A 68,527-nucleotide genomic window follows, 5' to 3' on the forward strand; every position below is an offset into this window, starting at 1 on the left:
ATGTTTAAGGTTACATAAATAATCACGGAATTTTTATTTGATATTCATAAAATATTCATAAATATATGCACATAAAATGATGAATAAACTCTTTTATTAATTAAATAATAAATATCTTATTACATCTCATGCTTCTAGGACACTATTTCAAACATGCATCAACATCCTCCATAAGTTCTTTGTAAGTATAAGGATATCTGTCGTGTTCCAGAGATTCTGCCAAAAAGGTTTCCCCATTAGCCATGAATCTCTCAGGTTCATGTCTGATCCTCCCACTACGCCGAAGCCCCTTAGGTTGTTGTTGGGTTTCTTTTTCTACTCTGATTGGACTGGTTTCTAAAAGAACAGTCGGTATGACCAAGTCACTCGATAATTCCTCAAGCACCATTTTGCTACGAGGCTTAAAGTCGTTCATGTAACTTTCCTCAAGGAATGTTGCATTCGTTGAAACCACGACTTTATTTTTCTTGGGGTTATAGAAATAACCCTCTTTCGTCCCTCTCGGATAACCTACAAAAATGAACACTTCTGAACGTGCTTTCAACTTGTTCGCTTCCTTGTCCAGGACATGTGCAGGACATCCCCATATGCAAATATGGTTTAAAGATGTCTTCCTGACTGTCCACAACTCGTGAGGAGTTTTAGGAACCGACTTTGTTGACACGTTATTCAGAAGATAACATGCATTTTATAAAGCATATCCCCAGAAAGATATAGGCAATGTCGAATAACTCATCATGGACCGTACCATGTCCAACAAGGTCCTATTTCTTCTCTCAACTACACCATTTAGCTGTGGAGTGCCAGGTGCAGTTAAATGGGATAGAATCCCATTCTCTAATAAGTATCCAGTGAACTCCTCAGAGAGGTATTCTCCACCTCGATCGGATCAAAGTGCCTTTATGGGTTTACCCAGTTGCTTTTCCATCTCAGCCTGAAACTCCTTAAATTTATCAAAAGTTTCACTTTTGTGGCGCAATAGGTACACATAACCATATCTTGAGTAATCGTCGATAAAAGTGACGTAATACTCATACCCTCTTCTTGCCTTGATGTTCATGGGACCACAAACATCACTATGCACAAGTTCAAGAACATCTTCAGCCCTATTGCCTTTAGACCCAAATGGTCTTTTGGTCATTTTGCCCTCCAAACAAGATTCACATTGGGGTAAGGACTCAACCTTTAAAGAACTTAAAGGTCCATCCTTTACCAACCTCTGTATCCTGTTAAAGCTAATATGACCAAGTCGCAAATGCCAAAGATATGTCTCATTAGAGTGAGAAGTTTTAAGCCTTTTAGAGTTATTAACAACTTCAGTGTTTAGCAGTGAGTCCATCTTAGCCATCTTAGGTTTGAGATTATTTTGCATCCATCCATCACAGATAAAAGACTTGTTTTTACGAATCACAACTTTATTATTAAAAGAAACTGAATAAGAATCCTTAAATAAACAAGCAACAGAAATAAGATTCCTCTTAAATTGAGGAACATAAAAACAGTCTCGCAAAAATAAACTCCTATAACTATCAAAATAAAGATGGACGTCTCCTACTGCTTCTGCCAACTCTAGTGTTCCATCGCCCATCCTCAACGTGAAGCTCTCATTTAGAAGACTTCTCATTTGCTTGAACCCCTGCAGAGAAACACACACATGATTAGTTGCTCCAGAATCTATGACCTAGTTGTCATTGGATTCTTCAACTAGACATGGCTTCCACAATCAAAAGATCACACTCACCTCATTTGCCTTTAGCGGCTAGGTAGTCTTTGCAATTCTTCTTCATGTGCCCCACCTTCCCGCAATGAAAGCACTTAAGCTTGTTTAGGTTATTCTTCTTCTTGTTCTTGCCCTTGTTTGGTGGAACTAAAGAACTCTCATTCTTAGCTACTTGCTTCTTCTTTCCATTCCCTGGATAGGGTTTGGAGGAAGATGCCTCAGCAAAGTTGGCCTCCACAATAGTCGACCCTTTGATCATCCGCTCGAACTTTTGGAGTTCTTGCATCAACTCTGTCAGGGTTATATTCTGTCTAGCACTCAAATTTAACGTTGCCCTAAACGGAATATACTCGTTCGACAAAGTCTCAAAGATCATGGTCAATTGAGACTCAGCATCGATGTCAGCCCCATTGGTCTGAACTTTAGCCAAATAGCCCATCACCTTCAGCATATGTTCCTTTATGGAATACCCAGCCTTCTGTCTGCAGTTAATGAGGTTACTTAGGGCTTCTCGACGTTTTTCAGCGGCTTAGCCACCGAACATGTCCTCAAGATTATCCATAATCTGACGAGCAGTTATGTAATCTTCATGTTGTGCTTGTAGCACAGTGGACGTGCTCGCCATCATATAACAACGAGCCATATCGTCAGAGTCCTTCCAGCGTTGATACGCTACGAAAACCTCAATAGGAGTATTAACAGGTGGCTCCGGAGGTCAATGTGTATTCAGTACGAAATTCAGTTTCTCAAAGGTTAGGACGATCTTTAGGTTCCTTTTCCAATCGGTAAAATTCTCGCCACTTAAGTTGTGTTTATTAAGTATCGATGATAATGCGCTAGAAGACATTTTGATCTACAACAAACATTCATATATCTAGTATAAGCACTTGCATAAACATTTAGTAATCAAACATATATACATATTATAATGCAACAAATATGTTTGTGTATCAAAACCTTGAAAAAATCACAACCTCACAACGATAATTCCTAACTCAAAATTTTGTAAGTCTCCTAAGGGAGATTATGCAAAATTTAATTGGGAACACGGATCCCCTCCGATCAATATATACCATCCGGATCAATCTCTGTCCAGCATATATTGATAATCATTTTCTTGGCCATTAATTTAATTAGCAGAGCTCCTAGGGGAGATTAATAATTAAATTAATCTTGAGTGTATAACCATCGTTTCAACTATTTGATACATAATTTATAATTGTCACCTAGGGGTGTACAACTATAAAATATGCTCAAATAAATTATCCTCTCATAGATCCACACCGGTACATGATGAATTCCTTCCTAGGGGTCGGTATCACCATGTGTTACATGCGGACCAACGATTGAGGCCATGGGTCTTTTCTTCAAAAACCCTTACACACTCAATCTTTTGGAAAATAAGGTTTATGTTAAGAAATATGCATGAACAATTTTAATAAGCGGCACTCCCTATTCTACATGACATGTTATCACATATACAGCAAATCATATTATATGCAATCATACAAAGCAATTAAGTTAGGCAACAAGCATAATAATAATAACTGTAATATTATGGTTCCAACCTAGAGAAAAGAAAAAATAAAGATTACTAAGAATAATCGAAACATATATCGATCCTTCATCTTGAATCTTCTCGATTGTCCTTGAATTCTTCATCACGATCAAATTCTGGTTATCATAAAATTATTTTTCATGTTTTCTTGAAAAAATATCAAAAAACTGTAAAATCGTATACTGTCACGTTAGGTCCGGTCGACCGGTGACAGAGCAGTTATACTCAACCGGTCGACCGCCTTACACTAACCGATCGACCGGAGCGGTCGACCGGTGCCTGTGCGACAGTAACCCAGATTTTCAGAAATCAAAGTAATTTTTCAATTTATTCAAAAACCACAAAATAATTTTATAAACCAAGAAAAATTAGATACCTTCATATCCTTCATCTTCAAGATCCATCTTCAAGATCCTTGATAAATCTCCTCCAAGAATTTTTACATAAAAATTCCTATACCGTTTTCCGGTTTACAAAATTTCTACTAAAGAAAATAAAATAAACTCTAATGGCGATGATAGGCCGCATATCTAATTACATTGTAATGAACAAATTCCTATACGACCATTATAAACTCTAAGGAACCGTAACAGGTAAAAACTAAATAATAAATAATCATTGATAATTTATAAATAATAATCAATAATAATTATTTAATCATCCATTCACCATATATTCATGATAACAACATAATATAGAAACCCTAGAGTGCCATCTCTCTAAAATATATATTCAAGCATAAAAGAGATATTTTTAGATCACAAATCTATGTACATAGCATAATCATGAACAAATAACCATGGCTCTGATACCAATTGTTGGAAAAATTGTGGCATCGAGTGCGCAGCAGAATTTAAAAAATTTAATCAACGTCAAAGTCAACCAAGAACATGTTCATGATGCTATATAACATAAATACTAAAGATCTAAATCATACCTTTTGAGATTTAGGAAACTGCACGTCTGACAGATCAAAGCGTTCCAAACAGCAACCGGAAGAGCCTCAACCAACTGGTCTTCTTTGCTATTCTCGTTTCCACAATTGGAGTGCAGGTGGGCACACATCGTTCAATCTCCTTTTGGTATTCTTGATCTCCTTCCAATCACAAAAGAGCCAAAGAAAAAATTGTTCTTGAGAATTAAACAATTTTTCCTCTCAAGAATCTTTTATCAATAGCCTTTAAAAAGTCTCTCAAGTGATCTTATGAGTAATGTGACTTAATAGGCTATTATAGTGTTTAGGAAGTCATACTTCCATAATAATTAGGTTTCCCAAAGTCTTAATCGCATCCAGAGTCGATTTTGCCACGTCAGCATGCATTTTACGTTACAACCGGTCGACCGGTGACAGAGACGTTATAACTCACCGGTCGACCTGTCTTCACTAACCAATCGACCGGACGGGTTGAACTGTCTGCACTGACGAAAGTTGTTTTCCTAGTTTTTCAACACGGGAAACTTGCATAGAGCCTCAGTTTTGATTCAAGCAACCCAATAGAGAAATTGCCTGATCAAAACAATCATATAAAAGTCTTCTCATATTAAACAACTCTTAAAATAATAATTCAACCCATTTATTTAGAATTAATTTATCAATTAATTCACTCGATAAATCACCCATGAATTAACTTTGAACCTCTTTTACGGAAATAACACAAGTTACTAATGTGTAGGAAATACGCCGTATCATTACACAAAATTATGTGAGCTAGCAAAGGGACCCGATGGACATATATAAATCAAGCTCCTATAATCACAATGCTACTTGTAAACCAATAAGTCCGTCTCATGATTATAAAACTCTAGCGCTATTCCACTAAAAGCCTAGAGCTGCACTCTCGATTTATATAGCGTATTTACAAAGCTCTGATTAGCTCGAATCCATGACTCAATATATCAGTGTATCATCCCCATAGGATATCCATAATCGACTTGAGGGCAAGTTCCGTTTTACCTTCCCGATTACATTTATCTTATGTTCCATTATCATACAATCGAAAAAATACTATTCGTACCATTACAAACAGTAAACCATTAGATAACACAAAATAGTCTAATGGCCGAGCGCTCGTATTTTTCAATCCACTGATAATGCATAAGAGGATATCATTGACTCTTTATAGGAGCTATGGATTCCACTATCTATGAATAACGAATCTACGCATACACGAGTCATACCCTCAATGTACCTACAAGCGTACCTTTACATAATGTCAGGATGTCTCCTTTTAGTACATCAAAGGATACAAGTCAAGCATACGGGTTCGTCATCCATCTCAGGATTAAGATGACAACATATAATTTGTAAAAAAGTGAATTGTTTTATTCAAACAGAATTATTAATTAAAACAATTCAACTTTGGTCCGATCCAATATAGATTTCACCATTAGAAACTATATCAATGTCTCCACCCATGGAGTCCCACCTCCGACGACCAAGACAAACCGTCTCCGTTAGGAAGTAGACAACATAACAATCTTAACATGAATAAAGCGCCCAACTTTATTCCCTCGATTGTGGATCATAAGATTTAGACTATCATCTTTAGATTCTTGTCTTCCGCATATTATTCACATTATATGCATGACCTAAAGATTTAGAATTACAGTCTCAGACTTTCAGTTTGCTTATCATACATTCAACTATTACGAACATAAAGAGGACAATACATAGATATATGAAATAAACAAATCTTTATTAATAGTCAAAATGTCTCAAAAAATGTTGTTACATTTATTCCTAAGGGCATAAACGCTAACAGGAAACTCACGACATTGTCACGGCTGGGGCTGGCCGTCATGCAACATCAGCAAGAGGAGAGGGCTTGTTGCGTCAGGGGAAGGTGGGAAAAAGATTAAAAAAAAAAAAAAAAAAAAAAATTTAGCTGTGTTTAGAGTTGTTTTTGTTTTTGTGTTTCACATTTTTTGAGGAAGAAAAAATGAAAACGGAAGAGAAATGATGTTTGGTACAATTAAAGACAAAAAATGAAAATGAAAACAAGTTTTTAGTTTAGTATAAAATAGGAGAGAAATGAAAAACGACTTTTAGTCGTCTTTCATTTTTTGTTTCCGTTTTCTCCTCTTTCGAGCAGAGAGAGAGAGACATTAATATATTTTTTTTTACTAAAAACAATCCTTTGATAAAACTACCACAAACGCATTTTCAAAAATAATTTTTACCTGAGATTGAAAACGTTTTCATTTTCATTTTGATACAAAAAATAAAATCATTTTAGAACGAGTTTCAAACGCACCCCTTGTTTCTACTACTATTAAATGAAAATTATAAGACTTATTTCACAATGTTTGCATTGCAAGCATCTCGATTGTCATAATGTATTACCATTGTCTTTGTTGCGTGATGGTCCATCTATGCGTTGTAATTTATCTTCTTTTTTGCCGCAGCTAATTAAACATGTTTTTCTCTTTGCAACTTATTCACTCCATTCTCTCTCTCTCTGAGATCTGTCCTTCATTCATATACTTCAAATACTTGTTTTAGCTCTCTTCTGCAGTCTTTTCTCGTTTGTTTCCAGAGGTAAGTTGAATACCATTCTCTCTCTCTCTCTCTCAACAAGACTAACAAGTTCAAAAGATATCTTGTTTCACACGAAAGGTCTGAAATAATGACAAAATGTCACCATATTCTTGCACAGAAGCTGAAGGCTGAAGGAAATCCAATCGAAGTATATCATTGTAAAACCATTGCATGAAAATCAATATACAACATTGTAAAACCAGTATACAAAGTTTTACTAAAAAAAAAAGTCATTGCCTCAAATTAAACCAGATGACAGTATGGACTCCATACGAGATCAGAATTAAGGACCTCAAATTAAACATGTCTTGCACTTCCAGCAAAAGATATATATATATATATATATATATATATATATATATATATTTTAATTGAGAATGTTGCAACCGTGATAAATATGAGGATATTCTCTGGAAGGCCTTTTTTCTGCGTTTCGTTACCATTTGTTCTTTTGGTAACAAAGTTGTAGAGGCCCTGCTAGGCAATAAAATAAACAAAACTTACTGCCCCTGACAACAGCTCACCTTAACAAGTGCTCTCACCTTGTGCAAAGCACAAATAATACGATATAACTTCCATGCAGTATAAACTAGCGAGGTTTCCTCCAAATCTGCTCCTCATACTCATTACTTGCTGCTTCTTTAGGTCGTTTGCAGTCGCACTTAAGACACACCATGTTTCTCCGATAATTCAAGAAATCACATCTGCAACGTAGAATTCAGAAGTCAATAAAATTTCTGCAGTTAAGCTTGACGTAACATCACAAACATAGAAGTAGAGTGATGCTTCGTAGTATATGCCAAGAATAGAGAGGAAGAGAGATGGTGGGAGAGAGAAACTCACGAAGGACATTCCCACTCTCCGGGGTTTAATTGTCTCTTGGGCCGTGACTCCTGACAACGCAAACACTTCTTATTGCTAGCAAAATTCATGAACTGACACCTGCAGACAGAATCAAATAGAAAACCTTTAACAAACAGAAAAGGAAGACGACAATAGAAATAGTACACATCAAACTTTCTAATCCCTGATCTGAACTACAGATGGTATATTGATATGGTACTAAGTACCTGAACTCCTTTTGCCAAAAAATCCACTATCGACAGATATACGATGTTCTTTCCCACGCCAATGGAAAAATATGCCAGTTAACCGTTTTCTTTTTGTGTTCATTGATATAAAAGTGTGAAAATAAATTGAGTTGCTAAAGGATAATTATAGAAGAAAAGACAAAACGGACGAGCGGAAATCATCGGTTGCTGTCTCCCAGGAGAACAATTAGGCTTCGTTTGGTATGAGGATTCAAACCAGGGTGATTATAGTTTTGATTTTAGAATCAGAACCATGATTCATGATTTTGGGTCCAAATCATGGTTCTGAAACCAGAACCGGAATCAGGAGTTTGAACCACCCAAAATCAAGGGAGGTGGTGGTTTTAGATTCATAGGTGATTCTAGGTTAAAACATCACATCAGACTCAAACCTTGAATCAGAACCATCCAAACCAAACATTAATTCTGAGTGAGTCAAATCAGCATGGCCTGCACGGGAAGAGATTCACATGGAGACTGTTGCTTTCTAGGAACAGAATTCATTTTACATTAGCTAGCAAGGGTGGGTGTTCCTATGGTAATCCTGCCGACAAAAGGATCCCCTAGGATGATCATCTCATGGCTATGGAGAACGAATCAAATCGGATGATTCTATTTCCAATTCCACAGATATAGGATTCCTCAAAAAGTTAAGGGTTAGTAAACCTTTTTAGAAGTCTAATGGTTTGGGATTATACATACACGATGAAGGTAATAAAAGAGTATAAAAGCTAGCTAGAATTTTTTTATTGTCATGTGTGTGTATATATATATTATATATATATATATATATTATTTTTTTTCCCATGACACTTACAAAAGGAATAATTATGGAACTTTACTTAAATGAGTGTTTGCCAGCTGAATTTGGCCATTTGAGATAATGGGGCGAGGACATGAGGTCCTTCCCACAACATGCTTCAGGTGGTTTGACTATGTATTTTTTCCGTCTTATTTTAATAAATTAATAGACTATTGTAACCTTTCTTTCATATATACATGAATAAACGCACCCGATTTCATGTTAACAGGATTAAAACACTAACACACACACACACACACACAAAAACAAAAACCATCATTTACATTCAAAACTCATTATGGGCTATAGTACATGACTTTAGAAGATAATATGCCAGTTAGAATAATAAGAGTTTTTCATTTTTTTTTGTAAGAAAACGACTTTTATTGATCTAAAGCAATTGATTACAAAAGGGGAGGACAAGGTATCCTCACTAATAAGAGTTTATCAACTACAAGACCAAAAGTTGATGGGCAGGGCAAAATAGAAACAGACTTACTGTGGACAGTTCCAATCTCCTTTCTTCATTTCTACCTCATCTACACCAACCTTGTTTGGTCCCTTAGCTTTGCACTTCAAGCAGCGTATATTTCTAGAAAAATTCATGAAATTGCATCTGCACCACATCCAAAGAGCATCAGAAATAAGCCGGATAAAATAAGTGAAAAGAGGAAAGTAAGCATGTTTGACAGTAATTCATTAAAACTTTAAAAAACTTGCATATACTTGAAATGTCTAGCATTCTGTAAATACACAAGCAAGTTGGCACTTGGCAGCATGGAAATTCAAGGGCAGAAGGCGGTCTAGCGTAGATCCATTCGAAGTGACAGTAGTATATCAATTATAAATAACAAAAGCTGGCCTCACCTCTTAAGTTTTTAGCATCACAAAAATATGCCTATACTTCAAGCTTTTAGCATCAAGCTAATTTCCCATGAGAAGAACAAGGTAAAAACCATGTAGCCTAGTATTGCATGCTAACACTAATTTCCCTAAAAATAAAAAAAAAATAAAATCATAACTTGATAATGTGAAAACTTGAGTTTTCGGAACCTAGTCGTGAGCAAGAATAAATACTACTTAAAAAAAAAAAAAAAAAAAAAAAAAAAAGAAAGAAATCCCCAAAGGAGAAAAAATCCTACTTGAAACATGGTATTATGCTGCAACATGGTGTAATTATATTCCATCAGTTCATGCCCTTCAAAATTAGATTATATTCTATGATTATATCTGATAAAACACTTTGGGTAAAGACAAGTTCTTGGAAGTACGCCATGAATTATGATGTAAAGAGTCCATTCAAGGTTGAATAAATCTAAGCACACATTACTCACTCAGGACAGGCCCAATCTCCTTGCTTCATTACAACTTCAGGTGTGCCAGCACTTCTAGGGCCATCTTCCTTGCACTTTAGACATCGCAAGTTTTTTGAGAAGTTCATAAAATTGCAGCTGCCGCAAAATTGAAAAAGACATTAGTACACGAACTTGTGAGTGAGAAATTTAAAAATTAAAAATTACTGAGAAAAATCCAACTTCAGAATCCACTTCAATCTCATGAAATTGCTACAGGAAGTTGACTTCAGATTGAACATTTTATTATTATTATTATTTAATAAGGAACGATATTTTAGTTACTAATGAAAATAAAAACACCAGAGGACAAGAGGTCCTCAATCCAGACAATACAGTCAATGTACTTAACAACAAAAACTACAACAGAAACGCCATGACCATAGCAAACTTAAATCCCATCCCTTTAGGAGATCCGCGAATGAAAAAGCCTCAAATTCTTTATATTGCAAAGTCCACATAGCCACCCAGTAAATTATGCGACCCCAGACATCACTAACATCTCCCTCAACTCCATCAAAGATACGATTATTCCTTTCCAACCACAACGCCCAATAAGAACCTAAGATTACTATGTCCCATAGCAGATTAGTTCTCTTATTCCATCCACCCGAAACATCAACACTCATTAGATCAGGAACACTTCTTGGAAAAGCCCACTGTATACGGAACTCCCCTATAATTTTACACCATATCTTCGTAGAAAAAGAGCGGTAGAGGAACAAGTGATCCGATGTCTCATTATTGTTCCTGCATAGCACACACCACCCCAGGGAGATGGAAAGCAAAGGCTTCCTCTTTTGAAACAAATCTTGTGTATTCAATTTACAAAGTGAAAACAACCAACCATATTGACCTGCCTATTGGGTAAGACTACTGTGTACTATCCCAAAAAGGAGCATAATAAGAGTAGGAAAAGAGTTCAGAACTTAGGAGTTTAATAAATATTCCGACTTGAAAGTTCAATGCTTTTTGAGGTTAAAAAAAAAGATAGATAGAATTATTTTAGGAAAGTGAGAAATATAGAAATTTCCTGATTATGTAGCTCAAAATAAATATCCCTAAACACATAGCCATGTTTTTAAGCAGCAAATATAGAGAGGAAAAAAAATATTTTCAAACTTTAATCATTGAACAAGCAGAAAAGAAGTCTTTGTTAAGAAATCTCAAATGTTTGACTCACTTAGGACATATCCAATCTCCTCTCTTCATTTCGACTTCCTGCGACATCCTGTCATTTGTCACAATCAATGGTCTTTCCTTCTTTTTTGAAACCCTGGCAGCAGGCTTTGGAAGTGCCGGATCAGGAGAGGTTTCACTGAGCTGAAGCAACTCAGCCAGTAGTTTTCTTGCTGATGATTCAACGAGCTCTCCACTGACAGGCTTTTCACCCCCTGAAATAACAAGTGGATCCAGCGCGTGGAACAGCAATACGCGCACAATATCTACAGTTCGGGCTTCTGCTTCAGATTCCTTTAAAATCACATAAGCTCTATCACAGGAACCCCGCAGATTGCAACCACTACAAACCTGAAGGCAAGTGAAGAATGAGTAACTCACAAACAATGCCACAGTTGTCCTGAGTTTCATTTCTTTAAGCCAGGAAACTACTCAAATATGCAGAGGAAAAGAAGAACATTATGAAACATGAAACCATAATCACATTCGAATCCACAATTTTTACCCGTTTAGATAGATAGACTAAGATACTCAATAAACGTTTGCTAACAATTTTTTGTATCACATAACTCCAGCACGAGTCTAAACATGAACAAATTCAAGTGTGTAAAAGCTATAAACAAGCGAAATTACATACATTTCCTTCATCCAGCTTGACATAGGATCTCAATCTTTTGGCAGAATTAACAGCTTTTCTTAATAAGTTAGGACATCCACCGCCCACAATCACCTCAATATCTTTCGTTGACAAAGATCTGCACATGTAACACCAGCAAAAACAGAAAAAAAAGGCAGTTAAATAAACAATTATTATCAGGACATAAATATTAAAAGGCACCCGTCTGCTGGAAAATTTTAGCACAGCGCCCCATAGTTTACGAAAATATCATCTAGGCACCTCAGGCCCTAGTCCATTGAACCCTTCTAATTAATCAACCCCACAAAAAAAACAAAACAAAACAAAACAAAATACTGAAAACAAATTGAAACCTTTAAAATAAATTGAATTCTAAAAGAAAAAACTATCTTCTAAAAGGACTGGAGACATCCTTTGATATTAAGAGGACGTTTGGTTGATGGATTCAGAATCATGATTCAAAATTATTTTTGATTTACGTGTATTTTTTATGAGAGAAACTACTGTAGCGAAGCACGACGAATCCTTAAACCAAACGCACTCTAACACTTTCGCGCAACAAATATGAAAAACTTATGCAAAGAACTAAAACCCAAACACCAATGTAGTTTTTTTTTTTTTTTCCCCTCAGGCGCAATTTCACACATTTATCTCCTTAAAGTGACTCCCTTTGACAAAAACGTTAATAGCTTCAGGTTCTGAAAAATGGAAAAGCAGTCACACAAAAGTAATGCTTGATCTTTCCTTCGCTTGCTTTTACTGTCATAAAAGAATTAAAATTAAAACAAACAAAAAAAAAAGTTTGACTGCTTTTCCTAAAATTTCTCGGAAACCAAACAGATAGAGAGGGGGCATAAAAAAAAAAAAGAAGCAATTATAGATTCCATTCTAACATTGACCAAATTCTTTTTCATGTTCTTAATGAAACCAAAGATCGAGGACATTCGGCTATATTTTCTCGTCAACCAAACAAAACAGAAACAGAAAACCAGGCAAGAAATTAAACAATTACTTGAAAACATCATAGCGGTCACGAGCAAAGCTGAAACAGGCCTCCTTCAAAAGATTCATGTCCTTGTAAACGCTCTCACTCTCGTCAGCCGGAAGGATTTGGGCGAAGTAACCCTTGGCGCTCAATCGGTCAACGAAGGCCACCCATTCGGGCCACGGGTGGTGGTGGTGCGGCGGCGCCTCCGAGGTTACGGCGGCGACTGCATCGGCCGCAGCGGAGGAACAGGACCTGGGGAATAACCGGAGGGATTTCGAGAAAGCAAAGGGGTTGGGGACTGGGGACGGAGCTCTTGGGGCTCGGAATAGTACTGTGGTGCCGAAGTGGAAGAATTTCGAAGCGGCTGACATATTTGTCGAGTTCTTATCATGCGGAGAAGTGGATGAGAGTAGTGAGAAGATGGTGTTTGTTTTCTTTTGGTTTGGAGAGGGGTTTAGCGAAATGCAGTTTGCAGGGTTTTTGCCTTGTTATTACAAAGCACGTATTTTTTAATAATGTTAAAATAGTAGTTTAATATTTTAGAATTTTTAATAATTTTGAGGCATAAAATATTCTTTATGCTCTTTTTATTATTTTGCTTCAAATTTTAATTTTTAATTTCTAAAAAATGTAATTGTTAATTAAAAAACAAAACAAGAAGAAAATCTTGATCTTCTTCCTCCTATAAACAAATTAAGAACAAAATTCAAATCCTAAGTGATGACAAAAATAAATCCACACTCAAAATCAAAACAAAGAGAATAAAGGACTCTAACAAACTCAGCCCTAAATCTATAAATCAAAACCAAAGCCTAAAAAAGAAAAAAAGAAGAATGTATTATGAAACTGAATGAAGTAAGAAGCAGATTATAAAACTATTTAACGTAAATAGTAGTTTACAACATAAATGTTTCATTTACGATTAGTAAAAAGATTTTATTTTGTTGGTTTTCAAATCGAATTCTACTGCAGAAGCGTGGAAACTCAGATCTGACCCAAACAAAAATTTTCATAAAACTTTTGTTAACGATATAGAATATATTAATTTACAGCGAATAAATTAATCTAATTAATTTAGTACATGAATTATACTTTGCGACTGATTATGTGGATAACTTGAAGTCTTTAACTACGAACAATCCAAGTGCTCCCGTTCCTGAGACTACCATAAGTCTTCCTCGTCGATTCATGTATTCTAAAGAGATTGTGTGTGTGGGTACACCTGAAAACACAATAATATTTTTTCTCATTACTTAATTTTATTAATCTATTATCCTCTAACGTCTTATTCTTCTAACTTTTTTTGTTTATTTTATTGCCTTTCTGTGAATACGACCGCTCTAGACCACTTATAAACAACATTTTTGGACGTTAATCATCTACTTTCTTTTGGAGTTGATTTTGTAATTTTTGGACACTTGGATAATATCCTATGAATTTTCCCGTCTAAGTCAACGAATTTGCCAATTTTTCCTTTTCATGAAGAATATGGATTCAAGTTGGAAATTGATTTATGCCTGAATATTGATGGTTTAGAGCCTTTGAGGTTATTTTAACACTAAGTATGAGGTTCTTCATAGGATACGATGAAAAGTGTTCAAAGAGGATAAATTAACACTTGATATCCAATGATATCTCGTGGAGACTTAATAGACTTCATTGAAATATGACATTTTTGTATTGTTGGTTGTGCATACATGAATACCTTGCAGATAATTGAACTTAGCATGTTCATTTCTTGAGTTTTAATCTTGTTTCAGCATGAGATTGCATTTCTCTTTTGTTTTCGGACTAATTTAATGGATTTTCACTTCTCGATTTAAAACTCAGTTTTACTCAAGGATTCGAAAGGATCTTCATTTATTAATGTACATAAATATATATAGAGATTATATATATGAAAAACATTCCAAAAGGAGTCATGCTTTCATAAGAGAATTTTAGAAAAATGAATTTAGTCTCAAATTAAGATAATTCGAGCACGAGATAAAGGAGTTCTCAAATGCTATCTAATGAACATTTTAGATAATTAGTTTTAGCATGATGGTCACAAAAGTCAAGAGATGTAGATTATATCCTTAGGGGCAGGTCCGAAACCCGTACGAGCCACTCTTCAGTGTGGGTGGTGAGGGTTTATGCTAAACTACGTCTCGGTACTTTGAAAAGAATATTCAAACTATCGGTGCATGATTTATTCTTTACTTGTATGCCTATTGATTTGAAAATTCAAGTGTCTAATAGAATTACGAAATACCTAGTATTTTGTAGACTATTCGGATACCATATTCCGTCACTTTTGAAATGGATTTGAAATTGATATAATATCTTGAAAGAGTTTTCAAATACTTGATTGACCGCTGACTCTGCATTCAACTGTAACAGTTGTGATTTGATTATTTTTCACATATTACCATTTCATGCATTTAAGTTATGCATTTTAATTTTGATTGTGCCTGAGTTTCCATGATTATTTTACTTTCCTTGTTTTGTTGTCTTTATTTCTATCTCCTTTACTGGGCATTTGACTCACCCATGCTTTAAATATTTTCCTCCTTCTAGAGTTAGTAGTTTGATTTGCAGCGTGGTAAGTTAACGACGGTAAACTACACGCTTAGGATTCGAGATGGTTTATTTATTTCTGATTTCACAGTTTTAATTTTAAGTTGTACTATACTTTGCGTTTGTAAACTGTAATAGTTGGCACTGTCCCAGAATTTTATTATTTTGAGAAAAAATTGTAAACTTTTAGATTGTTTTAGTATTATTTGTAAAAGAAAGACTTCAGAGCAATATATTTTAGTATTTACTTTGCAAGTATTTTAATTGTTAATTATTCTTGTTTATTTAATTTATTTTTTAATTTAAACTCCTAATAATCACGACCCCCCTTTTGGATCGTGACAGTATCATTGCTGCATATCACTCCATGAACCTAGATGTTATTGTACAACTATGCAAAATCTCCTTTAAAAATCATCTAACTCATCAAAAGTCTAATTTCCAAAAACACAAACAAGTTGACTTCAATCAAATCAATCCAATGAAACAGATTCTAAAATTGCTTGATGTAAATCACAGTTTCCTCGAATCATCCTATCAACATCTAAGTTGCCAAAACAACCATAGTTGACTCATCAAAATAGGAAACCATGTAACAAAATGGGTTTCATCAGATCCGAATCTTTCCAAATATAATACCTACAAGATGCTGAATCACGTTCTTTGTATCTTGGAGACATGATGAAGTGGGTAGCTGAAAATGTTAATATACGAGATGAAATCCATTCCTTCTTGAGAAAGAAGCAGATAAATAATTCTCTTGAGGGTTGATTCGGTACTTGGATTAGTAGGAGCTCTGATTCATGAATTTGTTTAATGAATCACTATCCATTAGAGAATCAATGGTACTTAAGGATAAAGATGTAATTAGAGAGGTTAACAGATTTCACCTAGCTCTAATTATGAATTATTTATAAAGTACTGATTTATATGTAATGATTATATCAAACGGACACATCATAGTTTGGAAGTAAATTATATATATAATTCTAAGTTTATAGTGGAGTAACTTTGTAATTAATAGAATTAATTAGTTAATTAAAGAATTTTAATTAATTATTAATTTTATTATAGCATAGAATTATAAGTCCCCTTGTAATTTTACAAGACACTAAGAATAAAATGAGAATTTTAGAATTATAAAATTCTAAATAAAACACTCAAAATTGCTTGCTTTATAACACACATGTGGAGGGGTCCACATAGTGTACACGCCCAGCATTATATGAATCCCTATGGGATTCAATGGTTTGCTTTATAAGTTATCCAAATGACTTATGTGATAAGTTATCCAATTAGAATTTAAATTAATTAGAGTTTGATTTTAGTTAGATTTGAATTTGAGTCAATATTAAACTGCAGGATAAAGGATAATTTTTCTCCTTCCCTTATCTGTTATAGTCACCAACCACATGAGAAAAAATCCTTGTGTAGGCCGGCTAAGATAAGCAGAGAGAAAAGGATTTTGTTTCCAAAATAAATTAAAAATGAGAGATAATTATCAAGTTTTATCTTGGAGATAAAGATTAGATTTTCTCTGAGAGTCTAATCGCTACTCTATAAATAGACAATTACAGAAAATTAGAGAACACAATTTTTACTCTCTTTTAGCTATAGTGGCCGGTTTTATAGAGTGAGAAAAGAGAAGAAAAGTCCTTCATTCTAATTCCACGTTGTGCATGTGTTGGTGTTCGTGGAAGACTTGAGTGTTTTGAGTGCTAATCATATTTTCATAGATTTAAGGAATTAACCAGAAAGATTTGGGTATTCTAAATAAGCATGGTGCGTGAATTGTTCCTAGTCAAATAACTTAAGTTATCGACCTAATCGTTTACTAGGTAAAATTTATTTATAAATTAATTAGATTTATTTTATTGTGCATAAATTAATGTATTCTATAGAGTATCTCAAGGATTTTATAAAATTTTTAATATACACGATATGTTAGATACACGCTTCCGCATATAAAATCGTTTCAAAACCAACAAATTTTAATAAATGCGTTGTTTTTGCCGAGTTTATGTATTGTAATAACGGATGTGGTTTCCCCACATTCTAATTTTGTTTATTTGTCTCACCCATCTAAGTTTGGTTGTCGATGATGTGTGTATTTATTTACACTAGATTTGATTCTAAGTTGTGTTGCTTGTGTCTCTAGTATTAGGGGTTTGGTTTCGATTGACTGGTTTTATCTATCGACAGTAGTGGTTCTTGTTAACGGGGTTTGGTCGCGCTCGATTTTATTTGTGCCGAGCGGGTTTTTTTCCATTGGGTTTTGACACTTTTATTTGCCCTTGTATTTCATCCGTCTTCACTGCTGGATCTAGTCAATGTTTGAGGTCGAATTCCCTATTAAGTTATGATCATTTACCACTATTTATGTAAATTGTTAATTTATTAATGAAATTTTCCGTTAAAAAATATATTTTTTGAGAGTACCAAAATGATTTTAAGACTTTCTTTGATAGTTCATGTAAAAATAGGCAACTAGTAGTTTCTTACTTTTTAGCTATTAGATCTATATAAAAATTTCTTTATTTTGTATATTTTTTAATTTAATGTGATTTTGACTATATTTAACTGTTAAAAATTAAAACTATCAATAGACTCGACTACCAAAGTCGAAGAAACTCTCAATGATTTTTTATCACAAATTAAAAAAGAGAAAGGCAACCCACGAACCTAAATCAAAGTTTGTGAAAAGAAAATAGAAAATTATTTACTTATTAATGGCTTATTTAGTTCATTGATTTGAATTTTTAATTTAAGTTGAGATGTCACTTTATTTGAGAGTTTTTTATTATAGTAAAAAAATTAAAGAGACGTTTAGTTCATAGATTAGAATCATTTTCGATTTACGTATATTTTTTATGAGAAAAAATACTGTAGCGAACCATTAACTATGATTCAAATCATTACATGAATCTTTTTACCAAACGTCTCTTAAATGTGATTATTTTTAAAAAATTATATAATAAAATTTAAATTTTAAATTTAAATCGGTAAAATAAAAATGGTGTAAGCACATGCCGATTCTCTAAAGCCTCCGTTCACTTCGCGGATTTGAGTTAAGACGTGACATTTTTTTAGAGTTTTTCACTGTAGCAAAAAAAGTTAAATGTGATATTTTCTAAGAATTTTTTACTGTAAAAATCTAAAACTGAAAACTCAAATCGGTGAAATGAACGAGCTTAAATATGATTATTATACCCTAATTACGGTCATTGTCATTGTCAGCTTAGTAGATTTTTTTTTTCTTCCCTTTACTGACAGAAGCAGAAATAGAGAGAGAGAGAGAGAGAGAGAGGAACGCAGATAAAGCAAAAAGGCCAAGGGGAAAGGGCAGAACGTACAAACTTGGGAAAAACCGAAGCTCAATTCATAGGACTAGTTTTGAATTGAATTATAATTTTCTGATCTCAATTCAAACAAAATAAACAATTTCTTTTCTCAATAAAAGAAAGAAAAAGAAGAGACGAAAGATCAGGAGCAGCAGCAGCAGCTCTGGCTCCTCCAAAAATGGTTTCTTTTCTGATCTCTCTTATCTATTTTCCGTCTCTAATGAATATATAAACAGCAAGTATTTATTTTCTCGGATATCCTTTTTGAATTTTGAAGACACGAAGCTTAAGTTTGAAGTACTATTATTTATTTATTTATTTATTTATTTTCATTTGTGTGTAGTGAATAGTGGTCAGATGATTCTAAATTAGGGAGAATATTATCAGGTGTTGTTATGCATTCTTTGTCGCAGACAGAACCGCAAAGCTAAATTTGGGGGATGCCTTTTATGAGCCTAAATATCTATTTTTGAAGACGATTTAGGCAGTGATTTATGGGCTAAATTTGTATTGCACTAGATTCCTTCTCAATGGTTCAACCTATTTCATTTTTTGTCCCCAATTTGAAGGATATTTGTCAGAACGCTGCTTATTCATTTGTTTAAATTTAGGTAAATGTGGTCTGTTGGGCTTATGTTGTTTTTTGTTTAAATTTAGTGGATGGGGTCTTTTTATTTATTTATTTTTATTATTATTATTTATTTTTTTTGTATTGAGCGCATTCAATCAGTTTGCAGTTTGGGATTGAGAGGAAGCCATTTTTTGGGATATATTTGATTAGGGTTATCTTCTGAGTTTCTTTTTTTTAATCAGCAATTAAAGGTACTTTTTTTCTTCTACTTTTTCCCCTATTGTATAGCCTTTTCTAGTTTTGGGCAATTTCTGCTCATGTTTAGGCATTCATTACATAATAGGTAATCGCTTTGCTTTGGCTTCTGAAGAGGCATATTCACAGATTCCAAAATTTTTGTACTGTTACCTGCTTTGTCTTTTTACTTGGATAAAGTTGGATTAAAAATTTGATTTTATTATTTTAATTCTTTTTGTTGGCATTACTTATCATTGTCAGTAATCTCCGAGGCACGTCTGTAATTATTCCTATTTGGTTGATGCGTCGCTAATTGCCACGAAAAGAATAAACTTGTTGGTTGGAACGAATTATGGTTGCTGTTTTTTTTCAAAAACAAAAACTTTCATCTTGGAAACCAATTGGCATATCAAATGGCTTGATTTGTTTAATATGCGTCTGCAATTGTGTTTGATGCTGTAACTAGTGTCAAATGACAATATTTCGTGTACCGTGTCCTTTAGCTATATTTGACTTCTGGTCATTGTGGAAAGTGAGATTAAATATGAAATCATAGACATGGTAGGACAAAAACAGTTTCTCGTTAGCTCCTCTTGCATGATTCATATGTGTCCACTTGGTATAGAAAATTTATATATGGGAGTTGATAGTTCGATAATATTTTTCTATGATTTGTTTCATTTTATTTTATTTTATTTTGGTGAGTGTGTGGGTGCGGGGTTCCAAGATGAAGCAAAGGACATTTAAGGATCTTACGAGCAAACTGTTATCCTTTGTTCTCTTTATTTAGTTTAAAGCTTATGTTTTCATATGCTAAGCCAATCTCCATTAACTCTCTTATGCTAGCTGCATTCTAAATGCGTTTTTAACAATTCAGTGGACGACATAGTGTTCTTGCTCCGACGGAAATTGCCTTGTTTTTATTCGACTGATTTTGGGATAATGTAGGGAAGATCTTGATGCAATTAACTTTCAAATTTTGCAGAAAGTTGCTACTGTCCAGCAAACTGCGTGTTCTTGACTTTAAGTGCTCGATAGTCTACGAATTTTATTCGTGGTTCTCAATAAGGTGGCCATAATTTTATAAAAGTATGAACCTTTTTTTGACTCTCTCTTCCTTCCTGATCCCGCCCAACTAAGTGCTTGCCCTGCTCAGCAGTGGCCTTGGCAGGCTTTTCGGATAAAACTTTTGTGATGGCTTGTACTGGACAGCCGATCAATGTATAGTCTCCTTAATATATCAAAACTCTTGTTATTAAGTATTATGTTTTTTTATTACATCAGTGGGTCATGTATATGTGGTACTATTGTGGACAGGCACATGAAAAGATGCATCATGCTGTTCAAACAACCAATAAAGATACTCTGGGAATTCTGGAAGGAGGAAGTGATTTCTTACTTAGAAAACTTCGAAAGAAAAATAATTTCAAAAGCTCTTCAGAGGTCATATATGTTTCACATAACTAATATTTTTTTGCTATTTTTTCCCCTTGACTATAATATATATTTTTTGACTGGTTTCTGTGGATCAATATTTTTCTTCAGGTTCGTCTAGTTTCATCTTTCACTTGGAGAAATTCAGATAACAGGTAAATTGAATTTAGTTGTAAGATGCAGTTGACAGTGAAAGCTGAAATTTATACTTGTTTAAAATTTGATTGTCTTTAAGATTATGTATAGTCGGCAAAGAATTTTGTGTCTTGCCTTCTGCTGATACTTTTGCATATTATTCTAGGTAGAAACTCCTGATTGTATTTTGTACCGGATGCAGGATTTACGTACATTCAAACATTAATGTATTGCATATATGCAAGGATGAAAATGTCGATGTCGGTGGAAACATGAGTTGCTCAAATTTACAGATTGGTAAAAAAAAAAAAAAAAAAAAAAAAATTGATGGATATTACGTCTTTTTTTTCATCATAGACATTCTGTATGAAGTGCTCAATAATGAATAATAACTACTGGTGTTGCGTGTTCTCTCTCTCTCTTTTTTTTTAAGAAGCAGTATCAACTATCAAGTTATGATATATATGATATTTATGCTATACACTGTAATATAGCAAGATCCAATCACTAGTATTGACTAAAAAGTAATTACTAGGGTCGAGATGCGTGAATAAACTACGTTTTCTAACATTTTATGCGCCTATTAGAGAAATACATAATACGAAAAGTATAGCAAAAAACAACCAAATTGAGATTAATTCCTTTCCAATGAAATTATCTCGTATTGCCAACGATTTCTTACAGCTATAATATGCTTGAACTCTGTTCTTTAGTAGATAATATTCGTATGAATCTAAGGGGTAGATACTGCATAAGTTATATTTGTATGATAAATAGTTATAAACAAAGTGAGTTGTGCTAGTTTCTGGTTTGATTAAGGAATAATTAGGCACTTTTTTATTTTATTTATGGCTATGTCAAAAATTTTTGTAGATTTTGTTTGTAGTTACTGGGTGCTGCTAAGTAAATGTAGGACGCATTTATTAGAAGATTTTGGGTTACCTGTGAATCTTAACCACTTAATGACATTTTAAGTTTTTACTGATCTATGCTTTTCTGCCTTTGATCAGCCCATTTTCTTAGCTCAAAGCATTTAGTGCGGGGCTTGGTTGGTTAGCAGGCTTTTAGTCTAGTATTAGCCCACATGACGAAGGCAGTATTTCTTGTTTTGTAATTTTGTTTTATATAATATTTACCTTTTTCATAATTGAAACATTTTAGTTGTGTCTTAGGGTTTGATTATAAATAACTAACTTTCCTTTCCCTTCACAAGCATTCAAGTGCCGTAAGCCCCCAATCAAAGACCACCTGCTGCACACAACTGCAAGTTGTTTTCTTTCTTCACTTCTCTCTGTCTCTTCCTCTTTCTTTGTAGCACATTTTTCTATATGTATGTCTTTCAAATTTTTTATTCTATGAAGGAACTCTTCAATGGCTGAAACATTGCTGCTAATCAGTCTTATATGTGGCCAGTGATGACTTCTGCAAACCATCTGGATTAATTATATCTCAGCTGATACGTTTTTTTTAATAGTGCTGATTCTCCATTTTTGCATCTCGCTCATGTACACAAGAAAAGGCAAAATTGTAGATTAGCTTAAAATGAATGTGTTTGGACTGATGCATTGATATATGCTGTTTTGCATTTTTTGTCTGCATATGTGAATTTATGGTCGTTTCTCATTTTTCGTACCATAAAGTTAAGACTGAATTTGTGTTAGTTTTAGAGTTAATTCTTATGTGTATTGCTCCTAGCGTGTAATGACTGTATTGGAACATGGATCATTACCTTAGTTTTACTAGTGTGGTCTTATGTTGTTGTCAGAATGTCCTGCCTTGTTTATTTCTCCCGTTCAATTTTCCCCTTGGGAGATATTCCATGACCAGTTCCGTAAAAATGATCAAATAATCTGAGCTATTATATTTTTTATTTATTTTCTAATTTTTTAATTTAGTTGATTTTTCTTTTCATTTGCTTTCCTCCCGTTGGCAGAGGAGGGAAGTATTTGGGTTTGTGATTGACATTTATGCATGTGTTGTGTGATCTCACTCCTTTGAACGATAGATTTCCTTCACTATATGTTAGGAACCCAGAAATCTGTACTTCATTAACAACACTAAAAATGGAAAATTACAGGATGGATGGGCGGTTTCAAGGACCCCCGACCTCCAAGATAGTGGACAGTACTAGACACTCTCTGCAAATCTCCTCCTCTCCCTCTCTAGCAACTAAACCGCCTATTTCTACTACTATTAAGACTATTGAAAAAGACTTTTAAATATTAGGTTCCTAACACTATATTTTGAAAGCAATGACTTGAAAGTGTTTAAAGCTTTGAGCTCTTCTAACGCCCATTGCATTCAAGTGAAATCTTAGACGTTTTTGAAGGATTTAGGTGCAAAGTGGCCTTTTGGGCCCAGTTGTTCTAGGTTTGGTTCTTAGGGACTTGGATAGACTTGAGTCTTCAGATTAAGTATTAGCAGCCTATGATTGGGCCTGACCCACGATCCTTTATTTTATTTCGAAATTTCCTTAGAAAATCAAAAGCTGTATGGGCTTAAGTTTAATGTTGCAATGATCCGAAGGGTCAATACTTCCAGAAATAACTGTTTTCAACTACTTTTACAGGTGTTTTACCATCTAGTAATATGGATATCTAAAGTGTGCGAGTGTTTTATTTGTCTTTCCTGCTTCCTCCTGCCAAATCTCCTTGCTTTTTCACACTTGTATCTCTCAATTTGGATAGGGAATGCCCCCTTTTATCTTTATTTTATATATATATTTTTTCAAATTAAGTCATCATTTTGTCTTGGCTTTTCAGGTATTCCGTGCTTACGGTCTTGACACTCGAACCAAACGGGCACTGGAGAATTGCTGCAGTCCCACTGCATTGTCCTGACTCAGAGTGCTTAGGATCTGGTGTGCAGGTTAGCATGGACTGTTTGCATTTGGTTTACCCTCGGCCAATTAATTCAGTCCGGGCTGATCGACAAAAAGTGACAAAAGGGCCTATGCGTGGTGGTAATCATCCTGCCAACTCACTTGCAAACAGAAGCTTACTTGGTTCGACTGTGCAACACCAAGCTCAGAATAAGACTTTGGCAAATGAAGCTAAATGCAGTGAAATTCCGCAGAATTTTGGGCAGAAATCCTTACCCGGCTGTGAATCTTCTCGCTCAATATTGAATAGCTCCAATGTCCTTAAATCAACAACAGTGTGTATCAATAATTCGAAAGTTGATAATGTCGATGTCGTAAAAAAACGATCAAAAAAGAAAAGTAAAGGGACTAGAAGAAAAAAGAAGCGTCCAGGTCAGACTGGCTCTACTGAACCAGAGGTGTTGTCTGCGGAACATCAGCGTGTTGGTGCAGTTATTGGAACTTGCCATAGTAATAATCAGGATAGTAAGGATGCACTAGTGCTATCTTCAACTCAAGTAGAATCTTCATGGCACAAAAATGGGGTTCACAACCCAGAAGTGCCCAAGACATGCACTTCTATTATTAAAGGGGTGGATATGTTGGAAAAAGCTGTTACTGAAAACCACTCTGTGGGTACATTTGAAAATCAACAACTATCCAAAGACTCTGCAGATTCTATTTTTGATGGAAGCAGAAATACAAATCGTACACAAGTCAGCAGTTATGATGATTTGCGTTCCAGAGATTGTAGTAATGTGTCTGGCTCCTTTTCAGTTTTAATTCATTCAAGCCGTGTTCAGAGTACCAAAGTTTGTCATGTTTCAAAACAGTCTGAAAAGGAAAGTTGTGGAACTGGTCTTACTGAAACACCAGCTTCTGATTTCAGAAAAGGATCTTTCTCTTGTAAAAGCTTGTCAAATAATGTTGTGGATAAAAGTCAGGGTGGTCAGTATAGAAGTAGCAGTGATGTTCATGTAACTGTACCTAGTAACAGGAATGAGCAAAACAAACAATTTTCCCAGTTTTCAAGTATCCCCAGATTTAGAAGCACTGGAAACTTTCATGGCCGTCCAGGGAAGGGAGGCAGCCATACTGTTTGGCAGAAGGTTCAGAAAAAGGGTACCCGTGATTGCACCGGCGACTCGACGAAGGTTCCAGTCTTCCCGCAGTGTAATGGCACTTTGGAGGAGGCTTCTTTTCTTAAGAGATCGTTTGATGCTTCTGAAAATGAAAAGCAGTTAAAATATGGTGTCTCTAGAAAGTTGAAAAGTAAAGGTGATACAGCTTTAAGACATGAATGCAAGCTTAATACTATAAAGGGACCTCATGCTGACACGGTCAACTCACATGGTTGTCCAAAGGTTACATGTCCTGATGAAATGGATACCCTTGAAAGTGTCTGTAATACCAACTCTATCCTGAAGAATCAGGTCACATATGATCTCAATCACCCATTTCCAAAGTCATGTAACTCCTCAGATCACTCGAGAGCAGTTCAGGTGCAGTCTCTAATGTTCCTTCCTCATCCTTTTGGGAATTCAGTTAGACAAAGGCAGGAAAATATCCCTGTTTCAGAAGGTATGCAAAACTGCAGTTCTGGATATATTATGCAGAAATGGGTCCCAATTGGGTTAAAGGATCTTGGATTGACAAATTCTGCTGGCGGTTTATCAGAACATTCTGATAGTCGAGCTGCTGAAAGTTTGACTGCAGTGAACACTGTAAAAAGTAAATCAAATTTTAATTCTCCAGAGTTTGTTCCACAAGGAGTATTGTGTATTGGTAAGAGTTCTGCAAATGTAACCCATTCCTCCCATGATGATGAGCTCAGGACTCCAGAATTGAAGAATCAGGGTGCAAGCGTCCTTGAAGAGCAGAACAATCATACTGCAGCTCACTGTTTAAATACAGAATCTGGAGTTTTGAGCACATCCGGATCTGTTCCAGACAGGATTGTCGGAGCTGTAATTGATGCTTGTAGGGTTCAACTTGCATCTGAAACTGTTGAGCGGGCCTCCGGTCACCCAATTGCTGAGTTTGAAAGGCTTCTTCATAATTCATGTCCAGTTATTCACCAACCGCCCCATTTAGTCTGCCACACTTGCTCTAGGGACCAGTTTGGTGGTCTCTCATTATGCAGACATGAGAGACCTAATATTTCTTTAGGTTCTGTATGGCAGTGGTATGAGGAACATAGCAACTATGGGTTGGAAATAAGGGCACATGATTATGGAAGTACGAAGAGATTCTCTTCATTTTTTGCTTATTTTGTCCCTTATTTGTCGGCAGTTCAGCTTTTCAGGAACCACAATAAGCATTCTGGAGACACAGAGAATAAGATTTCTAGTTCTGAGGTGCCAGTGACCTGCGGGTATAGTGAAACATCTGAAAGATCCTCCTGTGTGGACCATCTCCCGATATTTTCAGCACTGTTTCCTCAACCTCAAGTGGAGTGTCCAAGCGTTCCACCTCATGTAAATCAAGTGTGCAGTCGAGAACCATCTTCATCTTCTGCTAAAGATGTTGCTACTCTTGGATCAGTTGAAATCACATTGTCGAGTGATGCTGAGTTGCTTTTTGAGTATTTTGAATCCGAACAACCTCAGCAGAGACGACCTTTATACGAGAAGTAAGTCCTTTTTGTATCAAATATTGTTAAAAGTTATATTGTAAATTTTCATAAACTTAACATTATATTACGTTTTGATCTTTTCCATTCTGTTTCTCCGTCAGTGTTTCTGATGCCCTATCACCCTATGTTCTTACTATCCATATTCATCCTGTTAAAATGCATGCTTAAATCTTTTGGAGGATTATTCAAATGATTTTACTCTTTAGTCACTGCTCCTAGGATAAGTTTTGAAGAGAATACACACAAAATAAACACATTAATTTCTTCGTTGAACAAAAGAATAATCAATCACTTCGTATATAATCCCTTATCCATAAGGAATGTGAGAGCTGATTTTTGTTGTTGTTCTTGTTGTTTTCATTTTCGTTTTTGTTTTTGTTTTTCTCTTTGTTTTTCTATTTTTTTTTATTGGGGAATTTGTTGAAAGTTGAAACCTTTTACTTGACATGCCTTTTCAGTGTGATTACATATTTTGTGATCTATTTGTACCAGGATAAAGGAATTGGTTGGACGTGATGGACCTTCACAGTACCGAGGTTATGGGGACCCAACAACTCTGAACTTCACTACACTAAATGATCTGCATCCTAAATCCTGGTTGGTAGAAAACTGCTTAACCTTTTTACCTAGAATAATTTCAACTTGACGATGTAAAAATGGTATTTTCTTGGGTCTCAAGGCATCTATTCATTGTAAGTTCAATCTTTAGATAGTAACTCTTGATAACATATTGTTTCAGGTATTCCGTGGCATGGTATCCTATTTATAGGATTCCAGAGGATAATTTCCGTGCATCATTTTTGACTTTCCATTCACTTGGTCATCTGATGCGTAGAAGTGCCAGAATTAATTCACAAACAGTGGAGAATTGTATAGTATGTCCTGTGGTGGGCCTGCAAAGTTACAACGCTCAGGTATTTTGGCTCTACTCTTTCTCTATGTGAAGTCAAATATTTTGAGTATATCCCATTTTCTTTTTCGTTGCTCTCTCATATCACTATAGAAAAGCTTATGCATTTTACCAATAAAAAATTCTGCTATGATATGCGCATTAGAGTCTCCAACGTTATATGGACATCAATTAATTGAATAACCTAAGTCAGTCCTAGTAAATTCGTATAGGTAGCACGTACCTTTTGTAACTGAAACGGAATAAATAGTTTAGAGTTCTCCTTATTTAAGTTCTCTGCCTGTCATTTGAACAAGGAGAGTGAAGGTGTTGTGAGTAATTTCCTTACATTAGTGGAACCTAATCTGTTTTTTCCCTATCTTTTCTCTATTTTTTCCTCTTTATCTTTTTTTTTTTGGGGTAAAAAAAGGGACATCCTGTCTTCCTTGCATTGTACATCACGCTTCTTTTTTATTAGTGAAGTATTTACATTGAGTGCTTAAAATTGTTTTTATTCAACCTGATCCAAATTCCTTTGCAAGGTTATCCAGTTTTTACCACATCTATGAGAATGCTTCTTGTTTAAGAATTGCAGAAAAATATGTTTTGGCCATAATTGATTTACTAATAGGTTTTGGACCAGCTTATTACTTGTTAATGGTTTCTTCTGTGTTTTCCCCCGGGGGTGAAAATCTATGAGAATGCTTCTTGTTAAGAATTGCAGAAAGATATGTTTTGGCCATAGTCTCAAACGTGGTTTGTTGTTAAGCTTCTGTCTGTTATTTAGGTTAATGTTTTCTTGGAAAGTCATACGGGATTTAGCATTCTAGTCTTCAATGTCAGAATTTGATTTTATTGAGATTATTGGTTCCTTGGCATTTCTTTTCTTGTGATAAGTTAAAGTTTCTTGGTGTTGTATTCGTTGTCTAATATTACTTGCATTAAGTTTCCTTCATACTATTCTTGTCATAATTTGATTGAGATTTTGATATTTGGTTTGAGTTATATGCAAGTAGATTTCTAGCAAATGTGTTTTTATTTTTTGGGTTGAACTTGAGATTGAACATCCAGATTAATAAACAATTTGACTTAAATGTTTTGCTCCCCCTTGGATGTTCTTTCTATCTCTTTTTGTGCGATAGATCTCTTATCCGTTATGGGCATGATTGTTTGACTGTATTAGAACACCGTATTGTATAATAATATTATTATACAATGTTTGGTGTGACCATCGTATTGTATAAGTTAAATACATATGGTAAATTAATACGGTCTATGTTGTACTATTGAATGCGGCTGTATTGTATCATTTTATAGCGAATCCATGATTCATGTCGGGGTTAGGCACGACTAGAGGTCGGGGTCGGGCCGACATAAAGTCATTTCGGAGCCTATAATTGTTTAAAAATTGAGGGGTGCACTGTAAATTTGTATTTTCTAAAAATTACATTGACTCCAAAATTTTTATAAAATTACGTTTTGACCCTAAAACTTTTTAGAAAATTACATTTTAACCCTAAAATTATTTGAAAATTACATCTTAACCCCTAAATTTAAAAAAATTGCATTTAAACCCCTTATACAATACGTCATGATACCATAACACCGTATTGTATTATGACAACACAACACAATACAATACACCTTATACAATACAATACAAGGTACCAAACATGGCCTATATGTATCTTAAAGGAATAAGAGGGAAGTTTATAGCTTGTTTGTTATAAGTTTATGCGTTTGTTAGTAATAAAGAGATAGAAGTTAGTTGCGAGTATATTATCAACTTTTGCTGAGTGAGTTAGAGTGTTGGTTGTTTTAGTGAATAAAAGGAGAGATCGGGATAGGCAGGCAGAATAAAAGGAGAGATCGGGATAGGCAGGCACTGTTTTCGGTAACAATAACTTGGAGAATCCAAGTTGGGACGGGAGCAGGCCCTTTGAGATCTGCTAGGTTGTGTTCCATCTTGTAACTTCGCCTTAGATCTCAATCTCTCACAATAAAGATGAATATTCAGCACAATTCTGTATTGATTTCATTCTCTTCTCTGCTAAAATTCCCTAGGTTGTCATTGTATTTCTAGATCTATGCTTAATTGCCTATTCATATACGTATTATTATTTCCTCATTCTGTAGAGACGCATTCTCTTTTGCTTTATAGCCAGATCACACCTCGAAAACTTCAATAACCTTTTTGGATTTGGTAATGTATTAATTTCCCATTAGCAAAAGTAAGCCTCAAGCAGCCATGGGATTTCAGCACAAATGGCCCTTTTTGAACGATTTTTTCATATATGGCTGAAGTTTTGTAAAATTACAAAAATGGCTGTTTTTATTAACTTATTGGTCAATCACTGATTGACTTAGCAGTCCATCACTGATTGACTTAGCAGTCCATCACTGATTAACTCGATGATTTTTCATTATTAATCAATATCAGTTTATAATTAACCAAAATCAATTAGTAATATCAATTTCAATCAACAAATTATAAGCTTATTAATTTCAATCACTGTATATATGAAAAAGTATATCTAAAGAGGCCGGTCATTTATGAAAAAAGTGGTCAAAAAAAAGGTCATTTACCTAATTTTTCCTAATTAGAATAGGTGTTTTATCTCTATTAGCTGATGAAAGAGTAAACACTTGGCATTATTTTTTGCATGAAATTATTCCTGTTACAGCATTCTGAATCTTAATGCACTCTGTGCACTGCATGAACAGAGTGAATGCTGGTTTAAGCTGCGCCATTCACCTTCGAACCCGACAAAAGGAGCCTCGGATCTAAATGCTAGCGGAATTCTGAAAGACCGTTTGAAAACGCTAGAGGAGACGGCATCTCTTATGGCAAGAGCAGTTGTGAACAAAGGAAGTCTGCCATCAGCAAACAGGCACCCGGACTATGAGTTCTTCCGCTCTAGGAAGCGCTCGTGATATCTTAGATTCATCAATGCTATCTGAGCGGAGCAATAGTGATGAATCTTGTTTGTTTTTTCTTGTACATTTTTTTTTTTTTCCATTTACCATGGAATCTTGACTCCATGTATATAGACCTTTATGCAAATTAGGAAGTGCCTTGTAATTTTTTTCCTTAGGGAATTTGCAACATTCCGCATTCTCTGAATACTCGTTAATTTTAGCAGACCTTTGTTGATGTACATATGCATGCTAGGGTTTCAGTTTTGCGTTTTAACTTAGAAGCTCGTTGTGAATCCCTTGGGTGGGTGCGTATTTTGATTTTTTTTTTCTTCGTTTTTATTTTTGTAACCTCGTTGTGAGTTTTAAGATATATTGAGAAAAATCCATTGCTGCTTTCTGCCTTCTGCCCTGCCGGGTTATAGTCTCGTGAAGGTGTTCAATCATGTTCAAAATATGTGCACAGATTGAAGAATTATTCTTCATCTTCTTATTCATGAACGCCCTTGACAGTGTTCTGTTCAGAGGGTGCACCAAACATTGCATTCTAGGACTGCATTATCATAAGCGGATTCGTACTCATGCATCTTGTAAAGCACATCACTCATTCCTTGACCTTGTTATTTGTCTTAATCCAACGATTATAGGCTTCCTTGATTGCCTTAGTCGGGTTTGGCTCAGGTTTCTGAGGACATTCCTCCATCAGGACAAACTTGTAACCATCACATATATGTTTGTGTTACTTTTTCACTTGACATAGTTGTTACTGGTCAGTGTTTCATTTGCGAGTAGACTAATAATTGGATTAGTCATATTGTTGGAAATAAATAGAATTTCATTTTAATAAATATGTGCTTGAATATCATTCAACAAGAATATTTAAGCAAAATTAAATATGATGAATGATGAATATGAAAAATACATAAAATCATGTTTTAATTTCAATGCCAACGCTAGTCCAATTTACTATAAATATAGTGCTACCTTTAGGTACTCACGATATTTGTAAATTGAACCGAGAAACTCTCAATTAATAAGGTTATCAAAATATCTCATATTTTAAAGCATTGTTAACTAATGTTAATTTTTGTCAAGATATAATTAACCAGTTTAATTATATCTTCATGAGTGTAACCTACCGTTTTGGATCTTACAAACTTAACTCTAGATAGCTACCTTTGATTAGTCAATTCAGAAATACATTTTGAAATCCTATCACTAAAAAACTAACCTTAGTATTGATCCAACAAGAACACTCCTTTAGGAGGGTGAATCTATGTCGCCGCAAAGTCCATCTCTAGATCTCACGGTTTTGTACTAACTATGGAGACCAGTGGGTCGTGTTGTCACACAACCCTCTCCGACTCTATATTTTACAAATTATGTACTTTATTTTGTAAAACATCTCATGTTTACAAATTCTAATAAAATAAACAATTTAGTTTACCAAATATGTGAAATTTTAGCTCAAAATCAATTCCACATTATTACATTATTTTTGCAAATCCTAATTTCCTACAAAATCAATTTAAACTAATTAATTCAATTTTATTTAATTTATAAAACGCTTTGATCAAATAAATAATTAAATTATGCACGTGTATACATGACATGTGATAGACATATGAGTAGGCACCCCTAAGTAAATATGCATTTTATATGCATGGACATAAATTATTTAAGCATCAAATAAATAATATATAAAATATGCAATCGACTATTGAGATGGATTTTGACCAGGTCCCAATCGAATGAATGAACAAATAAATAATTTACAACCCAATCAAATTATCAAATAATTACAATAGTAGTTTTCATCTGTTACATCAACGGGTATTGAATTTAATTCTTCTGTTCTTCAAAATTCAACATCTTCTTTCAAGCAAAATAAAAAATAAAACATCACCATCTTCAGTTTGGGTACCTTCGAATTTGTTTTGGAACAATTCCAGAAAATAAAATCAAAATTTTTATTCATTTTAGGGTTCGAAACCCCCGGGCCATTTAGCCCTCTTTCTATGTAGGAAGGGAGGCCCAGTCGCTCATCAGGTTTTATTTACACGGCGTGCGCCAGCACATCAAAAGGCGTGTTGGTTGCCCTAGGCTCGCGATAGCAGGTGTCCCGGCCCTGGGGCCGTCGCGCGTAGCTTGCGCGCCCTCTGCTGGCACCTGGATTCCACCTCATGAAAGAACGGATTCTATCTCGTAATATTAATATTATTTGCTACCTACTTCATCATGTCTCCAAGATACGAAGAATAAAATTTAATAATCTCAAAATCTATACTAAGTCAAAAGACACGAATCTATATATAAGAGTTTACTAATAACTCATGATTAAGATCATTCTATATATGACTATCGGTAGACTTAATTAGAATTTTTATACTTAACAGAAATTATCAAAAATTCACTGACAGTAGACTCAATTAAAATTTTTATACTTAACGAAAATTATCAAAAATTTATATTATCTTATCTCAATCGTACATAATCTTATTATTTAAAATACACGCATCTAATATTTCTCCATTTCAACCATGCGGATAAACTCATTCAATTCTTAATGAAAATTACGTGTATAAATAATGTTTTAACAGCAATACTTCGACTTTAGAAACTGTAGTCGTCGCCATCTTTAGTGACGACTTTTTGACTATTAGCGACATGTGTCGTCGCTAAAAGCCACCTAATTATAACTTCCCAGCCGCGACATTCTTCACCATTTCTCTGATATCTCTCTCTTTACGCCTACTCTCTGTATCTCTACCCTCTCCCTATCACTCCTTTGCGCCGCCACCCATCCCGTCGTCGTCGGCCACCCCCTTCTCTCTTCCTCTCCAGTTACATCTCTCTTTCTACCGAAATCGGTCCCAAGTCTCTCTTTCTTTACTTCCCTGCTGCCCTACCGCCGGCTCCCCACCATGTTGCCGTCGCCGCTGCCGACCCCTCTTCCTCTTCTTCTCTGCTTATCCCTACTTCTACCACTCTCTCTCCCTCTCTTTCTCTCTCTTTATCTCTCAGTTTACCCAAACCTTTCACACTCTATCTCTCTATCTCTCTCTCTCGTCCCTGCCGCCCCGCCATCGCTCGCCACTGGCCGCCGCATTCCTCGAGAAGAATTCTCATAGTCCGCCGCCATGTAATCACCCCAGTTTTGTGGTGATTGAATGTGAGTTTAATTTGTGTTTAATTTTGATATTTTTTTTGTTTTAAATTTGATTTTGTTTAGATATAATTAGTTGTTAATTTGAGTTTTGGGATTTATATATGTTTTATAATGTGGGTCTTGTTATTTAGATTGTTTATTGTTAATTAATTGCAAAAAGTGTTAAAAATATTGAATGTGTTTGAGATTAGGTTAGTTTTGAATATGTTGAAAAAAATAGGTTTAGGTTTTATTTGTTATGTTAGTGGAAATTATGGTAAGTTTTGAATATGCTTGAATTTAGGTTTGGGTGATTTATGTTTTTGTTGGTGTTAAATGTTAAACATGTTGATCATGTGCATTGATGAAATATGGTTTTTTTTATTTTTTATTTTTTTATATTTTTTTTATCTATTGAGAATATGTTCATTTTGTTAGGTATAGGTTGTTAGTGAATATGTGGATGATGATATATTAGTGAATCGTGATTTTATTTTAATTTGTACAAATATGTTTGTTATATGAGGTGTATTGTTGTTAATAAGTAAGTTGAGTATAAATTGAAATTAATTAGTAATGTTATTGGTTAAATAATACTAAGAAATAAAACCTATAATATGGACAACTTATAAATAAATATTAAAAAATATTTAAAAGAATAATATACTAATGCAATACAATTTTAACATTTAATAACTTATGTAAATAACAATTAGAAAATTTAATAATTGAAAACAAATTTAACATTGAACACTTTAATTAAATTATTTGTTATTAATTTAATAATTTGGACTAGTGGGATTGTTGCAAGTAATAGTAGTGATTAAATAATTTAATAATTTAGAGTAAATTGATTATGTAAATATTTAATAGCATAAAATAAATAATAATTTGATTGGTATAAAGATGTTAATAATTAGTAATTATTTACTAACACTTAAACAATAATAGGAATTATCAATTATCTATTAATTCACAACAACAAAAAAGTTAAAAGAATTAAAAATTTATAATAATTTGATAAATTTAATAAGATTAAATAACACTCTTTAAAACTTAATAAAATTAGATAACGGTTATGAAAATGCGTTAAAGCTATTTATTATTTTGTTCTTAGACTGCCTAAGTACACATTTCAGAGAGAGAATAGTTATTTGTGTACTTTATGCAAATTCTAGAGCACTCAACGTTCATCGATTCGAATTTAGAATTCGAGTTTTACTACAGTAAAAAGTTTTCAGAAACAGTCACATATAATTTTTTTGTTACAGTAAAAAACTCTCAAATAAAGTCACATCTCAACTCGAATCAGCGAACTAAACAGGCTCTTAGGGTACAAATTGCTTAGTTGTGCTCATACACGTAACTGTTTGTATAAACGAGAATAAATGATTAGTTAGTTATGACTCTTCTAAAGTTACGTCAGCAGTGCTAATTTTATTTTTCTCAAGATAATAAATTATTAGATATAATTATTATTCGCAATAACATGAGTTGGTATCTCGGAAAATAATGAATTTTTTTCTTAAATTCAACTATGCCACCTGATGTTTTTTTTTTTTTCCTAACAAACTTCAAGCATTGCAAACTCTTGGTTGCTGCATATCTTGGGCTTGTTCTACTCGATGTGATATAAAATCTGACCCCAACAACTTTTAAAATGAAACTACTTATATTTTATGTATATGTATATGTCAATCTCACAAAAACATGTATATTTTATGTGTATGTATATGTCATAACATCTTTTTCTCTCTACATATGTGTATTTGTATATCTTCAACTACTTTTTGGAGAACCTAATTGCTTTTTCATTATTAATTAATTGCATCCAATCAATTGATCATGGGACACACTAACTGGCTTTAGTCCTACTTAAATAATTAACTAATTGTCTCGATTATTTTTTTTACGAAACCTTTTTTAATAGATCATCTGTGGTTAATGTGCAATATAGTATTTTGAAAATAATATTACACTACATCAAATCACAAAAAAAATCTTGTGGTAAATGAGTCTCTAAACAATATAAATCATAGTACTTAGAACTCAAATTATGTATACATCTGATTAAGGAAAAAATAAAAGGAAAAGAAAAACGAAGAAATCCTCAGCATACGTGGTAATAATGGTTAGAGATAAAAAGTCTTCCTTTTACTTACTGGCCTTGATCTTGGTCTTCTTCATCTTTTATCAACAATCAGGTAAGTTTTATGAGCGAATCGCATTAATAACATTTAAATAAATTGATTTATACATATATAGGTAAAACATTATTTGTTTGTATCTATAATTTTTGTTATACTAAAACAAATTGAGCGTTACACACACGTAAAAATCAAGTTACACTAATGTACGAAGAAATACATGTGCCAGATTCGTCGGGGTACCTGAATTAAGATAAAAAATAAGTATATATACATATATATATATATATTTAGAAACATATAAGTAAAGTTTTTAGTCTGTCACTTGTAAATGTAACGTTTTTTAAATTCTTATGTAACATTGTTCGTGCGTGTAACACCCTGTTTATTTAACTGTAACAATTCAATGTTACATATGTTAGAGTATATATTTTGAATGTTACACTTAAATAAACTGAATGTTACACACAAAAACAAAATAATATGAATTTATAAAAATAGTTGCATTTGTCAGACTTGTCCGGATTCAAAAACAATTCCTATATATATATGTATATATTATATACGTGTCTATATATATATATATAGATATATTAGTTAGCTACATTGTACTTAATGAAATAAGTAAATATACTTCACTTTTGTCCATCTCTAGTGGTTGAGGGATTCATTCGTAGCTTATCACAATGTCATTCACCTTTTGATGTTGTTCGTTTTATAAGCAAAGATATTGTTTTCTCTCAATTTAATATTAGCTAATCCAAAATCGGCCATCTCCAACAAAAATACTAATACAAATACTATATATGACAAAAAGAACAATAAAATCTATTGAATATCTTGTTCGATTTTATACTTAAATTTATTCTAAATAGAAAAATTTAGTAGTTGGTCAGTCTTGGACACCCCCTTTCAATTAATGGACGAACTTTTTGTTTAGTTAAATGTTTTCTTTTTTAGGGTTTTACATTGGCTGATTATTGATATAACAAGGACTTATTATTTACAGACCAGTATATCACTATTTTACTTATGGTCTATCATTGATTTATCAATAGTCTATCAGGGATAAATTAGGATGCTGATTAATCACTGATTAATATACATTAACTATTAAGTCAATCAGTGACAGACACTAAGTTAATCACAAATTCGTCCATCATTTATTGAATAGTCTTAAAAACGTTCACTTTTCTAATTTAACGCAACTTGGGTCATTTTATGAAAAAAAAAAAAAAAAGGCAAGGGCTTTACTTTAAATTTTTTAAATATGATAACTAATTTTTTTCCCCTAAAATTTGTTTTTCTAATTTTTTTCTTAAAATTTGTTTTATACTTTGTTATACTATTCTAAATGATTTTAAAATGATAATATTTTAATTATTACGTAAAAAGTCAACACGTCAACTAACAAGGAATCAAATGCAAAACATTGACATCGATTATATTTTATGTTAAAAGTTTTACCAAGTATAACATATGCTTAATTCAAATTATATGTATAGTATTACATTAGAGAATGCTTTTCTTAGCTAAAATTCAAAATTTTATTATTAGAATACAATTTTGCAGTGTTGGCAATTTCCTTACAGAATCTTTAATCGGGTGCCAATTTTTTACGCCAATTCAAAGTTTTTTTTTTTACTTGGATAACAAAATTACTCTCAAGGATAGTGTTATTCAATAGCAAATATGACTTATCTGTACTTAGCGCCAAAACTATACTAAACTCTAAGCATAGCAAATTTTGACTTTTGATTGTCCATTGTTTTTGTATTATATTAGTCAATAATAATTACGATATTATTATTTCTTAATCTTTTAAGACTTAAAAGTTCTATTTTTATAATTTCAATGTTTAGAATTTGGGACAAACATAGATTTAATATTTTTTTTTCACCATTGTTCGTTGGAATATAAATAGAATAACATATTAAACATGTCAATTTTGAAATACTTTTTATTGGCAAATAGAACATTTTTATTTTATACTTTTTTCTTGTCAAATATAACATTAGTATTTGATAGTTTTTTGCATTTGATATGATGAGCGGAACAATTTAATTTAACGCAATGAAAGAAGGAAACACGCACGAGTGGAACTCCCATGCAGTCGCACACACCAATGTAAAAATAAAATTTAAAATCAATCTTACTACATAATGATAAAATGTTGTCCAATGAGATTGCAATCTTAACTCCATAATCATAACAATTTAAAAGTTAAAAATTTTTAATTGCATTTTTTAATAAAAATAAAAATAAAAAAACAACTGATTTTGTTGGTTTTCATTATATTTTAGTTTTAACGATACTTCAAAAACAATCATTGGAGATTGTAGTGAAACTTAATAAACAACAAATAAAATTTTAGCCGTAGAAATCCCTAACAGATAAGAGGTAAAAGGATTGTTTTCAATTTGTTTTGACCTTAGTACAACTTTTGAAACAGTTAAAAAGGTTCTACCTTAAAAAAATAATTACAAAGTTTTTTAAGGTGTGATTGGATCACATAAGGAATGAAGTTATTCATAGTAAAGTAGGTGTAGAACCAATAGAAGATAACGTGTGCGAATGCCGCTTAATGTGGTACGGACATGTCTAACGAAGACCATTAGAAACATCAGTTCGTACTTGGGAGAACATTCTTATACCTAATACTATGAGAGAGAGGGGTAGACCAAGAATTACGTGGACCGAAGTAGTTAGGAAATACATTTTAGATTTAGGCCTTCAGGAAAATTTAATTTCGAACAGAGTTGTGTGAAAAAATTAAATCCATATAACTTATCACAATTAAGTTGGAATTAAGGTTTACTGTTGTTGTTGTTTAATTGGTATACGTATTTAAAATTGTTGTTACATAAGATAGATGGTTGTGTTTTTATTTTAAAAAATAAATAGATATAATGTTCACCCAATGATTTTAAAATGGTACCTACACTATACAACAGTACAATTAGTCATGGGTTAAGTACTGTAACCTTTGAGTATGCCAAATATAAGATAGAGGCCAAATGGAAGCCACATAAGTTGTTTTTAGTTTATCTTGGTCTTTAAATTTTATTCATTATGTACTTGTGTAATAACTAAATATTTTTTTTAGGGTGCGGGTACATCTTTTCTCGTAAACAATGAATGTTTACAATGTCATAGCTGCTTCATTCAACTTGTGTCAAGAATATGTAAATACAATCAAGTAATTCAAATGCTATTTGATTCAAATTTTTATGAGAAAAAATATTATAACAAAAAGTATGAAATGTGCTTCAAACATATGAAATGAAGGCTCTTAATTCCCCAAAAATAGTGGAAATATTTAGGGCATGCTTTGTTGACCGTATTGTATAGTATTGTATTGCATTGTATAATTTTTATACAATACGGTGTTTGGTTGATGTATTATTAACATTATACTAGTTTTACCATTGTAATCTATTTACGTATTAGTTTGTAATAAGGTAAAATTTGGGCCTAATCATAACCTAATTCGACTCTAATCTCGACCCGAATCCAACATTTGGAGGAAGCAAGAGAAAAAGTAGGGTTGCTACATGTTATATGGAAAAATCTCACACTCCACGTCAGCCACTAGATGGTTGCCGCGTGGACGGTCGCCACGTGGCATTATAAGTATTAAACGACCGGGTCAGCCGAACGCAAAGGGATCTTATCATCCTAGGGACGCCAACTCTAGACGCCGTCCGTAAATAGGAAATAAAACCCTCAAGAGGACGACCGTACTAAAGAGTGTATTGAAACACGCGGTCGACCCCACTCATCCCTGGGAACGAAGGCCGCTTCATGGAACACTAAAGCACCGACCCCATCCATGTTCGTAAGGTGTGGTAGCTTTTCAGAGATGTGGCGGGCATTTAATGCATGCAGAGGCAGTGGCGAGGCTGGTGGTCCGACTTAGTAGAGAACGAGGCCGACCAGCCAACATCTCGGTCACCAAAGGACACTATTCCGAGGAGTGGCAAGACCACTTCAGAGAACGGTCAAGGGTTTGGCGGGAATGACAGTATATAAATATGAGAAGAAAGGCTCAGGAAAAGGGGGCTCTTTTCGGGACACACCCTCAAGGCCTTTTCTCTCCCAAAAAAGACTCGTAAAATTATTTCAAAATGTTTCCCCCCCAGAGAATTGTAACTCTTCTAAGAAAGAAATAGTAAGATGCTCTCATGTAGTGGACGTAGCTTCATATTAGAGTGAACCACTATAAATTCCAGTGCCACATTTCCTTCTCTCTGGCTTTTAATCATATTCTAAATCCACTCGCAAACATTGGAAATTTACCATTAACCTATGGACGAGTTTTTACCATCAACACTACATATAGGTCTTTTTGTAAAAAAAAAATTAAAATAGGGTCAAATTGTAATTTTCAAAAAATTAAGAGGCAAAAATATAATTTTAAAAAATTTTAGGGTCAAAATATTTTTTTTAAAAATGAGGGGGCCAAAACATAATTTTTTAAAAGTTTAGGTGTCAAAACATAATTTTTAAAAAGTTTAGGGATCAAAATGTAATTTTAAAAAATAAACCTAACATTACTCTGGTCCCGAAACTCGACCCCAACATCGGTCTCAAAACCAATCCCAAGCCTTGATATTTATAAAATATTTTATGTATTTTTAATATGGTATTTTAAGTTAAATTGCGTAATACGGTTTAATACATAGGTTTTTTTTTGTATGAGATATCACACTTCGTATTGTATTAATCTTAAATTTCATTTTAAATTATATAATGTATGAATGTCACTAAACATTATGTTATTATTAAACAATACAATACATAATTCTTATACGGCGCACCAAACATGCCCTTAAAATTTAGTTTAGCAGTCAGTATTTTTTTTTCCTCGTGATGGTAGCAGCTGCATAAAGAGCTAGTGGACGTTTCACGGATTCAGAACCATTCTAGGTTTACGCGTGTTTTTTATGAGAAAAAACACTGTAGCGAACCACGAACCATGATTCGAATCATGATATGAATTCTCATATCAAACACCCTCCTAGTGTCTATCAAGGATCACCATGTGTGAGTGACAAATGGTGTAATTTATATTGCATGGACACTATTCCATCATCCACTGGGGAATTCTGTAAAAAATTTACAGAGAAGACTCCGGGGCCTAGTGAAAGAACTCCAAATAAGATTGTAGGTGTATGCTACTGCTACACAAATTAAGTATATAAATATCACATTTGCATATCAGTGTAATAATATTACTTGTTTGGTCATGATCTACTTCGATTACTACAACAACTTTTATCAACTAAAATAAAAGTGAATGGTAAACTATGAACTTCATGTATATGCATTAATTAATTGACAGAGTTTTATAGTCCTGATGGCTGTTGAGACATTCTTATGATGTTATCCTTCTTAAATTAAATTTTGTTGAAGCCTAATTTAGAATCTTAATGGTTGTTGGGTAATATTTGATAGACCTCAAGACCTTAAAAAATTGTAGGTAGGTTGTTAATGGGATGAACTCAAATTCTAACTTACAAACTTCAAAGTTCATTAACATCCAATGAACAATTTAAAGAAATGAAAATAAAATAAAAAACTTAATAAAAAACATGAAAAACATACAAAGAAAATTTATGGGAAAAAATAGAATTACAATTTTGGACCAATAATATAAATATATATTTATATGTATTTTATGTAATATATAGAGACTGGATCGGTTTGGATTGAGTGTTTGAAGTTAAAATTAACATACAATCAATCTAATTCAATTGAGGTCGGTTATCTACTAAAAATAGATTGGACTGGATTAGGTTGGACCAATCAATTTAATTGATTTATTGGATCCAATTAACACCCCTATTTTTTAATCTATGAGACACATAAAAAATACACAAAAAAGTAAAGAGACACACTTGTAAAAATTAAAATTTTCAAGGATTTATACTTTGATTTTAAAAAGTTAACTTGTTAAGCTGAGTGATATTGCGTGTGATCCACAAGTGCATAGAATTATAACAAGTAATAAAGAGTGAGTAGAGTATCGTTCTAATAAAAATTGTGTATAATTGGTTAATGACCAAAATTAATTAACTCTAAGATTATTTGAACAGCCGATTAAAAAAAATAGCTAAATTAAATTAAACAAAATGAAATAACAATCGATATAAAATCTCTAGAACTGTAGTTGCACTCCTATTTGTTAGACCAAGATCCAATAAAAGAGTTTTGTATGCACAATATAGTTAAATAAATATTGTTTAAATAAGAATAAAATTTAAAATCTCGAAACTCGTATTGAATAAGTCAAAAAATATAAATTTATAAATAGGAGTCCGTACATGAATTTAAAAAATAATGAATAAGATTTAAAATCAAGTTCCTACTGAAGAAGAAAAAAAAAAAAAAAAAAAAAAAAACACCTTTTCTACCCTAAAGATTCCCCATAATAATTATTGAAATAATGAAAAAGAAAAGAGAGAGAGAATATTAAGCTCTAATACATCAACCGCGAATGATTTTCTTTTAAAGCTTTTTTTTTTTTTTTTTTTGTTGGTCCTTTTTTGTCTAATTGTGAAATGCCAAATATGTGGTAAGAGGCTAACATGATTGGCAGGGACATCTAAACATGTGGGCGGTGGGACGAGGAATGAACATTGAAAAACCCTTTAATTGCTGCAGACCGACTGTCACCGACTGACAGCACAGGCTCACTCACTCTCTTCACCGACGTGGCCCTCTGTGTGTGGGCCGTCCTTAGATTTTAGCATGTTTTCTACTACTCCGTTCATTTTATTGATTTGAGTTTAAAATTTAAATTTTATTACAGTAAAAAATTTTAAAAAAGAATCACATTTAATTTTTTTATTACAATAAAAAATTCTCACATAAAATTATATCTAAACTCAAATCAGCGAACTAAACGAACTTGTATACATATATTCTCAAGCTTTTAAGTACTACATGATGAATTCCATCCAAAATACGAAAAAAAAAAGGTGATGATACATTATTATTTAAAAACAAAAGAGTTAATCAACTACTCTAATTCTTAATTGTAACATTCTCTGATATGTTAATATATTGATGGTCAAGTTTTTTATCCGTTAAATCTGCATAAAATTACGTTTATAAAAGTAAAAATATATATATATTTACCAATTAAAAAAACTTAACATACTAACACGTCAGGCGTACCACGGATCTCTCTTCTTAATTTGAGAGATGTCAATATCTCAACCAAATAAAATTGTGTCGTATCTGTTATAGCATATGTACAATATGTGAGTGGTATCCTTTCCGTTGGCCAACAGTAAGACAATCTAGTCCAACGACAACTTTTCTTTTTTTGCTTTTATCGCTATACATGTAAACCAGCTGCAGTGTTCTCTCGTTATAATAAATATGGTAAAAATATAAAATATACAATTTTAGCTGTAAACGCACTTGTGAACCTAGAATGTCGGGGTTGAAAAATGAAATGACTAGAAAAATTCCAACATTGGTGTCATAGATAGAGCCTGGCGTAATAGAAACTTGTTATAATCTCTAAAGAGAGTGCTTTGATTGTTAAATTTTAGTGGATTTGGTGTTTCAAAATTATTATACAATTACATTTTCTTATATTCCTACTGCTAGAAAAACCAATTTTCTACGTCTAGAAAATAGCATCCGCTTTGTCTGTTGTTTGCCCCCATATAAGGTAATAATAGGTTAGAGTTGAAAGTCTTATGAGATTTTTAAGTCTCGTTATCGCACCACTGATAGACTACTTAAGATTTCATTTAAAAGGCCCTACTTAGTTTCGCAAGTCTTTGTCATTGTCAGTCAACTAAGTAGAGCCTGAGGCCCCCTGCGAATCCGTAAATCTGAGGAGCATGCCGCAACAAAATGATGGTCCCCTATGTTTTTAATTATTTCTGGAAGGGAAAAAACTGAAGTAACCTCTTTCACCGAGCCGAAAAGTCTGCTATCGCTTAAGATAATAAGATAAATAGATAAGCGGGCTTACCACTTCATCTCTTGTAGTTGAATTCAATGAATATACATAGGATGTGAAAAGTTAGCAATAAGCTCTGTTACGGGAGAATACTCTTTAGAAGACCCGTAGCTGGCCATAACTCAAACTTGGCATTCTAGGCCTGAGGATTCTTTACTGACTCGTCTGATGTCTCCAAAGCGTCTTCCCTAAGCGTCTGGTGAAAAAGGGCCTGCCACCACTGAATCGGATGCTATTGCTCAATTGAATTATGTAACCGAATCGGATGTCTCCTTATCCATAAGCCTAGAGATCAGAGTTTTATCGATTTGAGTTTAAAATTTAACTTTTATTATCGTAAAAAGCTATAAAAAATAATCACATATGATTTTTTTACTACAATAAAAAACTTTTATATAAAATTATATCTCAATTTAAATTAAAAATTTAAATTAACAAACTAAACATGCACCTTGCAATACAAAATGCATCTTGTGCGGAAATTAGCCACTTTGCTTTAAGCCCATCCCAATCCTCAGCAGACCCCACATCGCGTGCCACAATTTTGTAGGCTTATCAATCATCAACTTTCTTGTCAACCAGTTAGACAACAACCCCCACACCTTTAGTTCTAAATAATTCTAGAGTGGATTGAAATGGTTGAATCTGTCTCCGCTCTTTGAGATCCTAAGACGACTCTTTAGATCTCAAGGCTCTAGCTTTTTATTTTTTCTTTATTATCTTTTCAAATCTCATTCATTTCATCCATTTGAATTTTTAATTTTTAATTTTTATAGTTAAAAGCTCTCAAAAAATATTATATATAATTTTTTCTGTTATAGTTAAAAGTTTTCAAAAAATGTCACATCTCAACTTAAATTGAAAACTCCAATCCGCGAAATGATCGAATGTAAGATTTATTTATCTATTAGAGACATTCAAAACTAGTTTTCTTACGCATATAAAGACCCCGTTCATTTTACCGATTCGAGTTTTTATACAGTAAAAAACTCTTAAAAATAATTATATCTAATTTTTTTATTACAGTAAAAAATTCTCACATAAAATCACATCTAAACTCAAATAAATGAACTAAACGGGTCTAAAGATTATAATACACGATTACTATTATATGTCATTGAGGAGAGGAACCGGCTAGCGCCGGTTTTGCTGAAAAAGATATGTTATTTTCACGTATCTCGAGATGGAGTCATAAGGGATATAATATTTTGTAGGAGGATTGTTTTGTCTTTTTGTGTCGACAGTGATATAATTTGGAGGCAACAACGTAGTTGACCAAGTTTTTGGAGGGATAAAAAAGTAAATTCAGAAATGAAAATAATATTATAATGTATCTGACATCATAACGAGATAGTAGATCGATGTAACGCTTTGGGTAAAGAATATAGAGAATGTAACCATCTATTTGTGTCGAAAGAGGTCAAATTTTAGGCATTTAAAGGAGGAATTTAGATCTTTGTTGTGCATTATGTTATTTCACAAAAATTATAGTCCTTATGTGTACGGAATTGAATTTTTTTAACCCTTTAAATATTGTGATTTAAAATTTTGAAATCATGTCATTTGTGAGTAATTACTAATAATTTAAATAGAATATAATGAGATTGTTATATGAAAACTGCCATAAATTATATACTGTGCTAACAGGAATAGCATTGAGGTTTTAATCTAATTAAGCTTCAAAATCCTTTTGATTTTTACAAAACACATTATATATTGCAAGTCAAATGATCATATCACAACCCGTGAGTTGCATTATATATTGTTGGATGTCTCTAAAACTAAGTTACCCTTTTTGCATTATATATTATAGTGAATCTCTTTATATTGCACTATATATTGTTGTATGCCTCTGAAGAGCTCTTCAGAGATGTGATCAGAAAAGCTCACTGAGTAAGTTGTGTGTTGACGAAGTTGATGGTAACTTGATCTTAAAATTTCTTTATGGATAAAATCATTTTGGTACTATATGTTATAGTAAAACATACTCTTAGTAAACTATCTTTTTAATAATATTAAAGCGGTACCTCGTCGTTTTTAAAAATATCTTTTTGATACTCTGAAGCTGATTTTTTTAGATGTAAAATGACCTTAGTACCATTCTACTTAATTAATCAATAATTAATATATCTAGAAAAAAATTAGGAGTTTTTTTTTTTATTTTGTTGTTTTCTTTCAAATATTTCAATGTTTTAAAATATTTTTAGATTTTTTTTAAAAGTACCGATTTCTATTTAATTGATAAGAATGATAGTTTGGACATTACATGTCCTAAAAATTAGTTTTAGAATACCGAGAATATGTTTTTAAAAATGTTAAGGTATTATTTTAATATTATTAAAAACACAGGATACCAAAAGCATATTTCACTGTAATACAAGGTACCAAACTCTTTGAACTTCTTGGTCAATCTTGCTATTTTATACTTGTTTCTGCATATGTATCTTCATACTTGCTTGCACAGAGGTATAGGGTGTCAAAATCCGAGGTTAGTATCAATTGGTATGAGATTATTTAAGCAACTGTCAAATTTTAAGTATTTGTTTTAATGAAATCATAAAAATGAATCAAAGGTTTACGTCCATTAGATTTGTATTCAGATTCAGTAAATTCTAATAGTACATAGTAATGGTCCAATAACTTTAAATGAATGCAATGAAACAAAATAGAAGTTATCATAAAATCAACTTTAAGGAACTAATGCATGTCTAACTTGCTGTGTTTTTTATTTAATTGTTGCAATATGAATATAGGAATTATGATCATGTGATTAAAAATTAAGTTATTTTTTGTTGGGATTACTGTTAAAAATTAGTGAGAATGTAGTAAATAGCATATTTATGAAACTAAATTAAATAAGTAACAAATTCTAAAACTATTCGAAGTAAATAGTAGATCAACACATAAATATTTCATTTACGACTAGTAAACAAAAATTTCAACGTAAATTTCCTTTTTTACAACTGCTATAAAGATTTTTTCCACATTAATAAATATTTTTTACTACATAAATTATTTTTATTAGTCGTAGATGACACATTTACACGGTTTACTGTTATTAACTTAATTAATTTTAAAAATATGCTATTTATTATCATTTCTGTAAAAACTATAGGGAAATAATAGGGATCATAATATAATAAATGTGATACTAAATTGTTGCGCGTTATTAAATTTTTAAATCAAGCAGCTTTTAAAATCACTTTTTGGCTAGAAAAATAATTATACTTTAGGAGTCACGTCTTCACTATACTACTAATTTTCCTATTTTATGCTTAATATCATGATAAAGTTTAGGTGTTGTGTAGTTCTTGACTTCAAATTAAAAAGTTTGAATCAAAATTTTTAATTTTATGAGAGAAAATATGACCTCACCTTAATATTGAATCGAGAAGTAAAACTCATGGTTTTTTTTTACCAGTCGTAAATAAATCATTACTGTTCATTTACCACATAAACTGTTATTTACTTCAAATAATTTTAAAATCTACTATTTACTTAATTTAGTTTTAAAAATCTACTATTTACTATAATTTTTATGTAAGATATTGGGAAGAAGTAATTACATAAAATGTCTACAATCAAAGGTCTTGGTCTAAAATTGTTTTCTATTTATGGATTTTATTGTTTGTTATGTTTGTGTGTTCATTATGTTTTGGTTTTTTGCTTTAACTATGTTATTATGCCTATTTTCAGTTCTTTTTTTTTCCTTTTCTTTATGAATTATAATTTTTGTTTTATATTGATTTTATCTATATATTATTGAAATTTAACATTTTTTGCACATTAACGTTTTTTTTCCAGTATTTACTTTTCCTGATCCTTTTTGTAGTGACGTTTAAATTTATCATCACGACAATGAATTTTTCTTTTCATTCTCGTTTTTATGCTGTGTCGTAATTATGTTTTTCATTATATTTTTCTTATTTTCCTTCTTATCATAGTTCTAGAATATTTTCATTATTATAATTTTAAAGAATGTATGATAAAGAAAATATTAATTTCATGCATGGTATGTTTTTATTATAATGATTTCTATATTTTTCATAGTGTCCTGGTATATATATTTTTTTTCTTCTTTTCATTGTGTAGTTCAAGATTAGTTTCATTATGATAAATCTTTTTTTTTTTAATTTACGCATGGTAATTTTCATTCTGGGTAATGAAAAATGTGTATTGAAACCGGTTCTAGAGTGCTTCTATTATTTTTTGTTTAAAAAAGTTTCCATATACTGAATATGGTAGGTTTCGTTAATTGTAATTTTCATATTTCAATTTAAGATTTTATTCTCAAAAGTTTCCTCTATTGTGTTCCATTATTTCTAGCCCTTTTTTTTTAATATAAGAATAATATTATTTTTCTATACAGGATGGTGGATGATTTTGTAAATAAATAAAATAAAAGACATTTTTAGGCGCGGGAACCTCTCAGTGGACATTCATGCATATATAAGCCTATTGAGAACTTCTAAGCTCACTTACGCACAGGATTGTAGCCCAAACAAATTTTAAATTTAAACAATTTGGATTTTTAGGTCTCATTCATTTTGTAAATTTAAATTTTTAATTTGAGTTAAGATGTGATATTTTTTAATAATTTTTAATTATAATAAAAAAAATTAAATGTGATATTTTTTAAAAATTTTTAATTATAAAAATTTAAAATTAAAAATTTAAATCGATAAAATAATTGAAGTTTAATATGTCAACATTGTAAATGAACAATTCGGTTGTATATGAGCATCCATCGACCCCTTTACTTTTTCACTTGGTTACTCGCGTTTTTTGATGTTTATAAATCACATTCGGTTGCCAGTCACTCAATTTATAATTGCCCTTGGATGCCCTCAGGTAATTATGACACCCTATCGCATTAAAAAGACATAACTTGCCACATCATCCAGATCGATGGGTCAGCAATATAAGTGGAATTAGTGGAAATATAACTTGCGTGAAACTGTAACAGTGAGGTGCGTTTAAAATTTATTTTAAAATAATTATTTTTTATATGAAAATAAGAATGAAAATAAAAATATTTTTAATCTCAAATAAAAATTATTTTTAAAAATACGATTAGTAGTTTTATTTATTTTTAATATAAAAAAACTCATTAATGTTTCTCTCTCTCTGTTCGAAAGAAGAGAAAATGAAAATAAAAAATGAAAAACGACTAAAAGTCGTTTTTCATTTCTCTTTTATTTTACACTAAATTAAAAAATCGTTTTCATTTTCATTTTTTTATTTTTATTGCGCTAAACGCCGTTTTGAAAACGTTTTTATTTTTCTTTCTCAAAAAATATGAAAAATAAAAACGAGATTAATTCTAAACACGACCCTAATTTTTCTTACCACATCGCATAGCTTTCTCCTTTTTTTTTTTTTTTTTTTTGCCCAACTATTATCAAGTACTCTTATTCCCTTAAAGTTGCAGTATATTTTGCAGTTTTGCTTTGCTTTATGAATCCCATAAAGATAAAATCATTAATCAGTAAGCGATCAAACTTACTTTCATTTCTGGGGTTTCCATTAAAGTAAAAGCTCCATTGGAAACCGCCCTCTAGAAGAGGATCTCTATGGTAGCCTTTCGGTGCATAAGTTCAACACCTTTTATTCTCTTTCCTTTTTAGAGATTTTACGGTTGGACTCAGAGAACTGCACAAACAGTAAGGTTATATTATTTTAATGGTTAAATCTGTACCCGAAAATAATTTGTTGTTTTGTATATTTTATTGTTTTAATGTGACGTTTTAAAAACAAAAACTACACACTACCAATAGGAGATCATAATGTAGAAAGACTTTTTTCTTTCGGCCAAATCTTCCTTCCATCCCGCAATTCACTATTACGGGATGTATTCCTCACACTTGAGTGGGCCATTGTCAGTTTTGTGTGGGCCAAAGGTCAATTATTTAACAGAAATAGTAAAAAATAAGAAAATATAAAAAGTTTAAGAAAATATATAGACTAACTTTTAGGTATAAAAATTAATAGGTCATAATTTATTAAGAATAAATTACGGTTCATAATAAAATAAGTTATAGACAAATTTATTAAGTTACGGTTCATAGTCATATAAGTTATGGACAAAAATTATGAATAACTTGTCAAATTATGGTTCATAATCAGACAAGTTAATAATAAAAACAATAATTTGACCTATTTATTAACTTATATAAATTATTAACTTATTAATTTTAATTCATCTTAAGTCTTGGCCTATTTTCTTATTTCTCTCATTATTTAATCATATTTTAATTAAATGTAACCTCCACATGTAGGTTGCCTGTACCGGTTAGTGGGATGGTTGTGGGGGCAAAACCGGGAAAGTGAAAAAAACAGGGGCAAGGTGGTAACTGCAGACCAAAAAGTTTGGACAAGAAGGTATTTTCATAGTCTAAAAGTAAGGGCAGTACCGTATTTTTAACTTTAAAAGAAAGAGATAACATAAAAATTAGTGAACGTTTAGTTTATAAATTCATAATTATGGTTTAAAATTATTTTCGTTTTATGTGTATTTTTTGTGAGAAAAATACTGTAGAAAACCATAAATCATGATTCAAAATCAGAAACGAAAGAAACAAACATCCCCTTAATTGGTAACAAAAAAGTCAGAACTATAAGCACTTATATAGTCATAGATGTCGTTCATTTCACTAATTTAAGTTTTCGATTCAAATTTTATTATAGTTAAAAATTATCATAAAAAAATCACATCTAATTTTTTTTTTTTACAGTGAAAAACTGTCACATAAAATATATCTCAACTCGAATTAAAAACTCAAATCCGTAAACTGAACGAGCCCATAGTGTATCAATAAACAATAATATTGCAACTTAGAAATAAGAAAAATGCTAAGACTTCATATTGCATAGGTTGCATGGGCATAACTGTAAAAAGGAAACTTATAGTTTAGGGTTGCATGGGCATAACTGTAAACATCAAACTTGTAGTTTAGGGTTGCATGGATATATGTAACACATACATTTACGTACATATATAGGGTGGCATGAATATATATACACACATAAATAAATATGTCTATAATATGCAAATCATGTGATATGTTATTGAGATATTTACACTTTTATACTTGTGTTTTGGATTTATTAAAAAATTATACTTTCAATTTTTGATATCATTAAATATATATATACAAATTAGATTTAATACTCACATTTATACATATTTATAATTAATCCTCAATTTTAAGTATAAAATACCTAAAGTACCCTTAAATAAAAATAAAAAAGAAAAACTTACGTTTGTAACCTTAAAAAGATTCAAATACCATTGAAATGAGATTTTTTGTGTTTTTATTTTTTATTTTTGTAATATTAGAAAGCTTTAATTTAATTTTCTCTTTTTTTCTTTTTTTAATGATAGTATCAATTATTGATTGATTTGTTTTTCTTTCTCTAAACCAAAAAAGCCGTCGATTATAGATAAAATAACAACAAAGTCGCAAAATACACCAATGAACTTATAATAGTTAGTTAGAATTTGAAGTTATAAACCAATACAATGTCACTAATATGCACGGAAGCATTTCATCAAACAATTGGTATGCATAGACCACATTATACACAGAGTTTTGGTATGCGCAGACCGCAATGAGCCACAACATTTCAAGATATAAATCTTGAATCTTTTAAAACATAATGAACCATATCATCCGAGTTATAAAAAAATCTTTAAAAAAAACTCTTATATAACCATGATATTTATCTCGTAGTATAAAATAAAATCAACACATATATCCATTTCGCAATCAATATCCCTTAAAAAAAAAAAAAAAAAAAAAAAAAGGTCACCTTTTTCCAGAGATCAGTGTGGGTCTTACAAAACCCAGCAACAATATCACCTTTCTTCTTCCCTTCTCTGTACTTGATACAAAGATCTTCATTTAAGTCACGGTCACATAAAACGTCAAACGACACTTTAGTCTTATTGACTTTGTAAATTCGAGTTGAGAATTTTTTACTGTAGCAGAAAAAATTAAATATGATATTTTTAAAAAAAAATTTATTATAAAAATTTAAAATTTAAATCGGTGAAATGAATGAGACCTTAGATTTTGAAGAGCTTATTGCGTATCCATTTGTCGTTTTACACAAACAACACCTCTAATCCCACCTGCTCTTTGGAACCTTCGAACAATCAACACCGGAGAAGGAGGAGAGGGAGAGAGAGAGGGTGGGGGGGAGGTCAGGACTCAGGGGTCATTTTCGTACCTTAGTTTTTTTTTTTATTTTGGCCCGTAACCGGTTGCCTTTTTTTTAATGTATTTTACCCCTACTTTTCTCTGGGCCGTTAGATTTCTCTGTGCCACAAATGAACGGCTCAGATCATTTACAGAATGGAATTCTTAAATGCTTTGTGCGGGACAGAAGACCGGCCCTTTTCTTTTTTCTTTTACCCATTTCCTTCTTACCAACTCAATAAAGGGGCAATATAAACGGCTTGTTTGTCTCTCTGTCTCAACCTTCACTGCAGCTCTGAGACCCAAAAAAAAAAAAAAAAAAAAAAAAAAAAAAAAAACCAAAACTCAATTTACTAATTTAAATTCCATTGCCATTATTTGCAGCTCTGAGACCCAAAAAAAAAAAAAAAAAAAAGAAAGAAAAAAAAAAGCCAAAGCTGCTATTTTCTGACTTCATATTCCATGCCATTATTCAAATTTCCTTTCTCCAATTTGACTACAAATCCGCTACTATTTAACGTCACTCTTCTCCTCCTATGAAATTGAACAAATAGAAAAGAAAAGAAAAGAAAAGAAAAGAAAAAATGGCAGTTGACGTCTGCTCAGAGATTTCTAGCTTGCCAATCAGTCCAAGAATCTCGTTCTCTCACGATCTCAATCAAACAAATTCAGTTCTGCCCAGAGAAGATATAAACCTTTTGGATTCGAGCTCCGATTTCAACTTCTGCATTCTCAACAGCAATCTCACTTTGGAACAACTCTCTCCGGCAGACGAGCTCTTCTCCAATGGTAAGATTCTTCCTGTCCAAATCAAGAAAACACCGGCGCTTCCCCCGACGGCTTCTTACCGAAATTCGGATTCGAACATCAACAAGAAGAGGTTGAAAGAATTCCTATCCACTAGTTTGGACACAGATAATGACGATGAAAAGCCTCCACAGAGCAAGTCCTTTTGGCAGTTCAGGAGAAGTAGTAGTCTAAATTTCGACACGGCTCGTGGGAAGAGTTTGATTCGGTCTCTACAGTTCTTGTCCAGAAGCAACTCAACTGGGTCGGTCCCAAATCCGAAGCAGAACCAGAAGCCGGGTTTGCAAAAGCAGTCGTCGGTTAATTCAACGTCGTTTTACAAGAGATCAACGTCGTTTTCGAGTGGTGGGTATTACTCCTATGCCAACAAAGGATCTCATGGAAATGGGGTTAATAGGGTTAGTCCAGTTCTGAATCTCCCACATCCGTACATTCCCAAAGTTACCATCAATTTTTTTGGGTTTGGTTCTCTTTTATGTAACGGTAAGGTTAGAAGGAAGAAGAAATGAATATACAGCTCTTGGTTTATTCCCTAAAGTACAGGTGGGATTTAGCTGTCCCTGTTTATTCTCTGTATCAAGAAACTAGTCACCATGTGATCAGGTTGGTTCTGTAAAATCAAATAAATAATTCTTGGTATATTGCAAAAACAAAATAGTGGATCTTTCGTAAATAAAATTGGAAATAAGAACACTGTTGTTATTTTAAGTCGTTTAATTGTTAATTTGAGTTTTAAATTAGAATTTAAATTTAATTTTATGTAAAAAAAATTTATTGTAATTATTTTTTAAATTTTTTTATTATAATAAAATTAAAATTATAATAAAATTTGAATTTGTGAAATAACGACCTTTAATTATATACTTTTTTTTCTTTTTTGAATGATGGAAAATTATTAGAGGCAGTTATTTTTGTCATGCATGTCAGGTTTTTACAGGCTTTAGGAGACAGGTATACAACGTATTGGAATCAAAATTTCTGTTAAATTTTGATTTTGTATCCAAATAAATTAAATGAGACCCATTTTTTACTCCTTTAAACTTACTCATTTTGGACACCAAGATAAAATATATACGACTTGTTCGGTTATATTTTGGAGTTACGGTAATTTGAGTGTAGATTTTGAGTTAAATTTAAGTTATAATTTGAGTTGAAATTGTAATTTGAGTTTGTGTTTAGATGTATACATTTGAGTTATGATTTAAATTGAGAATCTATTTGAGTGAGTTAAAATTTGAATTTATATTTAAATAGTATTTTAATAAAATCTCAATGGTGATGAAGAATTTTAATAAGGTATATGGGTGGGGTTTTATTCGTCTCTTCGTTGTGAACGCATTAGAAAAAATCATCTCAATCGGAATTAAAATAAAAAAGTTACGACGTTTTTAAGAATAGAAAAAATATTGTTTATTAACTTGAGTTTGAGTTTAAGAACTTGAGTTGAAAGGGAAACTTGAACTCCCGTTTAGTTCCCTGATTCGAGTTTTTAATTCGAGTTGAGATGTGATTTTATGTGATAACTTTTTATTGTAACAAAAAAGTTATACGTGACTGTTTCTGAGAGTTTTTTACTATAGCAAAACTCGAATCGGTGAAATGAATAGAGCTTCAGATTTTAGCCCCAAACTCAAGTTAAAACTCGGGTTTAAACTCAAGTTCAAACTCAAATTTTAGAAACGAACATGAACTTAAATAAAATTATAACTTAAATTTAAGGGCACGTTTAGTTCGCTCACTCGAGTTTTTAATTCGAGTTTAGATGTAACTTTATGTGAGAATTTTGTACTGTTGTAAAAAAGTTAGATGTGACTGTTTCTAAGAGCTTTTTACTGTAGCAAAATTTGAATTTTAAACTCGAATCGGTAAAATAAACGGGGCCATGATTGTTAGATTTGGGTTTTGTTTTTTTTTTTTGGAACCTTTGAGTTTTTTTATAATGATCGCTGACCGGATATTCGAGTAAATACGGTATTCATAAATAAATATTGAGTGTGTTTGTAATTGATTTTTACTTGTTTTTTAAAACATTTTTACATGTCTTTTGAGGTACGAAATTAAAAACGGTCTGCAAACCATTTTTGTTTAGTAAATATTTTAATAACGAAAATAAAAAACAATGAGACTAATTTTTGTAAATGAATTAGAAAATGATTGTAATTTGTTTTTTTTCTATTTTTATTTTTTAATACTTATCAACAACGTTATAATATATTAATTAATAATTATAACCAAAATAATTTTATTTTTTTATTATATTCAAAATAATTTTTTAAAAAACTAATCAAATGTAATTTTAAAATTAATTTTAAAATAATTCTCAAAACAATCTCATTTATACTTTTATATTAAAAATAAAATCATTTTAAAAATATTACTACGGTCCTAAATATTTTTTTGAGTTTTATTTTAAAAGAAACAGTACATATATGAGTCTATATTGAGGACTATTTCTGGTCTTTGCCACCCTGGAGGTCTTTGGCTTTCCGTAATTGGTCCTTTTGTTTTGTTTTGTTTTTTTCTTCCTTTTTTTATTTTATAATATTTATAGTAGGACAAGACTATTCTTTTATCAATGCATTGGTTTTAGATAAAGAAATCAATGATTAAAGGATGCCATGTCTCTTTAGCTAGCTAATCTGAACGTTGGTTCGTTGACGAGTTGTTTGTTCTCTTCTGCACTACCCCCTTGTTAGTCTCAAATCTAATCCTAACGAGCATCTAAACTCTTACTATGAAAACGTTTAGTTCATAAATTAAAATTATGTGATTATAATTATTTTTAATTTATGTATATTTTTTATGAGAAAAATACTATAACGAATTATAAATCATGATTCAAATTGTGATTTGAATCCTCCAATCAAACATCCCATATATCTTTTTTTTAAGGGCAAATTACAAGAACATATTACTATAAAAAATAAAAAGAGCTTTTTATAACGAGAGTGTTTGTATTTTTTTTTTCAAAATAGTAGAAACACCACGAATCGATAAATAAAAGGAAATGGTAGAGAAAAATAGATGAAAAATATCTGAATGGTATTGATATTATTGCCTCAGTGTGACTGTTACAAGAAAACATACATAATATGAATTTCTGATAATTTTCGTTACTTACAGAAATTCTAATTAAGTCTACTAATAGTCGTATATAAAATTATCTTAATCATGAGTTATTAGCAGACTCATATTTATGAATTATTTTCTTTTGATTTACTCGGTATGAATTCCGTGATGCTGAGTCATATTCCTTATATTTTGGAGGCATGACGATGTGGGTAGCTGAGAATGTTAATATACGAGATGAAATACATTCATTCTTGAAAAAGAAGCAGATGAATAATTCTCTTAAAGGTTAATTCGGTACTTAGATTAGTAGGAGCTCTGATTCATGAATTTATTTTATGAATCACTATCCATTAGAGAATCAATGATACTCAAAGATAAAGATGTAATTAGAGAGGTTAACAGATTTTACCTATCTCTAATTATGAATTATTTATGGAGAACACAATTTTTGCTCTTCATAGCTTAAGTGGCTGGTTTTTTATATAGTAAGGAAAAGAAAAATTTTCATTCCAATTCCACGTCTTGTATGTATTGGTGTTCGTGGAAGACTTGAGTGTTTTTGAGTGCTAATTTTGTTTTGTTTCAGATGTGTCCACACACACGTCTTCATAGATCCAAATAATTAATGAGGAACATTCGGGCATTCTAAACTAGCTTGGAGCGAGGAATGTTCCTGGTCAAAGAACTCAAGTTATCGACCTAATCGTTCGCTAAGTAAATTTATTCATAAATTAATTTGATTAATTTACTCATGCATAAATTATTGTATTTTATAGAGTGTTTTAAAGGTTCGTTAAAATTTTTGTATTATGTGATCCGCTAAATACACGCTTTTACATAGAATATCGTTTTCAAAACTAACCGTTTACAGTACTTGGTGGTGGAGCTATCAGTTGGAGGAATGTGAAACAGTCATGTATTGCAGACTCCACCATAAAAGCTGAGTCTGTGGCTACTTAGAAGCTGCAAAGGAAACTGTATGACTCAAGAAGTTCCTTAATGAACTTGAAGTAGTACCTAGTGCAAAGCAGCCGATCATTATGTACTGTGACACTAATGGAGCTGTATCATAATCAAAGAACCAAGGCACCACAAGAGGCAAAAGCACATTGAGAGAAAGTATCGTCTTATTTGAGAGATAGTACAACGTGGAGATGTTGAAGTCGCGGAGATTGAATCAGCAGAAAACCTGACGGATCAATTCATCAAGTCGCTAGCTTCGAGAGTTTTTTAGGCCTCGTTTATTTCACCGATTTTAATTTAAAATTCGAGTTTTATTACAATAAAAAGCTCTTATAAACAATCACATTTAACTTTTGCTACAGTAAAAAACTCTCACATAAAGTCACATCTCAACTCAAATTAAAAACTTGAATCAACGAATTAAACGAGTCCTTATTCTCATCTAGAGGGAATGGGAATTCACCAAATGCGGCACCTGTTTTAAAAAAGCAATTGAGAGATTGTTGAAATTATGCTATTTTACACCAATTTTGGTATGACATTTTCAGTTGCATTAATTAAATAAAAGTTGACATTGTTCTTCGTTGAGCATTTATTTATTTAAATATACCAAGCCCTTTGGTTATGTTGTATTTATTTACATGGATTTCATAATTAAAAAACATGTTTGCAATTATAAATAAAATTAAGAATTTTATTTATGACAGTTGTAGCGAAAGCCATAATTAAATGATTCGGTATAATTGATTGTGAGTCAATAGTACTAAATAGAGTATCAAACGGATAATAAATAAGATTTAATTTTAGTGACTGTCTTAATTAATATCTTATAGGCACTAAATGTAAATGCTCTAATCTTGAGTTTACTGTAAAAATCTTATACTTGGATTTTACATTTCTTGAATTACTCCAGAGTGAGAATTTATTAATTTAATAGCTTCTGTAATTTGGAAATGTGGATTTATGTATAGTGATTAATTAGTATAATAATATTAGAATTTTTTCGTTCCGTTGGGAGTTAATAATTTCTCCTTAAATTGTCAAAATAATTGATCATTTAGATCTTTGGTCAAAGTATTCTCTGTAGGGAATCAATATATTTGATTATGTTCAAGTGATCAATAAAGTGACTAGTTGGCTTAAGGTTGAAGATTTTTAAATAATATTTAAATATTTCATAATCATTCTATTTCTTAGTGTTTTTAATTGTATTTTAAATGTTTTTTCATCAGAATTTTTTATCTATAGATTATATTGAATTGTAGATGAATATTACACTTTTTGTTCTTCAACTTCTTGCCTTCACACTGAGAAAATTTTCTTCCACATTTTGATGCTTGCTTTTGCTTTAGCACTTGCTTATTCGTTTTCGTCTGCTTTTTAAAATCTTGTATTTTTAATTGTTCCAATTAAAATATTTTTTCATTAATTAATTTTCACTTTAAACACCTCATTTAATATCTTTTTCTTATTTTCATAAATATTTGAACTCATTAATCTCTATACTTTACTATATATCTATACTATTTATAGTAGAGAAGATGTGTCTATTTCTTTTTGAACAATTATTACGTATAATTTGAAACTCTTTATTTTCATACAACCATAATTTTACGGAGAAGGAGGGAAATAGGTGAAAATTTGAGAGGAATTAAAATTAATAGGTAAATATTTAAGAGAAGTTCATAAATGTCAATTTGATGTAAATCTGGATTTAAAACCAACTGAAATTCTAAAAATATCCTTTTAGTAAATCACTGATATTCACATGAATTTATCGTGTAGATCCAGCATTTATCATTAAAATTTGTACGGTTCTTAAGAAAATGATGTTAACTTGGTAAGTCCAGGATTAACAAGTATATAGGATGTAATATTAGAATTTGTATTGTTCTTTTTTAAGTGATCCTAATGGTAAATCCTGGAACAACCGTGTATATCCAGGATTTACCATTCGAGTTTGTACAGTTCTTGAAAAGCGATGCTAGCTTGGTAAATCTTGAATTTACTAATGTAATGTTTGTTTCAACAACTCAAATTGTTAGTTAGGATTCAAATTGGTGTTTGGGAGAGGAAAATTGTAGGACAATTCAAACCATTAACAATGGTTTAAATACTTAATTTTTAGAATTCACCACCCTCTTTAAATTTTAACAATCTGAATTGTTGTCAACAATTTAACAGTTCCAGATTCTACTTTTTCTCTCTCTTCAATTTTAGTCTTAAAAATGTTATAACTTCTTCGTTTTAATTCCGATTGAGATGAATTTTTTTAAGATGTGTTCATAATGAAGAAAGGAACAAATCGCCACCCATATTGCATATTTTTTAATATCATTTACATTGAGATTTTATAAGATTTGTTACAAAACTCTAATGACAGTTTTCAACACTTTATCCAAACACAGTTCAGATTTTATTTCCAATTTAAATTACAATTTATTTACATATCCAAATATCGGTTTGAATCACAATTAAAATCACCACAATTAAAATTCTACAATTTTAACAAAAAAGATTCAAATCTCCATAGTTTGCAAATTGTTGAACCAAACAAGCCCTAAGTATATCCATGATTTACCATTAGAATTTATACTTTTTTTCAAGTGATTCTGACTTGACACATCCTGGATTTACCTAGATTTACAGTGTATATCCAAGATTCATCACCAATAATTTTTACTATTCTTGAAAAAGTAATGCTAACTCGGTAAATTTTAAATTTACCAAATATATCAAGGATTTACTATTATAATTTGTAATTTTTTTTCAAGTGATTCTAACTTGGTAAATCTTGGATTAACCTTGTATATGTATGATTTAATAATTAGAGTTTGTACAGTTCTTAAAAAAGTGATGCTAGCTTGGTAAATCCTTCACTTACTAAGTATATTCAGAATTTATCATTAGAATTTGTACTGTTCTTTTTCAAGTTATTATAACTTGGTAAAGTTTGGATTTATCTGAATTTATCGTGTATATCCAAGATTCACCATTAAAATTTTTACAGTTCTTGAAAAATAGATGCTAACTTGGTAAATCCTAGATTTATCAAGAATGTCCAGGATTTACCATTAGAATTTGTATTCTTCTTTTTCAAGTGATTCTAACTAAATTTTAGATTAATCGTGTACATCCGAGACTTACCATTAGAGTTTGTATGGTTTTTGAAAAAGTGATGCTAACTTGGTAAATCTTGATTTTACTAAGTACATCTAGGATTTACTATTAGAATTTGTATTGTGCTTCTAACTTGATAAATCCTGGATATACATAAATTTGTCAAAGGAAAAGAAAAAAAATAAGAAAAGGGTAAAATTAGAAAATTAAAAATTAAAAAGATGAAATAGTCTATTAATTTTATACACTGATAAATTAGCCATTTACTTTCATAAGTTTTAAATATAGGCCTATTTCCTACAATTTATCTAATTAACTTTTATTTAGGTTAAAATTTAAAATTTCTAAATAATTTTATGCTGTTATTGTACAAATTTTTATGGTATCATTTTTTAATTTAAAAAATAATTAGCAGTTAGCTATATTTATTTATACATGTTGTTATTAAAACATTGTTTGCAACCCAATAGAAAAAAACATTATTAGCATATTCTGTTTAAGTTCAACTTAAATTATAAGCGGGATTATCGACACACTTATTTATTTATTTGATTAAAAAAATCTTTGTATAATGTAGGGAACATTACTTATCAAACTTTAAAACTTTAAATAAATTTAAATCAATTTTATAAAACACATGCAAATTGTTAAAAAAAAAAAAAAAAAAAAATTTACTATCGGGGGCGTGCCTTATGAATTGAAAAGATTCGAAGGATGCATATACGCGTCCCAAACATCCTACAGGCTAAAAAGGGGGACATTACAATCAATTCAATTTCAAGCAAAAGAAGGATAGCCCACTAGCAAACATTACCAAAGTTGCAACTCAATTACTCATTGTCTCAGCTAATACTATTGTTACGAGGAAACCGAATTTTTGATAAGGGAATTTATACTATGATTTGAATCATGAATCATGATTCGTTATATATAGTATTATAAAAAATACACGTAAATTAAAAATAATTTTAATCTCATAATTTTAATCCATAAAGTAAATGTCTCCTTGATGACTTTTTGGTAAGATCTCTAGAGCAACCCCTTTTTGCATGCATACAATATAGAAGAGTCTTCACGTGGGTAATTTTTTTTTTTTTGACTTTTCCAGTTAGGTAATTTTCTTTTCTTGCTTTTTCTCGGAAAATGAACTGCCCCAAAAGCTGTTCATTGTTTGTATGTTTGTCGGTAATGATTTTAGAATGCTATGTCAGTTTCTTGTTATAATGTTTGTTTTCTTAGAAAATAAGTCTTGGCTTTCTTCTTAAAAGAAAGGGACCTACTATATTGAGAAAAGGACCGAGATATTGGCGCTTTCTGATATTTCTCGACTTCAGAAAAAAATGGATGGCAAGAAATGATGAGAAAATAAGAGAAACTTGACGAATCTTGCACTTCTTGTGCGGGTAAACCTGACCTAAATTCATTAGTTTAGGAAAGGAAACGTAGGATTTCATTTGTTTTACATTTCTTGCTTTAGTTGGAGTGTTGACTCTAAATTCTCGTGATTGTTTTGTTTCAAAGATTCAGGATCGTGTTTTCTTTTTTCTGATTCTTGTTAAATAAAAAACATTTCTTCTTTTCTGATTAAACCTGGATTATCATGAAATTGACTGATAAAAAAAAAAATTTGCTCCAAAAATCCTTCTAATAGCTGCTCATCAACCATTTTGACCAAGCCATTCTGTCTTTGCTTTCGAGATCACCGCTTTCTATGCATGCTTTTGCTTTTTATTCGTTTGGTTAAAAACAAAGAAAAGAGAATAGACGTAACAATTTTGTTCTACAACTTTTGAAGGTGGATTTCTGCTTAATAGAGGCGATTGCGCGGAAAGGAACAAAGTGATTGCAAGACACCTTGATCTGATACTCTGGTATTGTTTTCTTCTCAGTTTTCTTTTCTTTTTTTCATTCTTTTATAATATTTCGTATGCCTGTTTACATCACATGCTCTATAATACCGATGTTTTTCAGTATTTATGTTGATTTTTGTGCTTAGTTGTTAAAAGTTTTTTCACTATTTATTTTAGGATTTTAAGTTAATTATGCGCCTTAATTATGACATCTGCAAATGCTTTGATCTGTTGTATAATCTTTCCTAGTTTAGTGCAATAAAGACAAAAAACGGAAATGAAAATCATTTGTTGGTTTAGTGTAAAATGAGAGAGAAATGAAAAACGACTTTTAGTCATTTTTCATTTTTTGTTTTCATTTTCTCCTCTCTCGAGCAGAGAGAGAGAGAAAGAGAGACATTAATGTATTTTTTTACACTGAAAATAATCTATTGATAAAACTATCAAACGCATTTTTAAAAATAATTTATGTCTGAGATTGAAGATATTTTCATTTTTCTTTTCATATAAAAAATAAAATTATTTTACAACGAGTTCCAAACGAGCCGTCCTCTACATTCAGCAAAATGCATCTAAACAAGGCCCTAGATTCCGACACTGATAGAGCTGTTTTGTTATCTAACGTTGGCTCTAAGCCTACAGAGTTGTACAGATTTGCTTTCCATGATGATAATGACGAAATCATCGAGAACATGAGACGGATTTATCAGCCACCAAGTCATCCAAGAGTACAAACTCAAGTAGTGGGCCACTCGAAAGGATTAACTTGCATTTGTTATGAACCTGAGTGGAAATATTTCTCTGAATTGGCTACGTGGAATGCAAGGAAGGACGCTGTTAAAATATAAAATTATTGTTGGTCCACCTTCTAATCGTTTAAGCTTTTAAGATAGATTGATAAACTAATATGGTATCAGAACGGGAGATTTTGAGTTCAAACCTCCGTAATTACACTCTTTATTCTCATTTAAATTGTCATCATGTGTTGGGTCTTTAATATATCTAAGGCTTAAATATTTACATATTGGACTTTCTAATTAATTTAACCACACGATTGCTCATTATCTAACCCATACACGAGATGGAGTATTAAAGTATAAAATTATTATTGACCATCTCTTAATAGTTTAAGTTTTTAAAATTGATTAGTAAACTAACAAATAAATAGAGTTGTTTTGTTATCTAACGTTGGCTCTAAGCCTACAGAGCTTTACAGAGTTGCTTTCCAGGATGATAATGACGAAATCATCGAGAACATGAGACGGATTTATCGGCCACCAAGTCATCCAAGAGTACAAACTCAAGTAGTGGGCCACTCCAATGGATTAACTTGCATTTGTTATGAACCTGAGTGGAAATATTTCTCTGAGTTGGCTATGTGGAATGCAAGGAAGGACGCGAAGTTGGCTATATGGAATCCGTCAATCCATAGGTTTAAGTGGGTACGGATGTTGCCTGTATTTATATGTTGATAACCTGATGATTAATTGAAGTCACCTTCTTAATTACTAAATCTGAAAAACCGACCAAAATTGAACTGAAACCGAAATTTGGTTAACAGAACCGAATAATGCTGCATGCGGTTTGGTTTCGGTGTCCACTTTCAGAAAAATGACATGGTCGGTTTGGCCGACGGTTTTTAACCGCCGAACACCCCTAGGTTTAAGTGGGTACGGATGTTGCATGTATTTACAATTGGTACGATTACTCTCCACGTGCGAAGATATCAACCAGTATACTGATTTGCATATTTTCCGGATATGGACAACTATGAAATTATCCGAATCAATCAATTCGAGAACATAAGAACTAAAACTTTCACTTCTGAGGTAATGGTTTACACTTCCAGATCAGATGTTTGGAGGAGAATTCCAGCTTTACCTGCTATCTATTCCACTTTTGAAGTAGCAAGGGGATTTTTAGAAGAGAAAACTATCAAGTGTGTGTTCCTTAATGGCCATTTCCATTTGTTGATGGAGGATATTCAAGATTTCTCATGGAAGATTTTAGCATTTGACATTGAGAATGATGAGTTTTCTGATTTTGAACTGCCTGCAGATCTAGAACCGAATAATGCAATTCGTTTAGAAACACTGGGAGGTCATCTCTATTTGACATTCGTTTAGAAAACTATCATGTCTATGTTCCTTAATGTCTAATGTTTGGCGAATCCATGATTACGAAAATAAAGATTCTTGGGTCTGTTTATATGCCTTGAGAAATGACCCAGAGCGGATTCATACCCTCTTTCCCCTACTCCTTTCAAAGACTGGCCGAGATATTTTGAATCTATCATGTTCAGATCATACAAGCCTGTTTTGGTTCAACCCAGAAACAGAGCTAACGCAGCTGGTGCTTGATCTTGGGGCAGAGACACATTTTCGAGCGACTTCTTTAGTGCAAAATTTTCTCCTGGCAGATGGTGATCGTATTCCCCCATGATTTTGCGTCAAGGTTTTCGTTTGAATGATCACAACTTGTAACGTATTCATTTCTTTTCTCAATTTCTCTCCGCTACATAATCTTTCGGGCTGTTATTTTGACTGTGCAATGTGTTTGGTATAAAGATTCGTGTCATGGTTTGAATCATAATTCGTAGTTCGTTATATTATTTTCTCACAAAAAACCACGTAAATCGAGAATATTTTTGAATCATGATTCTGAATCCATGAACCAAACGTCCACACGTGATAACTAGAATACTGAATGAAATGGTGTATGGAGTTAGTTAGGCCATTCCACCGATTCGAGTTTTTAATTTTAATTTTGCTACGGTTAAAAACTTTCATAAAAAATCACATCTAATTTTTTTACTATAATTAAAAATTCTCACATAAAGTCACATCTAAACTCGAATTAAAAACTCAAATCATCAAACTGAACGAGGCCTTAAACTGAAGGGAACAAATAGGTATTTACATTAATAGAAAATCTGGAAATAGCCTTTTAAAAATAAAATTTATTTCGTTTCCATTAAAACAAAATAGGGGTAAATTCTCAATTTTTTCATACATAATTTTATATTCTCAATTAGTTTATATAATCACAAAATTAAGCTACCATAGGGTTCTTTTGGCTCCTAATATTTAATTCAATCCAATATCACCACTTTCATAAAATGAATGAAATACTAATTTCATAATAATTCCACGATAGTTATGAAATTGCACTCTAAATAACATAAACAATTTATATTATTTAAACTGCAAAATACAATTGAAAGCAAGCCATTTAAATTGCACTCCAAATGTTCAAATTGCAAAATACAATTTTACAAAATAAAAACAAATGAAAAAAAACTTGAAAGCAAGGAAGCTAATATATATATATTTGAAAATGACAAGCTAATATGTTGAAGTCTATAGATAAAAAATTATAATAAAATAATCAAAATACAATTAAAAACTAGAAATGAAAGAAAGCTTAAAAATACAATTAAACAAAAAACATGAAAGCAAGCAAGCAAACATGCTGAAGTACAAAAATTTTAAAACATCATACCATAAAACAAACAATTTCAAATTATACATAATAATTGTTGAAAAAGTTAGATACATCTTCTCTATTATAAATACTATAGATATAGTATAGTAAGGAGTATAGAGATTCACGAGTTAAAATATTTATGGAAATAAAAAAATATTAAATGAGGTGTTTAAAGAGAAAATTAATAAAAAATCTGTTAATTCGAAACAATTAAAAATACAAGATATTAAAAAGAAGCAAAAAAAAAAAAAAAAGAACAAGCAAGTGTTAAAGCAAAACAAGCAGCAAAATGTGGAAGAAAAATTTCTCAATATGAGGCAAGAAGTTGAAGAACAAAAAGTGCAACATTCATCTACACTTCTATATAATCTAGATAAAAAATTCTGATGAAAAAAAATAGAATTAGAAAAAATCAAGAAAAAGAAGCTCAAAATACAATTTTATAAAAACAAAAACAAGAGGAAAAAAAGCTTGAAAGCGAGTAAGCTAATTTTTTTTCCCCATGAAAATGACTAGTTAATATGTTGAAGTGTATAGATAAAAAATTCTGACAAAAAAATTAAAATTTAGAAATGAAAGAAAGCTTAAAAATACAATTAAAAAAAGCATTAAAGCAAGCAAGCTAACTTGTTAAAGTGCAAAAATTTTAAACCAATCATCCAAACTTCTATATAATAGAATATAATAGAGAAATAGATATATCAAGAAGAGAGAAGATTCATATACACATATATATAGACATATGAATCTAATCTAACAATACATAAAAAAAAGTTTAAGTTGGCAGCCACTCCACTTACCTATTTTTTTTATTTTTTTACTTTTTATCTTTATTTTTTGAATTCTTTTTGCATTTTAATTTTTTGTGTGATTTTTAAAAATATATGATTCCTCACTTTATTTTTATGAGAGTAATTGTTTTGCATGTCCTCCTATTTTATGTTTAATTGGTTAAAATAGTTTTTTTTAAATGTGTCCATGCTTTTTTTTGGTCAATTATTATCTTTACACATATTTAATTTTAAAATAAAATAAAAAATCCTTAATTAGTTGTATATTTCTCATTATTCGGTAAACAATAAACTATTCAGACTCCGTTTAGTTCACGTGTTTAAGTCAGTGATTTGAGTTTAAACCATGTGGGTTGAAAAGAAGTTTAAATGGTGATTTGAAAAGGGTTTGAACGTATGTTTAGATGTGCATTGAAAACATGGGTTTTAATCTAAAATAATGTTTGGTTAAGGATGACTCAATTGCTTTGGTTATGCATTTTGCGCTGCTTGGGTTTTGATTTGAGCTCGGAAGGGAATCAATTCTCTGAGGTCAAACAATGGATTTTTTTACCGTTAGCGAATCAATTCCCTGGGCTCATCTGTCTCATCCAGTTATAAGCCCAAAATCAGGTCATGGGCTTCTAAACATCTGTTTGGATTAGAGCCACATTTCAAATCACCCAAAATACATCATCCAAAACGTATTTTAGAAGACGTTTGATTTATGTATTAAAAATCATGATTCAGAACTATTTTTATTTTATATATATATTTTTATAAGAAAAAATACTGTAAAAAATTATAAATTATGATTTAAAATCATAGATGAATATAAAAAATAAACGTGTCCTTAGTGTCTCCAACAAAGTAATATGTGCGGAACAAAATTAGTATATAAGATTAGAAGCGCAAAGGGCGCTCCTTCGGCCATGTGTGTGCATTTCGTTCCATGTTTTCTTTTTTCTTTTTTTTTTTTTTTACTTTTTTTACTTTTTTGCTTTCTTACTTAGGCCTCGTTCGTTTCGCTGATTCGAGTTTAGAATTTGAGTTGAGATGTGATTTTATGTAAGAGCTTTTTACTGTAGTAAAAAAGTTAGATGTGACTGTTTGTGAGAGCTTTTTACTGTAACAAAACTCGAATTCTAAACTCGAATCAGCGAAACGAATGAGGCTTTAGTTCTTTGGCCATTAATTATATTTTATTTGCATTCTTATTCTTTATTGATGTTTCCTTCACTTCATTAAATTTTTTTCTTTGCTAATTTCTCAATCCAAATATTTTTTTGGTGAATATATCCATACTCAAATACTTTTATTACAATCCTCTATAAATGTTAGATTTGTATTCGACTAATTTTATTGTTTGATTTTATACTGAAATAATTTTCTCAAAAATACTCTTAATCAAACATTTTTCTACTTTTTATATGGACACCCTAATTAGATTTCTCTATAAAATAAGGTTTTATTTTCACAATACAGAATATTATAACTAAAAATAAGTTAACATAATCACCATTTTAAATACTTTTAACTTGAATCATCTAAAAAAATATATAATTTTTTATTTTGATTTTAATTTGTTAGTTAAAAATTCGATGAAAACTCTTCATAGATTATACTACTGCATTTATAATTAATTTAAGACATTCTTTTGTAAATATGTTTTACAATAAATTGTGAAAAATGAGAAAATATTGTCTTTAAAACAAATATGAAATAATTAGCATTAAATTGTAAACAAAAACTTTATTATATGTGAAATCAATTTTTTATAAAATTACACTCGTGCCTGAAGTCAGAGCTAAAAATTTGGGCCACCCGGCCCGGGCCCGGCGGCCCGAATTATCATTTCGGGCCGGGGCGGCCCGGCCCGATTTTTAATAGGGCCGGGCTAGCCCGGCCCTAAATAATTTTATATAAGCCCAGCCCGGCCCTAAGGCCCGAAGGGCCGAGTGCGGGCCGGGCTATTTTCGGACCGGGCCGGCCCGAATCGGCCCGGTCCGAGCATAATTTATAAAACTATTAAAAAAATAAAACGAAATTTATAATAAATAGTGAATATTGTAAAATTTTAATGAAATAAGACTTTATTTATGTATTTATAACTGCCTCATTAAAAACCTTACCAAGAAAAACCCATTGGGATAAAACCTTGGTAAGAAAAAAAGAGTGCAGTATTATTTTTACAGTTACAATTTATATTAAGAACAAAAATATCTAACTGCCTGCTACACTACTCCCCGCATCAGAAGCGTCATCGTCAATGTATAAATTTTGAAATTGATCCATTAAATCGCTGTTTTCGGTTGTGTGTTGCATTCGCAAAGAAGCATTTTCCCAATCTTTTAGACATATTAGCACCTCAACCATTTCTGGAGTCAACGAAGTCCTTCGTTCTTCAATTATCCTCCCAGCTGTGCTAAAGGCAGATTCTGAAGACACCGTTGATACTGGAATAGTCAAGATATCACGTGCTAATATTGAAAGTATTGAAAATCTTACACCTTGTAGCCTCCACCATGCCAAAATTT

The 68,527-nt window shown here is 31.8% G+C and overlaps 4 protein-coding genes across 4 annotated transcripts; 3 read left to right on the top strand and 1 right to left on the bottom strand.

The window, feature by feature from the left end:
• Positions 1–7,201: 7,201 nt before the first annotated feature.
• On the bottom strand, positions 7,202–13,334 carry LOC21407886 (zinc finger protein VAR3, chloroplastic). Its single transcript, XM_010101442.2, has 7 exons — positions 12,890–13,334; positions 11,878–11,995; positions 11,245–11,591; positions 10,044–10,160; positions 9,209–9,325; positions 7,660–7,758; positions 7,202–7,520 (listed from the first exon to the last, which is right to left on the bottom strand). The coding sequence occupies exons 1-7, from the start codon at positions 13,234–13,236 to the stop codon at positions 7,406–7,408; spliced, it is 1,260 nt and encodes a 419-aa protein (XP_010099744.1). The 5' UTR covers positions 13,237–13,334; the 3' UTR covers positions 7,202–7,405.
• A 5,534-nt stretch (positions 13,335–18,868) lies between these two features.
• LOC21407887 lies at positions 18,869–30,839 on the top strand. The gene is made up of 9 exons (XM_010101443.2): positions 18,869–18,946; positions 20,559–20,642; positions 20,733–20,794; positions 20,891–21,016; positions 21,119–21,162; positions 23,905–26,634; positions 27,130–27,234; positions 27,377–27,551; positions 30,251–30,839. Exons 3-9 carry the CDS (start codon positions 20,768–20,770, stop codon positions 30,458–30,460), a joined length of 3,417 nt encoding a protein of 1,138 aa, XP_010099745.2. The 5' UTR covers positions 18,869–18,946; positions 20,559–20,642; positions 20,733–20,767; the 3' UTR covers positions 30,461–30,839.
• Positions 30,840–52,398: 21,559 nt separating this feature from the next.
• Positions 52,399–53,238, top strand: LOC21407888. Its single transcript, XM_010101444.2, has one exon. It carries the CDS (start codon positions 52,507–52,509, stop codon positions 53,236–53,238), a length of 732 nt encoding a protein of 243 aa, XP_010099746.1. The 5' UTR covers positions 52,399–52,506.
• A 9,062-nt stretch (positions 53,239–62,300) lies between these two features.
• LOC21407889 lies at positions 62,301–63,860 on the top strand. The gene is made up of 3 exons (XM_024167779.1): positions 62,301–62,462; positions 62,964–63,191; positions 63,534–63,860. Exons 1-3 carry the CDS (start codon positions 62,301–62,303, stop codon positions 63,858–63,860), a joined length of 717 nt encoding a protein of 238 aa, XP_024023547.1.
• The last annotated feature ends 4,667 nt before the right edge of the window (positions 63,861–68,527 follow it).

The sequence above is a fragment of the Morus notabilis genome, unplaced genomic scaffold, assembly GCF_000414095.1.
Source record: "Morus notabilis unplaced genomic scaffold, ASM41409v2 Scaffold172, whole genome shotgun sequence".
NCBI classification, from domain to species: Eukaryota; Viridiplantae; Streptophyta; class Magnoliopsida; order Rosales; family Moraceae; genus Morus; species Morus notabilis.

Bases quoted from the DNA above. Each gene is read 5' to 3' on its own strand.
- LOC21407886 (XM_010101442.2), bottom strand. From the start codon at position 13,236: ATGTCAGCCGCTTCGAAATTCTTCCACTTCGGCACCACAGTACTATTC. The intron at 9,326-10,043 runs GTGAGTAATGTG...GATGTGGTGCAG, and splicing joins GGAGATTGGGCCTGTCCTGA to ATGCAATTTCATGAATTTTT. The intron at 7,759-9,208 runs GTAAGTCTGTTT...TTCTGTCTGCAG, and splicing joins GGAGATTGGAACTGTCCACA to GTGTCAGTTCATGAATTTTG.
- LOC21407889 (XM_024167779.1), top strand. From the start codon at position 62,301: ATGCATCTAAACAAGGCCCTAGATTCCGACACTGATAGAGCTGTTTTG. The intron at 62,463-62,963 runs GTACAAACTCAA...GTTGCTTTCCAG, and splicing joins AGCCACCAAGTCATCCAAGA to GATGATAATGACGAAATCAT. The intron at 63,192-63,533 runs GTATTTATATGT...AATCAATTCGAG, and splicing joins AGTGGGTACGGATGTTGCCT to AACATAAGAACTAAAACTTT.
- LOC21407888 (XM_010101444.2), top strand. From the start codon at position 52,507: ATGGCAGTTGACGTCTGCTCAGAGATTTCTAGCTTGCCAATCAGTCCA.
- LOC21407887 (XM_010101443.2), top strand. From the start codon at position 20,768: ATGGCTTGTACTGGACAGCCGATCAAT. The intron at 21,017-21,118 runs GTCATATATGTT...ATTTTTCTTCAG, and splicing joins ATTTCAAAAGCTCTTCAGAG to GTTCGTCTAGTTTCATCTTT. The intron at 26,635-27,129 runs GTAAGTCCTTTT...TATTTGTACCAG, and splicing joins AGACGACCTTTATACGAGAA to GATAAAGGAATTGGTTGGAC.